This window comes from Eucalyptus grandis, chromosome 3 (genome assembly GCF_016545825.1).
Source record: "Eucalyptus grandis isolate ANBG69807.140 chromosome 3, ASM1654582v1, whole genome shotgun sequence".
NCBI classification, from domain to species: domain Eukaryota; kingdom Viridiplantae; phylum Streptophyta; class Magnoliopsida; order Myrtales; family Myrtaceae; genus Eucalyptus; species Eucalyptus grandis.
The window spans coordinates 64,765,131-64,835,776 of record NC_052614.1 but is presented as its reverse complement, the minus strand read 5'-3'; the positions used below and the strand labels follow the sequence as shown (position 1 = coordinate 64,835,776).

Sequence of the window (70,646 nt, the reverse complement as noted above, 5' to 3'; positions counted from 1 at the left end):
TAAGAGCGCATTTAGTAACCATTGTATTTCAAGGAACAATTTTTGAATAGAAATTGTTTTTTCTATTTCTATTCCCAATAACAATTTCCGAGTATAAGAACGCACTTGATAACTACAAAAAATTTCTATTCCGGGAATAAAAATACATTTGGTAAACTTGTGTAATTTTGTTGTTTATTTTAATTTTTCAATATTTTTATTATATTTTTTCTTTTTTTTTTTTTTTTTTTTTTCTTCTACCTCCTTTGTGGCTAGTGGCGGCCAACGAATCGGCTAGGCGAGGTCCAGCAAGCTCACCAAAGCCTCACTAGGCCATCGCGAGGGCTAGCGAGCTCGCTAGTGGCCTCGGTGGCCAAGTGAGCCTCACCAAGCCATCGACGAGGCTCGACTTTGCCTAGGGCGATGCGAGGTTGCCGCCCTCGTCGGCCCGTTCTTCCGACCATGGATGAGGTCGCCGACCCTCGTCGGCGGTCATTAGCCATGGCCAAGGTCAGGCAACCGACCAAAAGAAGAAGGAAAGAAAAGAGGAAGAAGAGAGAGAGAGAGAGATTGTTTCTCGAAATTGTTATCAAGAACAAGAAATTACTTTTTTTAACTTTTTGTTTTTATTATAAATCTATTTCTGGGAATACAAATTTTACCAAATGTATTTCTGTTCTTTTTTAGTTTCTGGAACAAAAGAACATAAATTTGTTCCGAGAAACAGAAACGCTTTTTAACAAATAGGTCCTAAGTTTTTATAGGCTTGGCCTTTAATTAAGTGTTTCCCATTAGATGAATTTTTTTACCTTCTTTCTCCTAAAAAAAATTGTCACGGATTTTGAGATTTTCACAATCAACTGACTTATGGACTTTATTTTTTTTTCACAAGAAATGAATAAATTGAAAATTTTATTTTTTTAAAATGATCATTTATGTCACTTAAAATAATTAGTCAATAAAAATATATTTATTATTAACATAATCTATGTCTTAACATTTCCGTAGATGAAAGAATTTTTTGTTCATTCACTTTTCAAAGTGATATAAGCAATCTTTTTTTTAATAATTTTTCAAATATATTTATTTTCCAGCAAAACAAACAGAGCCTAAATTATATAATGTCTTAATGCATCATCAGCCATTTTAATTTTCAATCGCAAGCCATGCCCGCAAAAGAATAAATTCGATAAATTTGCGTACGGACTCTCCTTTCCCCTCTAAACCATACTCGATTGATATATTTGCCTAAGCTATAGCTTGATTTGGCTAGTGAAAAATAATCGGCGTGATTGAATATTATGTCGTGCTTGAATAACCTCACCAAGCTTGTGAATCGGGCAAAAACCTCACGATATTCTTGTACCGATATTGTCATAGATAATCTAAAACAAATGAGCTAACTCCCTTGTCTCAATCTGTCCATCTCGAGACAAATAAATAAATAAATAAAATTCATTTAACTTGCTCCATCTCGACAAGCTTGATCCATTATCCAAATGGCCAAGTCCATTCCAAAACGACAGTTGGACCGTCGAACCCCACAGGTGGACATTCAAGCTGATCGAAAGCATACTTTCCAGGAATTTTTTTTTTTTTTTTTTTTTTTTTTGTGACTTAGGAACAGACGTACAACCGGCAGCTGGCAACATAAATCCGAGGCGGCGTCGCAAGGACCCACTTCCCACAACGTCGCAAGTAATGCGAGCAATGCGCACGCTAGGACTCAAACCTCCCCCCTTTCTACAATTAGAGAGAGAAAGGCCCAAGCTAGCACGCCCACAAGCGGGGTGGGAAAAGAGGAGAAGGAAAAGGAATTCCAGCCAATTTCTTGTTTCCGTTGAAAGCGAAAAGTTCAGATTTTTTCAGTAAGCGTCAAAAGCCTCTCGGTGACCATGAAAGGCTCAGCGATACCCACAAATTCAATATCATCAAAATCTCACACGACAGCCAAACATGTTCGAGGGGAGTGGGAATGTCTCGAGGGTGAGGATCGAAGACATATATTTTCCTCTAAAGTAGATAATAAGAAATTAATTACATAAATTATAAAAAAAAATGGATTAATTAATTTAATGCACACCCATTTTTTTTTCCTTTTGACACCTCTCTTATTATCTTGGATTGGCCACATTATCTTTTATGGTCGCACTCTTTATTTAAGAATATTACTAACCTTTATTTTTTCCCTTTTCTTATCAACAACCTATTATTCCATGTTTCAAGGAAAACATAATATTCTGTTCTCTTTTTTTTTTGTAATGAAAGCAAAGATAGCATTCCGCATAATAATGCCTTAGGGAGCGTTTTCTTTTGAGTTTGCATGATAATAAAGGATGTTTAGAATTTTTAATATACTTAACTTTGTCGTATTTTAAAATTTTTTGATGATATGTTTTAGAAAATCGTACACCGAATAATTGAAAGTTATGCAATTACACCATACATAGTATAATGTAGTGACAAATATGGACTTATAATTAAATCAAATGCATTCATTAAAATCTGTAGATGATTCTTTTTTCTCTTATTTGTGCTTAGATTATTTTGGAATAATGGTTTGCTAGTACAAAATAAATAAATAAAGAAATGTACAGGTCATTTGTAAAATAATCAATTGTTTATCTGCAAATAAACTATATTTTTGGGAAAGTGGTAAGCCAATTTCGTCCTAAATGGGAAAAAACAGAAAAAAATAAAGAAAAAAATAAGAAGAAGAAACTGAAAAGGAAGGAACAAAAATGTAAAAATTTATCTTAAATTAAGAGTAAACACTACATTTGACCTATTGTTTGAGAGGGGCATGCATAATTGTCTTCTAGTAAAATTAAACCCAACCAAAACGAAGGAAAAATAAGATATTATCTTAAATCAATAATGGGACCCAGAAGGAGTAATGTGGTCAATTTAAGGAGGCAGGGACGTTAGAAGTCAAAAATAGAAGGGAAAAGCACGAGCCTTAATTTAATGCATCCTTATTTGGAAAAAAAATCAAAGTAAAGGCTAAAGTGAGGTCATTTTCTCCAAAAATGGCCTAGAGTTTAACTTGTCTCAAAATAAACCTTAAAGCTGCCAATTTATTCTTCCCAAATTGATTAACTGACCAAATTTTGCTAATCAACGAGCCCATGCATCTCACATGCACATCACGTGCATCTTTTTTGCATCTATGCACCCAAGAAACACAAGCTCACTACTTGAGAAAGATTTGGCCAGCCACTGAACAAGAGGCCTTAGAGATTAAGTTGGCCACTTTAGGGTTTTATATTAGACAATATCCACTCTCAACCTTCCTTTTCTTGAGAAATTATAAAGTTAAATGTAAGCAAGCATTCTAAATAAATTATACAGAAAAAGATGTTGACCATGATTTATTATTATAAGCATATCTCTTATAGAAGTTGTCACATAGGAAAAAAAAAAGATTCAGGTGCCCTCAAGACTACCATGTTGTTATCAGGCAACCCAATCGTAACACAATATGTTTAAAAACTTTATAATTTGATGATTAATTTAGAAGCATTGCACATGGTCACCCCAAAAGAATCCATTTAATCCTTGGTGACCGGTGAAGATTTGGCCAGCCACTGGGCAAGAGGCCTTAGAGATTAAGTTGGCCACTTTAAGGTTTTATATTATATAATATCCATTACAAACCTTCTTTTGAAAAAAAAAAATTGAAATATTCCCTTCTTTTTTTCTCTCTCTTCCCTAACCCAAACTAGAAGTGAGGGTTCCAACTTCCATCTAGGTTTAACCTGAAATCTGCAACCTATCTTATGACAGGTAGGTTCTCTAATTTTTTACTAGATCCTACCCCGTCACAAGTTTTAGAGTCAATTCTAAGGTCTATCAAGTTTCACATATATTCTTAATTGAACGATTACAGTGAATTATTACTTCTAATGACTATCATTTATTATAATCTATTGATCACAACTCATATTTAAATACATAAAAAATATGAAATATTAACAAAATAAAAATTTTAATCATGGATATCGCTGGAAATGGAAAGTTGGATAAATCATTTCAAATTATGCACTCACTATTGATGCGATTGAATGCTACGGGATCCCACGAAAATATAAAACAAGAAAAATAAAAACTTGTTATAGGTGGAACCTACCCATTAGGAATAAGTCTTTTAATTTTTGGAATTTATAACCTACCTACCTTATATGTTCTAAAACATTTATCGGATTTCTGATTCTATCCTAAAATCATGCCCACCTAATGCAAACTCCCTCTCAAACTGATGGTCGATTAATAACGGTGATAATAGATTCTTTTTTCTTGCTATGTCGGAAGACTACAAAGCCCAGTGGCTTTCAGAAAACCCCTGGCGGTCCCCCCTTTTGTTTTTTCTAACCTAATAATCTAACGTTCAACGCCCATGATCGAGGTGCCGGTCAAACCACCATATGTCAGTTCAATATAAATAAACATTTTGAAGAAATTACACAGAAAACGATGTTGACAATGATTAAAAAAAAAAAAAAAGAAGAAGATGTAGATGCCATCGAGACACAACCCAATCATAACACACTATGTTTAAAAACTCCATAACTCGATGATTAATTTAGGAGCGGCGCACATAGTCGCTCCAAAGCGACTGGTGAAGTCATCTTAACATATTTCATTAAATGAAATAAACAGAAAAAAAAAAGACGATACTCATTATCAAGATTTGGATTAAATGAATTCAGACGAGCTACGCGCCTCATATGCTATTACCATTGTAATTTTGAATGCGGATTTTTATGGTCATGATTACCATCATCGCCATCATATTTTTATGTGGCCTAGATTCGAAATACCATAATCTGAGGAAGCGATAAGCTCGCAAGCTCGGGAGCAAAAAAAAATGAGATGAGATCTCCAACCCGATCCCACGTATTTCCTTCCAAGATTTGACCTGTAAGGGAATTATCTCATCGGCCATTCCCCATTCGACCGTTCTTTTCGCTTACTTTCTTACCTTAGAAAGTAAGGATAATAACAGGCTGGACTAATCGGATAAGAATAATATTTAAATAGCACAAGTTAAATGAATTGCAAATAATTTTTTTTTTCCTTTCTCAAGAGAGCAAGCGGAGAGTGATTTTATACACGTCATGGTCCATATCCGACTTTTCAAACTTGTTTATCGGCTGGACTGGCTCGCCTTGCGTACTGCTTTGGCCTTTCCTCCTCTCTCTCTCTCTTTCGATTTTTCCTCGTTATCTTGTCCAGTTCCCATTATAAATTTGGATTTCCCGGAGCGGATGTCATCACCTCGTTGACCCTGTCGAGGCTTTCGATTCCTGTGCAACTCCCATTCTGTCTTCCTGCAACTCCTCAGCGGATGTAGGGGAGACCGAGTGACCTGCCCAGATACAGAGCAGTCACGTGTGGTAATCGAGAGAGGGAACGAGGGAGAGAGACAGGGAGCTGGAATGGCGGGCGGAGGATTTGTGGAAGCCGGGCAGCTGAAAAGGGCGCATCTTTACGAGTACCGGATCACTGGGTATTTCGTATTCGCCTGCATTGTTGCGGCCCTTGGCGGATCTCTTTTTGGGTACGATCTGGGCGTTTCGGGTGAGTCTTTTTCCTCTCTGTCTCCTCTTGTTTCGGCCTTTTGCTTGGATTTTGAATACGTCTGCTGCGGCGTTTCGTGAATTGAGAAGCTTTACCTCGGGAAAGATAGCATTTTTTTGGTGTTTGTGGAGGATAAATGCGGAATCTTGATTGAAGGTTTGATGCAAAAAGGGTCGCTTTTTGTCCGGGAAGTGGGAGCGAATATGCGGGGAAGCGGAGAGATTTCTGAAAGTACTGATTTTACTGGGCGTTCATGTCAGCCAATGCTGTCCTTGGTCGTGTGTTTGGTAGTAATCTGGATTCCTTGACGTATGCATTTCATCATTCTTGATTCCTCTGGTCCGAAACAGAATAAAAATTTAGGAAGAGAATCGCCCTTTGAATTTACCCAGAAACGGACTGTCTTGAAAATTAGCAGATGCTAATGGCTGTGCTGGGAAGAAGAAAATCCCTTCTTCAACCTGAGTTGTTTAAAAAACGACGACCAATGATCTTGATACTTGCATTCGTTTCAGGCGGAGTGACCTCCATGGACGATTTCCTGAAGGAGTTCTTCCCAAAGGTGTACCGGAGGAAGCAAGCGCATCTGAACGAGACCGATTACTGCAAGTATGACAACCAGATCCTGACGCTCTTCACTTCTTCTCTCTACTTTGCGGGCCTGGTCTCGACCTTCGCCGCCTCGCACGTGACGAGAAGGAAAGGCAGAAGAGCAAGTATCATCGTGGGATCGATCAGTTTCTTCTTGGGAGCGGTCCTCAACGCGGCTGCTGTCAACATATGGATGCTGATCATCGGTCGCATATTCCTCGGCTGTGGCATTGGATTTGGAAACCAAGTAAGCAAACTGATAGACAGAGCTTAATGAGTTTGGTTTGATTGTGAAGACGTAACATTGTCTGACAGATTCGACTTGTACTATGTCCTCGAACCTATGTCCGATAAGATTGCAATGCTTCACACGTCATTTTCGATACCAATTGTTGCAGGCGGTCCCTCTATATCTCTCGGAAATGGCACCAGCAAAGATCCGAGGGGCAGTGAACCAGTTGTTCCAGCTAACGACGTGCCTGGGGATATTGATCGCGAACCTGATAAATTACGGGACCGAGAAGATTCACCCTTGGGGTTGGAGACTGTCTCTCGGCCTCGCGACGGTCCCTGCGGTGCTCATGTTTGTCGGCGGCCTGTTCCTCCCGGAGACTCCAAACAGCCTCGTCGAGCAAGGCCGGATGGACGAGGGGAGGAAGGTGTTGGAGAAAGTGCGGGGCACCAAGAATGTGGACGCGGAGTTTGAGGACCTCATTGAGGCCAGCGAGGCCGCACGGGCCATCAAGGATCCGTTCAGGAACCTCCTGCGGCGCAAGAATCGGCCCCAGTTGGTGATTGGGGCCCTGGGGATCCCGGCCTTCCAGCAGCTCACCGGCATGAACTCCATCCTCTTCTATGCTCCCGTGATCTTCCAAAGCCTGGGCTTTGGCGCGGGGGCTTCTCTGTACTCATCCGCTCTGACCAGCTCGGCATTGGTCATTGCTGCACTGATCTCGATGGCCTTCGTCGATAAGTTCGGCAGGAGGGCTTTCTTCCTAGAAGCTGGCACCGAAATGATATGTTACTTGGTGAGTGAGTATTTCGTAGCAACTGTTGAACGGCTCAAAAGAGGCGAGAGATTCTTCTGGCTCGTGCTTTGTTAATTCTGATAGATTAATCGGAGACATTTTCCCCTGTCAGGTTGCCGTGGCCATAACCTTGGCGCTGAAATTCGGGCAAGGAGTGGAGCTGCCCAAGGGGATTGGAGTATTCCTCGTGATCATCATCTGCCTTTTCGTGCTGGCCTATGGGAGGTCCTGGGGGCCGCTGGGGTGGCTCGTGCCGAGCGAGATCTTTCCCCTCGAGACCAGGTCGGCAGGCCAGAGCATGGTCGTGTGCGTTAACCTCTTCTTCACCGCGCTGATCGCCCAGTGCTTCCTCGCCTCCCTGTGCCACCTAAAGTACGGGATCTTCTTGCTGTTTGCGGGGTTGATCTTGATAATGAGCTGCTTCATCTTCTTCCTCTTGCCGGAGACGAAGCAAGTCCCAATAGAGGAGGTGTACCTGCTCTGGCAGAATCATTGGTTCTGGAAGAAATACGTCGTCGACGAGCACAGCAGCACGTAAGCAGAGTTGGAAAACAAAGCACCATGAATCTGGTGCATCCCAAAGGAAATTGTCTTGTTCTCTAGTCCATACTCTATACTGTTTCACAATAAGGTCTGACGTTTTGGTACTTGTAATTCTTCATGATTTTGTGCTCAAAGCTTTTCAAAGTCTTTCTGGATAGTGCATTGTTTTCATTCAAAAATGATAAACCGTGTACAAATGGCAAGTTCAAACCCCCGAGTTAATATCAGTCGCTGATATTCAAGAATGAATTGATGGCATATTGGCAGGACAGCGAAAGTTAAGATGCATCCGCTCATATTTGATTTATCTCAATGAAGGTTCTGATATATGAGGGGCGGGCTCCAATGGCCGGCGAATTTACTGAAATTTTCTGAAAAGAAATGATTAGTCCAATCAGTGAGATCGTTATAACGAGGACGAAAGCTGTAGGAATTCCCTACTATGGTGAGCTTCTGTAAAATAAGCCTCTACCAAAATCTTAGTCTACTGAAGTATTTTGATGATGCTTCTGCTATGCACTCTTCGAACTTGGAAAAGGCGCGGGAATTGCTCGTCCGATGGTGGGTCTTTGCCCGGTTGGAGCTGTGGACAAAATACAGTATTCCTTGAACCAGACTTTTGAAACTGATTGATAAATTGGGAAGCGGCTCAATTCATAGTACGAGAGAGTGTTCACTGCGATCACGAAGTGGAGGGCTCGACTCTTCGCATCAGCAGTTCCACGACCTCGCCCCGTTCTAGTTTTTTACCGGCCATTCCACCCGTGTGTGCTTCAGTACTCTCTTGGAGGTCAGAAAGGAAGGGAAAAAGAAAGATTTGGATCCTACAATTCAACATGATATCATGAGCTATTCAAATTTGACATCTCGAAAGTCGTGATCTGTCTCACAGAAGGCCATTTGCTCTCACTTGAGGATCGTGATTTTGTACTGAATCCTAAGCTTAACTGAGACACGGCGGAATTCGATCGCCATGAGCTGTCTGGCATCTCATGTGGGAGAGATCATGCTTGTGACACACCGACCTTGAGCCATGAATCCGATTGAATGTTCTTGTATTCATAAATCTCGACACTCAGGCTTATATCATGTGAAATTGGAACATCACGTGATATTTCACATGATATAGATATTAGAAGAGGGGCGGTTTAAACGGGGTTCAAACATGAGATGTATGGGCCTTTTCATCATAATTTGGGCCTATGATTGGGCCAATATGGATCTCGGGCTTTTTGTAATAGATATATATATTAATTTTGTCATTTTTTGAAAGGGATATTAGCAATGGAAGCTCTAAAACTTGTCACGAAATGCAAATGCAATCAAGTCCTAAAACTTGTCATATTTGTGTAATCAAATCTTTTTGTTAACACCGTTAATTTACATAACGGAAAATACCGACGTAACATTTTAAAATAAATTTATCTCTCGTACATGGCATTTTTTTTATTGTTTTCTTCTATTAATAAACTAATAAAGCTAAAATTTTATTTAAAAAACAAAAGTGAAAAAGAAAAAGAGAAAGGTGGGGTAGGAACTTGCCAATGGACACTACAACGCAGCCACCCATTGTCAAAGGAGTTGGCGACCCTCCTCAGCCTCGGGCCGGGATGCCCAAATTTGGGTGACACTAGCACTCACCTAGGCTTAGCAAGTGTCGCCAACTCGCACCTAGGGTCGGCATCTCATATTTGGGTGGGTACCTAGATTGAGGCCTTGCTAGCTATCTCCAGGGGTCGGCAAGGCCTCACTTAGGGCAAGCAATGGTTGTCGGCCTCAGGTTAGGGTTAGCGTCTTCTAGATTTGGGCGCCCTCACCTCAGCCTAGCAAAGGTCACCAGCCCTAGACTGGGGCAAGGCTGACAAGACTTCGCCCAAAGCTAGCAAGGATTGGCGACCTCCTTCAGCACCTTCGACGATGGGCAACGGTGTTGCCTTATTGGCATGGCCCTACCCTGCCCTTTCCTTTTTGTTTTTCAATTTGTTCTTTTAAATAAAATTTTAGCTTTTTTTTTTTAGTTTTTAAAATAAAATAATAAAAAAGCCAAGAAGGAGAGAGAAATTAATCTAAATATACTATTTTAGCATATTCCATTAAACATATTGACAGTGTTAGCGGAAGGATTTGACTATATCAGTTTAACAAGTTTTAGGACTTACTTATACTTTTTGAAAATTTTATGATTCAATTACATTTTGGCAACAAGTTTTAAGTTTTTTTTAGTTAATTTAACCAATTTTGAAATGTTAACACTTTTTTTGGAGTGACGATGTATCAGACTTAGTGCACTTTAGATCTCACAATTGATATTTACATCGGATCAATTACTATGTCCAAAGTCTCATGCATGTTGTGACTATAAATGTTTTGCCCTTAAAATACATTATTGTTTTATTTTTTACCTTAAAACATTACTAACTTTGGTCAACTTCCTCCAAAAGCTTGTTTAATCTTCCTTATTCATATTTCATCCTACGATATTTAAGATGATTGGTGAAGAACCTTTAGATCAATTAAAATGTCATCAATGAGACTTGATTTAAATTCTTCTCGACTTTTTCTTTTAACTTTCGCTATTATTCCATCTGTCTCAGCACCTGTTTGAAGTACGTGTTATTACAATTCAACGATAGGTATTATTACTCTAAAATTAAGAATTATCGAAAAATTAGAAAGGTACCATTTCCTAAAAAAGAAACCAAATTTCACTTTGAGTTGATCCAAACACTCTTGTAGTCTAGTTCATCTTCCTCCGTACTACATTAGTTTGATTCCATTCCATCTTAAGTCCAACATGAACCGAATTGAACTGTGCTCATCCTTACTCTAACAGGTCGAGTTGGACAAATGAGATCCACTTGATCAAACGGCATACAGCGTGCACTTGGCCCGAGAGAGCGGTGAGGAGGCCACAAAATCATGGGCATCAGACATAATCATGGCCCACCTAAGATCCAATGCCCATATGAATCATATATGATATGTGAGTCCCTAACACTCCTTTATCGAAAGGAGAGGCAAAAATCAGCATTCCAAAAATCAGACTCAATCATGCCCAATTCCCCTCACGTGGGTCACGAAGCGGGGGCAATCATCCTCCGTAATCTCATGATCTCTCGCTATCGGATTGAAATGCGACGCATTCCGGCCGTTCGATAGGTTTTAATCTGGACGGTTTTGATTTTCTTGCTTTTCAATCATATGGGGAAAAGCCTGAGAGATACTATGCCCTATAGGGACCATAGGCTCGCACCCCCATGAAGTCGGCCTAATCGTGGATTTCGAGGAAAAAAAGGTAACGCGAAAAATAATTGATTCAAAGGCTCCGTTCGTTTCGTAAAAAATAATTTTTGAAAAACGTTTTTCGAATTTTTTGTATTTATTTCACGGAAAATGAATTCCTTTGAGAAAATATTTTCCATCAAAGGAAAAAAAGCCTTTTCACTTTATCATTCTTACTTCACATCTCTACAAATCCTCACTTCCTCCTTCCCTTTTTTTCTTTTTCTTTTCTTTTTTATTTGAATTATTTTTCTTTTTTAATTTGAATTATTTTTAATTATTTTTTCTTTTCTTTGTTTTCTATCTTTTCTTTCTTGACTAGTCGTCGGACCAAGTGAACCTCAAGCTTGTCGATCTCAAACTCGCGCTTGTCGATCTGGCGAGCCTTGAGCTTGGTGCTCGCGCTCGCCAATCTGGGAAGCGAAAAATATTTTCTTTACCGAACACCGGAAAATATTTTCCGAAACATTTTCAAGTTTTAGTTGAATACCAGAAAATAATGTCATTTTTCTGAAAAATGACTTTTGAAAAAATATTTTCCGAAAATGAATAATTTTCCGCGAAACAAACGGACTCTAAGATAGATGAGATTTCCCAGTTGTAGAAGTGAATGTTGCCATTCCGGATTTCACCAATTGCATGCCAACCGTTATGATTTGAGAGGCCACTCCCATATATCAAAGGCTTGGACTTGGCCAGTTTTGTAAGGCTTGTGGAGCGCTCCATGAGGCTTCAAAGAACCAAACCCCTGCGTACGTATCCCTATGCTGAAAATTGATCGCAAGAGAATCAAATCTACACACAAGACAAAACTTGCTTATCATGCAAAACTTTGTGCATCTTTTATAAATCATAGTGCTCGAGTCCACGAGTCAGCATACCCTACTTGTCTCGATTCTCATATGATAAAGTGTACTGATATGTTGATCACAATAATTCGCCGATGTTGGAGTTTTGTGTGTATCCATATTTGGGCAAATGCTCCCTTCCATTACCAATCATTGATTCAAAAATAATGTTTAAACACTCTATGAGCATTTAGACAGAATTCACATTGTCAACAACTAAATATTACTTTTCTCTTTTAGAGGTTACTTCAACATTATCATCTTTTGATTGGCCAACCAAAAAAACACATAATCATCTCCCGAATTCAGAGTCAGATTTGCGAGAATCATGTGAACCATGTTTTGATTTTCGCGAACTTCAATGTCAAGTTTTGTTAAATCTGAATTATAATTATGGACTTCCATAAAATCACATCAAACATAATCAAGTGAGCTAATGTCATATCAAGCCTCTTTCATGCCTTTCTTGCTTTCCCATTGCCAATCTCTTTCACTTTTAGTGAGATTGAAATCAAACCAAATTCCAAGAAACTGTTTGGTTTGGTTTGCGAACTGTTCTTGAATCAGACCAAATCGCCAAAAAAATAGCTTTGGTTTGATTTGGTTTGATCGGTTGAAAAGCTTTTGTTCACTCCTAACTTCAGGATAGACCTAATAAATCATGACATGTATTCATTTTTTCAACCTAATTTGCAAAATCCGAAGATGTACCTCTAGTATGTTTGTATCTAACATGCATAAGTGTCTAAAACTAGATAGAAGCCGAAGGAATTCGCTGTTCAAATAGACAGTATGGTTCAGGCAAGAAGTACACAGATTGAACTCAATGTAGTATCTTCATGATTGAGCTCAATGGATATAAGAGTCCTGATTTCGGTAGCTAAACCCTTGTCTGCTGATGCAGCCCAAATGACTGAATACTGTCGTCTTGACATTGACCAGCGGTTTCTATCACAAGCGCTAAGAGGAGGAAGGGTCTGCCGGTATTTGCGACCGCCCTAGACATTAACACAGAAATTCCAGACCCGTGATCGGAATGCTTGATGAGACAGGACTACTACTCGTTTTGAGACCCGATGTAAGTTGGACTAAAACTGGAGTTGTCCAATACCGAAAGGGAAAAGAGTTATTCGGTATACAGAGATTAAGAAGCAGCTCTCGGTACGACTACACTTAACTGTGCTCTTTTCTAACTAAAGCCTCCACTCGATACCATCAATAAAGTGAAAATGGAGATCGATGGAAGAAGCAAAACTCAGAGCTTTCTTCCCCCACAAGGTTCCAGATCATAAAATGGTACACAAGACGTCATGAAATGAAAATAGACACCTGCTAATTGGATTAGAATCATTTAAAGAAGAAAACAACCGGGCCTTCATACAAATATTAGCTCTAACTTTCTTTGGATATTTAGTTAACTTTTATTATCATAACATTTAGGGAAAATGGCGTAAATGGTCCCTGAACATTGGCTCGATTTGCAATATTGTCCTTAAACTTTTAATTTGTTCAATATACTTATCGAACTTTAGTTCAACGTGCAATGTTGTCTTTAAACTTTTAATTTGTTTTATACAGTCCATAAACCTTTGATACATGTTTAATTTAGTCCCTGAATTATATGAAAATATTCAATTTCTTCATTCAATCAATTCGAATTAATGGAATTTTTTTATTTGACTTACACTACAATACGTTTGAATGGTGGACAAAATAATAACATTACATATGGGTTATCTACGTAAGATACTCCACTCAAATCAATATATAATAATCCACATCATCAAATAACATGGATAATCACTTTTCCAAGTAGAACAAATTAAACAAATAAAAAAAGATTATTATATCCTAATTTGAGTTGAATATCCTACATAGATAGCCCATGTGAAATACTTTTTTCTTTTTCACCATTCAAACTTATTGAATTTGAAGGCAAATCAATAAATTCCATTAACTCGAATTAATAAGATGACAATATTGAATATGTTTATTTAGTTCTGGGACTAAATTGAACATGTACAAAAAGTTTAAATATCATATCAAACAAATTAAAAGTTCACAAACCACATTGCAAATTAGGCCACAGTTCATGGACCTATCGTGTAATAATCCAAACATATATTCCCCTGGGATCCTAGCCATGCAAAACGGAAGTAGCGGTTACCCTAAATAATTCCACCTTCCCACCGATCCAAAAGATCCTCGTCACGGCTCGCCCCCACCTCCCCGGCAAGACCACATCAATTCGCCAGTCGACACCGTACGCGGATTGCTCAGAAAGGAACCAGTCGATTTCCCAATTGTTTGCAGGCCAAATTCCATAATTGGAGAGACCCCCAAAGCGTCCCTCCACGCGAGCCATTCGTATTGGCAAAGCACGAAAGCAGGATGTGGGCTCGGAACGAAGCTAAATCGTCCATGGCAAAATCATTGCTCGCGACAACTCATGCTGGACATACCGTATCGATCCCGCGTCATGCTCCGGATCCCTCACGCGGACCGAGAACAGCTCCGCGAAACCAAGCTCGCCCCGCCCGGAAAAATCGCCTCCCGGGGGCGAGTCCTCTCCCGAGATCTCCTCCTTCGCTTCGATTCTTCGGGTGCTCGGAGCATGGAAGCCGCCTTCAAATCAAAGCTATTTTCGGAGCTCCGTTTGATGGGATATCATCATTTATTCTTTATGGAGGGTTCTTTCTGTTTTTGCCTTGATTTCATCGTTTGCGCGTCGTTCTGGTGCGACAACGAAAGGAGAGGCCCCGTGAAATGGACATGGACAAACATGTCTTGTCTTGGATGCAAAAAAGAAAGTCGGAGTGTCGACGTGACAAAAGAAGAGAGACAGAAACAGTATTCATCCCCACCCTTACTCCCCTCTTGGAAATGTGAGACAACGAATGCATCATCATAAATCGAGAAGATATTATTTCGAAGCATGGCCAGCACCTGCAGTCATTCCGCCTCTGAAAATGCATAGAGAAAATGCTCATTTTCGGTACGTCATGTCATGTGGTATGTCACTTTTGGAGGCCCGATTCGATATACCCTTCAGGTTTCATGCCCTTTTATCATGACCTATTTTGATACCTACGTCTTCCCTTAGCAATAATGAAGGGGCATCCGAACTTCTGGCGACCGACAAGTCCCCTGTGGATACACCCAGGTGGCTCCGCCGAATTGCAATTGGATATGACTCCTTTCAGAGGTTGGGCGGCTTGACCATCGAAGCTACTCTTCTTGTAATTTGGGAACGCCGTAAAAAATGTGACCCTTCATTCGATAAGAGGAGGAAGGGGGGAAGGGGGTGGTTTGTTGTTTTCGCTTATAATTGAGATCTCTATCATAGTACTGACGTTTCGGTACAAAAGGATAATGTTTTATAATTGTCTGACGTCTTGCTGTGGAATCGCTTTCACGAGAGGGACTTAGGCAGATGGAAGCCGTTAATTTTGTGAGTCTCACATATGGCAAGTAAAAAAAAAAAAATCTTAAATTTATTACATTTATATTAATTTAATCACAAACCTATTCATATTAGTATAATTGAGTTTATCTGGTCAATTTATGCCAGAAATTATTAACATGGATGCCGGCTATTCTATCCGGCACGGCTAACACTAAAGTGGATGTTTTTTAAATTTTTAATTTTTTTTTTCAAAATTTGTATTAATTTAATCTTTTTTTTTCCTTCTTTTCTTTCCATTCTCTTTTTTTCTTTTTCTTTTTTTCCTTATTTCCCTTCACCAATTGCCAGCCTCTGTGAAGGTCGACTAGGGCAAGGGCGTCTAGGCCCTCGGGCGTGCTAATGGACAGTGACCTTTACCTGCCTTCACGAAGGCTAGCGACTGGCAAATGGAAATAAGGAAAAAGGAAAAAAGAGAAAAGAAAGAAAAAATAATTAAAGAATTCAAAAATATTCAAAAAAAAAAAGTCCACATTAATGCTAGCTGTGTCACGTCGGACGGTTGGCATTTGCATCAGCATCAGCAATTTCCAACCCAAATAGGCCTGACAAACTCAATTGATACCAAAATTAAAAGATTTAGGATTAAATTAGATCTGATGCGTTATGATGGGTGGAAGAACTCATACCGAAAAGTTAGTTGTCAGATGCGGATAAAGTTCCACATCGGGCAACTAAGGAGATATTCTAGGGCAGCTAGCTTTTCAAGATGAGTCCTTTCGCCCGTTATAACGCATCAATACCCATATAATAAGTTTACAACTTGCTTGGTACTTTTCCCTCATGTGGATTGCACAAGATTAACGGTTGCTATGCTCCGAATCCAGATCGGTATTTTTAGTGATTTTGGAACATGATAAGAATCTTAGGCCCCAATTGCTGCTCGTTGAGTAAAAATGTGCATGTTCTCAAGATATGGGTGGAAACAAATAGAAGGATTTGTTCAACAAGGACATGAAAACATACTTGTGAATCTGGGAGAAAAAAGATGAGATCCTTCATCTCTCTCGGCGTTTCCGTTCGATGATCCATCCATGCAAAATCGCTATTCCACGAGAATAATTAAATAAACGGTCTTGAATGAGGATTGGGGATTGTCTCTTGCCCGCTCATGGATCCAGCGGTGTTCGAAAGGTTAACTTATTGTGGAATCTCCGAATCTATATTTATCTTCGACTCTCAAAAGTAGTTTGTCGGTTAAGATTAGTAGTAAGCATGATCCGAATTGGGCCGGTTCAACAACTAGCCAACCCACATAGTGTTGGTCTCTAATATTTTAGACTGAAGATCGACCCTATTGAGCATAAGACCGAATCAGTCGTTGTGGTTTTTTGTTTTTGTTTTATTTTTGTATTCATTGAAAGAATAAATGTACTTTTTAAAATTACATATTCATCGACAATGTAGTATTAACAGTGAATGTCGATACAAATTTGACAGAAATCTAAGATAAGATAACAATAGAAATTTTCACTTGCCAAAAGCAACAAATCATAATACACGCCACGTAAAATAAAATAAATAATAAAAAGTCCAAAATACGTAACATAAAACATGAAATATAGATCTATCTATCTTGTCCTTTCATAAAGGATTACTTCAAATTTTGAATACCTAAAAAAAGCAAACAACAATCACGGTCACATATAACAATAATTTTAAAGTGAAATTACTATTAGTGCAATAGATAGAACATTTCACCACTTATGATTGATAATAATCTCCTCCGGTAAGACAATCAATATCTTTTAAAAGAAAAAGAAAACATTCGTTCATTAGATATACCAAAGGAACTAACAAGAAGAAAGAAATATGCATGACTTGGACTTACCCAATTTAGACTTTTCGGCATTCTAAATGCCCTATTCAACATAAATAGGCTTACCCAATCCAAATCACCCAGCCGTCCTCAGTCCTTCAAGAAAAACTAATGTGGTGTAACCATCACTATAACCAAATCAACAACTCATAGTTGCCTTATTGTCTGCAACCCTTAAATTTACCTAATTCAAAAGAGAAAATCACTAAAACCTTAAATCTAATTTATCCAAAATATGAAGACATATGGCACGTTTGGTAACATTTCTATTTAAAAATTGTTCCAAAGAACAAAAATAGAAAAAAAAGTGTTTCTGTTCCGGGGAACAATTTTTGAATAAAAAACGCATTTGGTAAACTTGTTATGGGAATAAAAAATGAACAGAAACACGTTTAGTAAATTTGTGTTCTTTTTTTTGTTTCTTTTAATTTTTTAATATTTTTATTTTATTTTTATTTTTTTCTTCTTTTGGCTGGTCGCCGGGCCTTGGCCATGGCCAACGATTGGCCGATGAGGGCCGGCGGCCGCCTAGCCACGGTGAGGCTCGCCGGCCCTCGGTGAGGCCGAGCCTCACCGTGGTTGGGCGAGGCTCGACCTCATCTTGGTTGGGTGAGCTCGGGCTCGCCTAGATCCGGCGAGCCCAAGCTTGCCCAACCACCGGCGAGGCTCGGCCTCGCCGGCCATCGCCCGCCGGCGAGCCTCGGCGGGGCCGGTGACGCTCCGGCGAGGTCACTAGCCCTCGACGGCCGGCGACCACCAAAGAAAAAGAAAAGAAAAGAAGAAAAAAAGAGAAGAAAAAGAGGAGAGAGAAAATTTGTTCTTAAAATTGTTCCAAAACAAGAAACACATTTTTCTTGTTTATTATTTCTGTTCTAAATGTGTTCCCGGGAACAAAAATATATTTTGAACAAAAACACAAACAAACACGTTTCTGTTCTTTTTTATTCCCGAACAAAAAAACAGAAATTTTGTTCATAAACGGAAACAATTAACATTAACAAACAGGCCCATAGTGAAAAACTCAATTCCAACAAAACTTAGCCTATCGTCCACAGTGCCTTGTGAGAGATGAATCAGCCATAAAAGAAATAGATATGAAACAATGAAAAGAATCAGGTAATAGCCTATAGCAATGGAGATACAATTGATTTAGTCACCGGAGGCAGGGACACAAAAGGGAGGGGAAGAGAATCTATTGTTGAGTTCAAATGAGTATAGAGAAAATGAAGAGACCACCCCAAAGAGATGGAAATAGAAGATTTCAATGATAATATAAGATTGAGGGAGAGAGTGAGAGTGAGACTCTGCAAGAGGGAAACAGCGGAAGAAGAGAAGGGGCAATTACAGTTATATACCTAGAGTTTGGGGAAAAAAGAGAGAGATAATTACAAGTTAGACCAAATTGCACTAATCTCAATGCCCTAGAACCAAAACTGATGCAGTTCCCTTAAGAACTAGACCATGATTGATTGGGTTGGGTCGGTCTAGGTTCAATCCTAGATCAGTGCTCACTCTAGTTATGACGCCCTTCCTTGTTCGTAGGTGCCTAGGTAGTGAGAACCAAACTCACATCGCTAGCTCGGAAGGCTAGGGGTCATAGTCATTATTGATTCATCACTTTTTGATGTCTCTAATTTAGAACCGAACATAAGACTTTGGTTTCAATGAAAGACAGATAAATGCTTGAATGTGGACATATCTAAGACAAGACATGAAGGGTTGCTATTTCCATCGGTATATATTTTCAAGACCAAAATGGATATATGATGAAATTGTTTATTTACAATGGAATGGTATACAAAGTGAATAGATATCAATGAATACAAATAGGTTTTATGGCTATGCAAACCGTTGAGAGTAGATCTAGATTTGAACTAAGACGAACTATAGTAAGGGGATTTATTGAAGCCATTGAATTTAGAATATGGTAAAGTAGCTCCCGGATGGGGAATTACTCATTTTATGGGTGTCCTAATGACTTTATTTGCAGTATTTTCATTTATTATTTTAGAAATTTATAATTCTTCCATTTTATTGGACAGAATTTTAATGAATTAGATTTACAATAGATGGGAGTTCTTAACTTTTCATGACAACCGTACAAGCTGTACGAAGTACTTGAAGTCCGACAAAGAAGTACCTTTCTTGCAATCTTTCCAGAGTTGTAAATTAATTACAAAAGAGTAACATAACTAATCGCGTAGAATCTCTCTCTCTCTCTCTCTCTCTCTCAGGTGACCGTCAGTCTGATATTTCAACTTCATAGAGATTAGCGCTCCAAGGAAGTGGCTAACGGCGAGGAGAAGCAGCGGCAGCTCGCGCGGATCGAGAAAGCAGAGGTTTTTTTGGGGATCTTACGTTGGTATCATGATCAACGTCCCGATTAACATGTGCTGCATAACAAGGACAGTGTGCCCGTCCCATGATGCGGACAAGGCGCCAAAACATGAACACGATCTGTCCGAAAATTAGGAGGTCCCCATCATCATCATCATCATCATCATCATCGGTCGGTGGCTCCCCCGTTCGCATAAGAAGCCGCACCCTCCCCCTCTACACATCTGTATATAAGCCCCCCGATTCCCTTCCCACCACGCAGATTTGAAACCCCATGGCTGGTCCTAAAAACAGCTCGCCCCCCTCGCCCTCCCAGTCGACGACCAAGCCGCGCCCCAAGAGAGCCCGGGACAGCAGCAAGCACCCGGTCTACCGGGGCGTCCGGATGCGGGCCTGGGGCAGGTGGGTGTCCGAGATCCGCGAGCCCAGGAAGAAGAACCGGATCTGGCTGGGCACCTTCGCCACCCCAGAGATGGCTGCGCGGGCCCACGACGTGGCTGCGCTGAGCATCAAGGGCCGCGCAGCTACCCTCAACTTCCCCGAGCTCGCGGAGTCTCTGCCCCGGCCGGCCTCCAACTCGGCGCGTGACATCCAGGCCGCCGCCGCCAAAGCTGCTTCCATGGCTTGTCCGCATTCAATGCAGTCGTCGTCGCTGTCCCCGTCCTCGTCCTCATCGTCCCCATCATCATCATCAATGCCTATGCCATCGTCTTCATCGTCATCAATGATCGACACGTTATGGCCACTGGCAGATGAGTCGACGACGGAGGAACTGACCGAGATAGTCGAGCTGCCGAGCCTCGGTACGAGCTTCGAGTCGCCAGAGTCGGGGAGCGAGCTTGTGTTCGCAGACTCGTTGGACTGCTGGGTGTATCCGCAACTTCAGGACGAGGATTCCGGTCTCTTCAGCGATCAATGGTTAATGGCGGAGAGCGCGATCAACGCCGGTTTTGAGGACTCTTTGTGGGATTACTAATGTCAGTAGCACGTCTCTCTCCATGCGCATCTGTTCTCTCTTTCCCTTTTTTTTCTCTTTCAAGTTGTTTCACGTTTCCCTTCACGTTTCCCTTTAGTTCTACATATTCGAATACGACCAACTGTATATTTTTTGTAGAATGTCCAAGTTTTTTCGTGCAGTGCTGAGTTCCGCACGCTGCACTTATGAAATGTACAATTTCTATCAGAGAAAGGATGCTTGTAGTCCTGCCAAACATAGGAAACGGACAAAATAGTCAACATCTTTGGCACGTGTTCTTGCTGATGAAATTTCATCGTACATTAATGATTTTTTGGAAGAAAATTATAATTTTTATTTATTTATAAAGATACACCTGGGCGTGACATAATGTAGCATAATGAAAAAGCAAAAAAAAAGACCTAAAAGAATTGGCTAGTTAGGAGGTTTGACTATTGCTAGTCGTGACTCGTCATTCACTAATCTTGCAAATTTACCGCTAAAAAGCCTCCTTCTGACTTTAGTGTAATGCCAACGGATATATTCTTAAAGTCCCTTACTTTACCATTAAAATAATCCGCATTTTATAGGATTAATCATGAATCAATTGACTTAGCATCAATCATAAGTTGAATTTCAATCAACTTACCAATCCCAAACAATATTCAAGTATTAGATCATCGTACAAACATTGGACTAGGGATGCAAACTTTTAGCTTAACAAATAAGGGACGTAATTTTAACAAGACATTGTCCAAAAAATCCTCAACAAGTTGTATGGAGGCCAATTAGGTCATAAACCTTTTAATTATGTCAATTTAATCCTAAATCTTTTGACAATTTGTCAATTTAGTCCAAAACCCTTCGATTTTGCCAATTTAGTCACAAACATTTTGATGATTTGCCAAATAGTTTTAAACATTTTGACGATTTGTCAATGTAGTCTTTTTGACCAAATATCCAAATAGTAGGTTTGTCAATTATCAAAATGTTTAGGATTAAATTTGTACAATTAAAAGGTTTATTATTAAATTGGCAAATCGTCAAAAGGTTTAGAAATAAATTGGCACAATTAAAATGTTTATAACTAAATGGATCATCATACAATAGGTTTTGAACAATTATCCCTAAGTTTAACTCTTGTCGTGATTGAGAATGAGTCGGGTCTTTTTTTACTAGGGTTTGACATGGAACGAGCCCTTGCAAGCTTGCATGGAGTTTTAATTACACGAGAAGAAAACTATGTTAAAAACTCACACGAGGGTGCGGCTACTCATGATGTACTAAAAGCAACAATTGTAACCTCAGTTACAATTAGCCATTATAAAAATTTATATGGTGGCATGGAATAAGGTAGAAGCAAGCAATGCAAGGACTTTAGTTTCAATTTAATTAGCGCCACCTCATGCAATGGAAGATATCTCAGATTCTTAGGTGACCCTTTTCCTTTGAAAAGACAAAAGGTGAAATTATTAATGATATTTCTCACTTTGTTGTTTCTTGTTAGAACTTAAAGCCAAGTGATTAGTGACGAGTTCCCTCATTGAGAAAAGGTAAGAGCATGATAATTGAGAATGTAGTACTGTTACCTTCATCATTGTGACCTAGAATCCTAGACGTCATTGCTTTCGTTCTTGATCGATTGCGATGAAAGGAGAAATTTACTTCTTTTTTTCGCTTTTCAAAGATTGAAATATTGGTGTTCTAAGACTGTTTTGTTGTGATCTCTTCCCTCTGTTGTGTTCTTGTTATCTTTTGGTTTTCCCTGGAGCCACGGCATCCTTACACTCTCTTTGACTTGACTATCTTTTTGAGTGTCTGTCCCTTGTAGGTGTTGGGCCTCCTTCCTTATATACATCTACAAAATCTATTTATTTCTTAGCTTTACCCAAAAAAAAAAAAAATATTAGTGTACTAAGACACGTTGAAAGGAAGATATTATCTCTTCGAAACAAAAGAGAACAAAACAAAAGCAAGACTAAATTCATTGGATCGATAAATATGATCTGTCAAATCTTTAAGACTTTGCATGAAATCCACATGATTTAACGAATAATACACATTGCGCCAAGTGCCTCCAATAACTTCACATCTAGAAAAAAGTGATGGTAAATGATTTTCTTTTGATGATGTATATTTATTGGGTGGTTGAAATGACTTAATTTGATTAATGTTTATATTGATAGGATCATTTTATTCTTAATATCCATTGTCATTTACCACGTTATTTGACAAGTGAATTATATAACTCTATTATTTAAAAGTGCCTTTTCCTCATGATTTTGTCTCAAGGAAAATAAAGAGAGGAAATTATCAAAAAAATCAAAAACTCGTTGTATGAATATTAATTCAGTTATAAACTTCTTAATTTGCCAATTTAATCCTACAAATTTACTTGAAAATCAAACATAATCCTTCCGACTAACTTTTTGGAAATTATTGATGTGATGATCCAATCATTACAGTGGTCTTATGCAGATTTATTGTCACATTAGTGATTTTCAGCGAAAGTTGACTAAGAACTACATTAAAATCTTAAGTAAAGATGTAGAGCTAAATTGATAAAATTAAAGATTTTAATATCGAATTAGCCTGCATAAAAAGAAGAAGAAGGGTCTCGTTTTCCACGTCGCTCAACGTGTTTCATGAAAGCACGAAAGGTGGTCTTCAACGTCAACGTCATGTCATGGATCTCGACAAGCAAACGCCATAAGTTTCACTGTACCAACGAACCACGAAAACGAAGTAAAAAGTTTGATGTGATCCCCAATGCTTTCAAAAGTTGAAGCAAAGCACCGAACCCTACTTTCCGTTCGCTTCTGCGACCACTCTCGATTGGCAACGAGTCCGCTGCTTCCGGAGCTTTGCCTTCAAACCTTTGGAATGATCACGAAAGAAGCAAAGCCGCAACAGCAGACAGTCCAAATTGCATTTGTCTTGCTGATAAACCTCTGTTTGAGCAGCATTTGTACTCTGTGCAGCACTTTGCTGTACTCTGTGCGGCACTTCTCGCACCATATTCCGAGTCAATTATGCAAGTTTCTCTTTACACAACGGTTGCCGACGAGATCTAGAGACGCGCCTTTCACGTGCTAATGAGTTACCACCGACGTGTCTAGCGCTGTGAATTTGAAACGCGGTCGCTATCGACTCGGTGAGAAATAGCAGACGCGTACTTGTAAGATCCATCCAGCGTTGGTTAGCGAAAATAAGATCTCCGTCGGGATCCCTTCTGATTTAGCACTGGGGGGGACCAGGTGATGGAAACCCCCTACGAAATACAGTACGAGGGACCATTGGATGGACATCGACATGTACATTGCGAGCGAGCAGAACATTATGGGTACTCTTGTTTATGTATCTCCATGACTTACAGGTGGGAACTGACCCGCCATAACAGGGCTTGACCAAGTGAAATCTACCATACGCCAACAAGATTAGGGTTTGCCGTATTCGCGCGTTCTTGGCACCATGCATAAATCATTTTCCGGTCTTTATCTTTCTATTCACAAACCAAATGAGTAGTTTGTCGATTTCATGTATGGCTTATGCATTTTCGGTGTGGTGATAGACTAGTCAGTGTGCAAGGAAAAATTACTAAAACGGTCCTAAATTTATTACAATTTTTCCAATTCGGTCTATTTGGCTAATTTGACTAGTCAACACTGATGTGTCAATTTTTAATAAATTTTTATTTTTTTTCCTTTTCTCTCTCTCTTTTTTGTTTTTTGTTTTTTCTTTCCTTCTTCCTTTGGCCGATCACTGAACCGACCAGAGGCTAGGGCCAACGAGGGTGAGCCTCGGCCACCCCTAGTGAGGCCTTGCTGTTGTGGCGTAGGGTGAAGCCCTCACCCTTGTCATGGCTGAGTGAGCTCAACCTCATCCAACGACAATTAGGCTAGCCCTTGCCCTCGCCATCATGGCGCTAGGTGAGGTTGAGCCTCCTTAGTGGCCAATAAGGTTGACCTAACCAACCCTTGCCTCTGATCAGTTCAGTGATGGGCCAAAGGAAGAAGGAAAGAAAAAAATAAAAACAAAAAAGGAAGAAATTATTTTAAAAATTAATATGTCAACATTAATCGGCCAAAATTGATTTGGTAGACTGAATTAACATAAATACAAAAGGTTTATGACTAAATTGATAAAAATAAGTTTATGATTGCATTGAAAAGATTACAATAAGTTAGGACTAATTTAGTAATTTTCTTGGTGCGCAAATATTTGGCATGGGACCATAGGCGACGAGCAATTTCAAAGGGCAAAATCATAAGGGTTTTGACTCGTCCTTATACTTTAATCTTTTCGAAAAGAAAAAGGAAGGGGAAGAGAGCTTTATGCATATGTTATGCTGCAAGTTGCAATCTACTGTGCATGAGGACATCCTCGGATTCTAAACAAAAGACGCCGTGCCAGCAGCAACAGGAGATGATCAGCCTTTGTATGCCCTCTAAGTGGCAGCTTGAAGTCTTTCGGTCAAACGACTTATCATGTGTGTCTCGTGTTCGAAGATTCAGTTGAGGTTCAGATAAAGCGCTCGACGGTCGCCAGTCGCAAAGCAGTCGCGAGCGAGACCGAAAAGGGCTAAAACCTAGTCCTGAATTCGGAAAATCGGTCAGCCACTGCGACATTCATGTTGATTAGACGCATGTAAGAAGCATTCACGTCATGCCATTTGAAGTGCGAACATATGACCTCATGCGTTCGGGAAATTGTTCAGAAAGTGTGAAACTAATTATAAAATATAAAATTTTCGATTTTATCTTAGTTGTAAACATTTTGCTAACTTTTCAGTATAATCATTTCGGCCAATTTTAGTTTGAACTTGTCGATATGGACGCCGATCATCCTACACAACATAAATAATATTGACGTGGACAACTTTTTTCCCTAATATTTTTTACCTTTCTCCTTCACCAACCATCACCGAGGTCTCACGTATGGTGGAGGAAGAAGGAAAAATAAAAAGCATTTTAAAAATTTCAGAAAAATTATAAGATTACAAAAATGTGTTCACGTAAGCACTGTCCATGCTACATGGGATGACCGATATCCATGTTTGCGATTGCCTGTCAAAATTAGCCCCAATGGCTATATTATCAATTTGTCAACCTGTTAAGAACTTAATTAGCCAAATTAAAATATTTATGACCGAATTAGTATTTATACAATAAATTTAAGATTTTTCTAGTAATTTTACCCGTGCGCTCTACCACCATGCATGCATGTGACACACATGTTCTTCTCCCTATGAACTTGATTTGTTGATGGGAGGTTCCTTCTACAATTCAAGTTACTCTTGTCTTGATTGAGTAATTTGTCCATATACGGTGATCACTATCTCATCTCATTACTCATCCGGTTCGGCAACCTCGGGAGTGTTTGTCCTGTATGGAAGGGTTTCTCTAGAAAACCCAATTTGACATGAAGGTGTTAGAGAAGTCAGCAGTAGCTTTCCAATTCTCCAACCGGTACTGTGATGCGATGAATGTTCCAATCAATCTTGACCGACATTATAGCCACTGATCAACATCCCCCCACGTGCTTCGCATGTCCGTTCCTTCCAACTTCACATCATGCTGTCTTCTTGCTAAAAGGAGTGGACGAGATGGAAGGAAACATAGACGATAACAGCAAAAGCATCGTTGCCACATTTTTCGCATTTGACAAGGCTCTCTTTTAACTGTTCCGACCACAAAGAGAACTTCAATTAGAATTTTCTTGTCGTCGAGGAATAGAGGGCAAATTGTCTAGGTTTTGGCTCTTTTGAAGGAAAGCTACGGATCCATGAATTTCTTAGGCTGTTCCACTTCCGAATGTTGGAATCCCGGATCGACCACTGCTTGATCTTAGGGGATTACTACGAGAAATATCGTTGAGGTTTGCACCCAATATCAAATGCCATTCCCACGTTCAAGACCTACGGCTTAGATCATGAGCACTTTTGCATCCACTTGCATCCTCGTAACCCCACCTATTCACAGAAATTGGTTATTGTCCTTTCTCAGATTGCCCTTCCCCCGGAAAAAAAGGGAACCACAAATCCCAACACACATTCTTTTCTCATCTAGCTCGGCCTCCATGGCTGCAAGCCGTGATCTCCCTAGGAGAGAGGAGTGAGAGTCGGTTGTCCGGCAGAGGGGCATCGGAAGCGGCATCACTGATATAGCGGCGGCGGCGGCGGCAGCAACGACATGGGGAGGAGAGAGAGACAGTAATGATGCATGTGTGACTGCGTTAGAGGGAAGGTGGAGGAAGAGTGATAGGGGGTAAAAAAGGATGGGTATAGGGTTTGGAAAATACCTCTTTCCAGTTTGAAAGAGATGCGAATTAATGATTTTTTAGGTTAATACTGTGAAAAATCCCAAACTAGTATACACATGATAAATTTACTCCAATCAAAAAGCCTCGAACTAATATGACTATGACAAATTTACCTTCCATTAAATGTCAAATTACTGAGTTAGACGACAAGCGACAGGTGACGAATGTACCAGCTTGGGGTTTTGTCTTTCGTTACTAATTTGTGATTTTTTGTAATAATAATCTAATTTAACAAAAACTAACAGATGGTAAATTTGTCGCAAATGTATCGATTTAAGATTTTTGTGGTGAAAAAAATTAGTATGGATAAATTTGTCATGGATATATCAGTTTGAAAATTTTGATGGTCAAAAAATTAGTTTAAGTAAATTTTTCATAGATATACAAGTTCGAGATTTTTTTGTGGTATTAGCCATTTTTTAAAAGTGATTATGGTTTTTTTATATAGATGTACAATTGAAGGACTTTTTCGCAATTATTCCTTTATTAAAGTATGCATTATGTGAAAAGGTAAACTCAAGAAAAGGTGTGAGTCTTCTTCGTAAATATCTCTTTATTTTACTATACAAGGTGCGAAAAAGTAAACTCAAGAAAAAGGTGTGGGTCATTCGTTGCACGGACATGAGGTGGTTATCCAAGCTATTAAAGTACGGAATTCGTCATTTGAGACCCATTAATTCATATGGTGAGTGGAGGGATTTTGGTTAAATAATATAAATATCCTAACTTTTGACTCGTACAATATTTCACGATTGCACGAAAGTTCGTTGTACCTGATTGGCAAACCGTTCTCATCCCAGATAAGGTGTAATTGACCACATCAATGATATTTTTACCTAAACCTTTTCCATCATATATGGTGTCCGAATCAAGTCGATGAAGTAATCATTCAAGTTGTTGAAACTTGGAACTCGTCACATGATAATTTCTCATTTCGCAAACCGTCAATTCACTTTGTATTCGAGATGGGTTTTGTGAATTGTATTTCTAGACTAAACTTATAACAATTGCTTTCAGTTCTAGATAAAAAAAATTATGAACCCTGTCTTCTTGCACAAGTGGAGATGAGGTAGATGGGACACTAGCACACCACATGCTTCCAAGGATGATCCATCAAGAAGGTGCCGACCACCTAACGTGTGTCGGACGACAAGGTTCTTTTCAATGCGACCGCGATCACACGACCCTAATGGATGCACAATTGGGCTCACATTCTTCCGTAACCTGTTCTCTTCTACAAAAAGGCGGACCACCTGGTCAGATGATAGCCCATGCTTTGACCCGAGGACGGACGGAGACCAAATTATCGATTGAGGCGGGGAGCAAAAGGTGGTGTCGGACAAGGAGACACCGCTGGACGGGCGTCGTCCGTCCTTCGATGTTTGGGGTAAAAAAAGTTCCCCATTGTACCGCGTTTTGGTAAGGAGCGCAGTGTCGACAGCGGTTGGTGGGAACAGACTTTGCATTATTTTCCTTAAAGCTGAGGGCCTTAATAAACGTGTGAATTTATGTTGCCCCACGAGCTAATATTCACTTTGGCTTTTTATGCACTGGCCGTCCTTCGTGGGGGGCAAAGCTTCGATTTTACCTTCTCAAAGACAGAGGGACCACGTGCAGATGCGAGTGAGCGATAGCCACGCATCTAGTCCGGTCAACAAAAACATACTAGGCTTGTCACGCAGTGATTATTCACATCTTTAAGTACAATCATATGTTGAAAAGACATTTTACCTCTCCTAACAAATTTTAAACTTACTCAAGCCCCACGAACGTCAACCCCAACCTGTTACATCTGTCGACACCGTCCCCACCCTTATTTCCACTCGCATCATCATCTCCCTCTTCCACCGTTCATACTAGTCTCTGGCTCATCCCACGCCCCCTGTCCAACGTCCCGTTGAATGGACCTCTGTACATGGGAATGATGGTAACTCCCAACGTTGGTCTAAGATCAGAGCCGCCACGGGTGATTTTAATTGAGATTGCCAATAGCCTTGTTACGGCAGCCACCATGAGCAGCCTCGATCGAGGTCGCCCATGGTTGCGACAAGGTTCGTGACCTTAGGTTGACCTGGATGACCTCGATCTTAAGTTGTCTACATCTTGGAAAAGGCCGGCAACCTCGGATCAAGGTCCATGCCATTGCCCTGCTACATCAGCTGAGACCACCCTTGAGAGAAAGATGGGGACAGCTAGCCAGGTAGTGGCAAAAGACGGCTGCGACCAATGGATCTTAGGTTTTTCGTTGGTTTTGGGCGAGTCTGAGAATTTAGGATTTTATTATCGGTATTTTTTAAAGTAAAATGAACACTTTTTAAATAGGGATACAAGAATGATTGATGTGAAGATGTAAAGTGGTTTTCGAACATAAAAGTCAAATATGCATTCGATTTTTTCAAAAATAGAGATGTGTAAGCGGTCATAAGTGAAATTTGGTGTATGTATTTGGTAATCTTCATTTTGGCTTTATATGGAAGGCTTTTTTTTTTGTTGTTATGAAATTTTCCTCAGCTAATCTTCATCGATGCACACCCGACTCATGTATATCGACTACGGTTTTGCCCACATGAAGGCGACCGTGATCAAATACAAAATCTGCTGCATCCGAGCTAGGTGCTTCGTGACTAAGTCGAACAAAATTAATTATCGTTCTTTCTTCAATTGGTAATATAATTATCCTACATCTGCAAGCAAGTCCCATGCGACAACCTGGCTAAACCATGGTAAGTTGTCGTTCAAAGGAAAATCAAATGGCGGGCTAGTGGGCCGGGCCGAGAGATGTTAAAAACAGCATAGGCAGGAGACCAACATCATATGATTAGCCCGACAACGATGAGCAAAACCAGGCCCAAGACAACATCATCCAACAAAATGCAACGTTGTATGGCAGCTACTTGTAAAGAGCTTTCTAGTCGAAATATTGGCCTAGGGTAAATAATTTAATAATTATAGAAAGTTTCAGTGTAAATTGCAATATTAAGGGTCCATTTATTTTTACGTAAAATGAATGATTTGAAAAATATTGTTCAAAAAATGATTACATGTATGGCTTATGAACATAAATGAACAAAAAATGTTTAGAAAACTTGTTATCAATGACAACATGATTTTTCATTGATTAATTATTTTAAGTGATATAAGTTTTAAAAAATATTTTTAAATTATTAATTTTTCGTGGAACAAGAGAGTCCAAAATTAATTATTCTTCCCTCCGTCGTCTTCACCTACCATGATGAAAGTTCGTTGGGGCTTCCTCCCTGGGCTTTTTTAGTGCTCAAAGCATCGATATGTGCGTGGGGGCTATGATTGTTTGGACCACCCGGTACTTATAATTGGATGTGTGGTATGAATTTCTAATATCGAACAAGATGAGGGGTACTTTTGTCAAGAAAATTTAAGGGCCCTAAAAGGAATCTGATTTTTTTTTTTAAGGTGAGGGATGCAGTGGACACTTGCAATGCCACTTAACACATCATTCGCATTGAGATCACGGGATTAGTTAATAATAAATTTATCAAAATGGATCATAAATCCATTTCTTAACTTATATTTAATGAGTTGAATTGTTATATGAATTAATTATATTTAATAAATGTGCCATAGACCAATTTAAAATAGTAAAGCCAAAAATAATATTGGTGTTAAATGAGTTCATAATTTGCTTAGATCCAATTCACATCTATAATTTTATCTAGCCCTCACATAATATGGCACTTGCTCGCTTGCTCTGCACTCTTGCCTTAGTTTGTGCATATTCATAATTCTAGAAAAAAAGGGCAATATTTTAATATGAATTTCCACGTTTTCTCTCAAATATACTCCACTTCTTTGTATTATTATTCTTTGGGGTTGGGCACCCCTCTCTCCCAATTCATCATAGGCCTCACAAAACGACATGAGCACGCATGTAAACACTTATTTTTTTTCCCTCTCTAATTTTAATAAATGAAGAGGGGGAGACGTGTCAACAAAAATTATTATTGAAAGAAAAACTACGAAAATTTTGAAATTTTGCCAGATTTCGAGCAATTTTATCAATTGGGGATTTCAAGGTATGAGCAAAACGCAAGTGGCCAAAGACTTTCGTCTGATGGGTCCAGGTGGTAACGCAGGATCTTGACGGCAATCTCTGGGAGCGCGTGATTGGCGCCGTGACGATCCAAGAACCTCGCTGATTTGGGGGAAATAAATAACTCATGGACATAAACGTTTTTATAAATGCAAATTAAATCCTAAATTTTCAAAACGAGTAATTAAAATCCCTTTGATTAATAGTATTAGAAAGGATGCGGCTATTTGGGAATGATATCAACATAATCTTTTTCTTTGGCGGAAGAATAATATCCACTATTTTAAAAGTTGCAATCAACTTCTCCGTATATTCTTTATTGTTTAAATATTATCACTCAAGAACCACTAGTGGGCAGCTGCACTGGTAAGGGCTTTGCTCCTCATCGCCGAGGTCGCAAGTTCAAACCTCCACGTTGCTAACGTGTTTTAAGTGGGGGGCCATGGTGGTGAGGTCCTGTGCTAGCTTCTTTCTAGGTATAGTAAGTGTTGGGCTGGCGGCTAGCTTCTCTCTAGGTATAGTAAGTGGTCTCCGTTGGGTTGGCGGCGGCCGTGAGCACCCGTAAAGTGTGCTGGTGGTGAGGTCCTGTGCTAGCTTCTTTCTAGGTATAGTAAGTGGTCTCCGTTGGGCTGGCGGCTAGCTTCTCTCTAGGTATAGTAAGTGGTCTCCATTGGGTTGGCGGCGGCCGTGAGCACCCGTAAAGTGTGCTGGGCGGAATCCTGGATATCAAAAAAATGATATAAAAAAAAATCATTCTTCTTGATGCTCTTTATATGGAAAATGTAATTTTTATGTAATAAAAATAGGAAACCTATTAAATAAGTTTCCCATATTGAAGATGGAAAACTTTTGGTTGAGGTTTGACTATCTATTTTTCAAGCTAACGACGCAAGCTAACGACGCAGTCAGCCAAACATTTTCCTATCAAAAAATTGCATGTGTGGCAGTTCTAAATTAGATTTTTTATATAGGGTCACCCTTTAATTGATGTTTATGTCTTAATTGCACAGATAGAAAGATTTAGGAAGTTCGATGAAAAGTTAGGACCCAACTACCCTAATTGAGAGGTTTGGAGCTTGATTCCATTCCATATATAAGATTTAGGATTTCTGTGAAATTTTTTCCTTTTTCAACTTCTAGGCGCTTCGAAAGGACCACTTCGTCGGCCAATCCACGGCAAAGCATCGAGATTTTCACTTAAAAAATTTAAGCAGCCCGACATTTCATGCTTCGTACCCGGTTTGGCGGCCGAATGGCAGGGGCCTAGGAACTTTTCTCAACAAGAAATCAAACGCAACCGATAAGGGAGCACTTTGGAATGAGACAGGATGCAAAGAGGAGGAGGTCGGCAAAGGCATGAAAATTGCAGGCCGACTAGTCCAACCTTTTGACGCTTGAAAAGCTGTTCGATTGCAAAGATAGGGAATAGCTTGTTCTTACCCTCTTTTAGGTCATGGTATGGCCATTGGACACCTTTTGCTTTTGTCCATTTCATAGGAATAATTCAACTTGACTCAACTTGACTGGTACGCTTTTGAGAATTGTAGGTTCATTTGTCACCTATAAACTTCACCTAAATGGGAAATCTGGATAAAGGGAACTACAAACTTGCATGGGCATGAGCTGAACACTGGCTTCCAAAACATTTCCATCGGTCAAAAGATTAGAAAAGAAAAATGGGGTTACTTTTATCATTTAACTGATAAAATCGATCAAGAGGAGGGAAGGGCGAATCCATGAATACACTTGATTTGGTCCAATCTCTTGCGTGCAAGCTGATTACCTTATTTTTGTGATTACCAAGTTTATGGAGTGAACTTACCAATAAATACAGGAAAACTGCTTTATAGCAACAAACTACGGGCAAACTGCTTTATAGCAAAGTCATCTACATTGGCAAAATATTCTAATTTTATCTGTTCATGGTCTTTCAAGTAGTCAAATCTTTATGGTATTGACACACACACACACATATATGTCCATTGTCGTGCCCTAGATCATAAAAAAAGAGGAGAAAAAAGTGCTTGAAGTTCTAGATTTTTTGCTTGGAGTACAATCAAGTTCTACACTTTTTAATTGATTCCATTGAGTCATAAACCTTTTTAGGAAAGTACTATCAAGTCCTTTTAATAAACAATACCTAAAATTGCCGACGTGCTACTTAAAATTCGCCAGGTTGACATCTTTAGATTATATATTTCAACACAATTTTAAGACTCAACTGCATTTTTAAGCGAATGTTTATGACTTAATTCAAACGATTGAAAGGTTTATGACTCGATTGTACTTTTCAGAAAGTTAGGGACTCGATTGAAACAATCGAAAAATTTATGACTCGATCACATTTCATAAATAAGATTTAGGACTTGCCATGCAATTTTTTTTTTTTTTACAGAAAAGGGATAAACCCTTTGAAGTTTGAATCAGTCACTTAAGATTATCAAATCATATACAATCGCATTTGAATGATTGATGACTGCTATAGGTGAGGTTGGCAAATGGCAGCTAAACAAGATTATAATGGAATTAGTTGACAAGCCAAAGGAGGAATTAAAATAAGGGGGTTGGTTGTACAGAGACTTCTTGAATGATATATTGAAAGAAGCTTTTGAATTTGATGATCTGGGCCTTATCATTGCCAGATTGTGCCCATATATATTAAATGTGCATTCGATTCCACACACATCTAGGCTCCAAACAAGCTTGTTCGCATGACATATGGCTCCTATGAACATAGATAAATAGATGGACAACAAAGAAATTTACCCTAATAAAGATGATTGGAAAGTAATCAATGAATCTCTTACCTTTTAAATTCGAAATGACAGTCGGACATTCCATAAATCTCTCATCTTTTATTCTATGAAAATCGAAATAATTTTTGAGACAATGGTCAAAATCTTGAATACTATTTTATTTTCCATTAATTTTATCGTTTTTACTATTTCTCTCCACACAACGAGTGTTCTATTTTTATATGTTTTACTTTTCTACCTCTACCGCAATCATATAACTTCCTTGATTTTTGGGTTTCTTGACGCACTCTAAAGTTCTATTTGTTTTATGGATAAAAAATGATTTGAAACATATTTTTCTTAAAATAATCGATTGTATCGCTCGAAATAATTATTCAATGAAAAATATTTGTATACAAGAATTTATGTCTAAATATTTTCATCTCTATGAAAATATATATTTTTTTCCGTTCATTTTTGTAAAGCGACACAAACAATGACTTTTAGGAAAATATTTTTCAAATCGTTTGTTTTTTGCAAAACAAACGCACATCAAGAGTAAAATCTCATGTACACCCATGAAATCTCATGGGAGGTAGACCATTCAAGGTGTGCAACAACTAACTCGATTACAACTTTACTACCAAGGGCATGTTTGATAACATTTCTGTTTCGAGAACAATTTTTGATGAGAAATATTTTTTTTTTTTCTGTTTCCGGGAATAATTTTTGAGTATATAAACGCGCTTGGTAACTACAAAAAAAAATTATTCCAAAAATAAAAATGCGTTTAGTAAACTTGTATAATTTTGTTATTTCTTTTAATTTTTGAATATTTTGATTATATTTTTCCTTATTTATTTTTTATTTTTTATTTTTATTTTTTATTTTTCCTCCTTTGCGGCCGGTCGCCGGCCATCGCCGTGGCTTGAATGGTGGTTAGGCGAGGTCCGGCGAGCTTGCTAGAGCCTCACTGGTGGCCTCGGTGGCTAGGTGAGCCTCATCAGGCCACCGGCGAGGCTCGACCTCGCCAAGGGCCAGCAAAGCTTCGATGAGGTCACCGACCCTTGTCGGTCGGTCGCCGACCATGGTTGAGGCCGGCGACCGTCCAAAAGGAAGAAGAAGGAGAGAAAGAAAAGAAGAAAAAGAAGAGAGAAAAATAGATTCTTGAAATTGTTCCCGAGAACAAAAAATAAATTTTTTGTTCACTTTAACAAAAGTTTACCAAATATGTTTTACATTTTTTTTTTTCTTCCCTAGAACAAAAGAACATAAATTTTTGTTTCAGGAAATAGAAACACTTTTTAACAAACAGACCCCAAACTTTAAAAAATAAAAAATAAAAAACACTCATGTAGTCAATAAGATGGAAGAGAAACTAAACTTGAGCAATTAGAGCATATAATCATTGATGTAAAAGATAAATCACTCTAGCCTAAAGTGCACCTTTCTCACCATTAAAGATCTAAAAGATAAATCATGTCGTTCCATAAATGGTGTAAGCTTTTAAGGTAATTGGTACCACTTACAACTGAAAATGATAGAATAGCCATGAGCCTAGGAAAAGAAAGAAATTGGATGCGTTACTGGCTAAACCGCCAGCTTAGGTAAACTTCAACCCTCTTTGTTTCCCAGCTAATTGGCATATTAATCAAGAAAAGTCGCTAATCATGCCAAATTAGTGAGCAAGCAAGCAGGTAAAACCAGTTGGACTTGGCTTTTCTCTGGTTTGTAATGATGGAGACCTTTTACCAAATATTCACGTTCGGGGCTGAAAATTTTCACAAACAAGGGTTTTTGCATTTCTGGAAAAGGTCTTCTTTTGTATGCCATGCTCAAATTTGGGGGTCATTATTAATTTTTTTTCCCTTTTAGAGTTTCATGAAATTGTCCACATTTTTGTAGAATTATTACCTTTACTAAAAGTTGTGCCTTCTTCCATCAATCAAACAACTTCATTTGGGACCACAAAAAAAGTATTTAAAAGGTAAAAAAATAGAAATTGCAAGAACACTTGTACCTTTTCTCTTCTCAACAAAAGCATTGCACTACATTCGCGCGCAACGGTAATTCCGCTCATACACATCGTTCTGTAGCAACTTCCACTATTAAAAAGTTTATGAATTTGGATTTAATATGAAAATTGTGATACACAAGTACATCTCTTTGTTTAAGCCTATGCTAGAGGCACTTCTTTCCAGTGAATTTCGCCTATTTAGATGGTATTTGGCATGGATTACGACATGTAGGATCTGGCATAATAAATTTTGTTGTGCCGAACAAAATTGACGACATTGACTCGGTCAAATTCGACGATGGAAGTATTCCGCCATCTTATGATCGATATATATAAACTTTTTCATTCGATAGCGGCTGAGATTTCGCAGCAAAAATTTTGCTAATTAGGAAGAAATGTAGTAGGAAGGCGTCCGTATAGAAATTGTCGGTGCGCGCACTCAATTGACAAAACGAACGACAGACCTGTGAACGCAGCTTGGCAACAATTTCCAACGCTACCAAAGTCAACAATCCCAAGTCAAGTTGACTCGGTCTCTCTCTCTCTCTCTAAGCTCCATTGGATAGGCTGCTGCTCCTTTCCCACCACCACAATGCATAATCAAAATCCCTCAGATTCCCATTATCCTAATCCACGATTAAATTAACCTTAATCCCTGTCCTAATAAAACCCCCGTCTCCACAAGATTCCTGTGCTCCCCCACATTACTCTCCCCCCACTGGTTAAAGCCTGCACCTTTTTCTTCTCCTTCTCTCTCCTCTCTCTCTGCGTGGTGCGTGTCAATGCATGATGACGACCCTGTATCTTCCTTAGAATTCAAGCAAGAGCAAAACCCACGACGCCTTTCTCTCTCCAAAAGCGACCCTCCATCGTTCCCTACCGAGTGAAGCTCCGTTCGATCGGGCACCGACTCGACGCCGCGCCGGGGTGAATTGGGTAGCCGTCGTCCGCCATGGTCGACCGCCTGCCGTCTCCGTTCGGGGATCCGGCTCCGACCCTTTCCGACGCGGAGCTCCGGGAGACCGCCTACGAGCTCCTCGTCGCCGCCTGCCGGAGCTCCGGCTCCCGGCCGCTGACCTACATCTCCCAGTCGGAGCGGTCGTCAGCCGGGGCCGGGGCCGCGGGGGCGGCTGCGGCTGCGGCGGCTGCGGCGGCGCAGGGTCCGGCGGCCGCGCCGTCGCTGCAGAGGTCGCTGACGTCGACGGCCGCGAGCAAGGTGAAGAAGGCGCTGGGGCTGAAGCGGACGGAGACGGTGAGCCAGAGGAGGGGCGGGGACGCGGCGGCGGCGGCGGCGGCGGGGAGCCAGGGCCGGGCCAAGAGGCCGGTCACGGTGGGGGAGATGGTTAGGGTTCAGATGAAGGTGTCCGAGCAGGTTGACTCGAAGGTTAGGCGTGCTTTGCTGAGGGTCGCTGCCGGACAGGTGCGAATGCTATGTTTCCCTGAAGCATGTGTTCTTCGCAGGGTTTGAATTCAAAATTTTGGTGTGTAATTGAGTTGATATTGTTGAAATGCGTGAAATTTTAGTTACTAGTGAGCCATTTTTAGGGCATGATGAGGCAAAGAGAAGTTACTTGAAAGAGTTCACTGGTTTTACATGATTTCGGCAATTAGGAATGATTGGAAAAAAAAATGTTTGGAGAATAACGGTGGTTCTCTCTCTTCAGTTATAATTTGCAATCTTAGCTCTTCTTGTTAATCTTCATTGTAAGTAATTAAGTGCCAAATGGAAGTTTAGCATAATTAGCTCTTTCCCCCTTTGCTCTATGTTTCCAGCTTAATTTTTGCACTGTTTTATTGTTAGTTTATTGATGGGATAAGGGGTAGCTGCTCCATCATTCATCACATTGAACTGAGGATTATATTCTCAATTTTGTCGAGTTTTCTTGGCCACTTCTCTATTTGGGATTAAGTATATCCTTTTAATGCTCATTAATCTGTTCATAGTCTTTCCTGATGCAACTTCAATGAGAAAACTCTGTTTATCCAATTGTTTCAGCTTGGAAGAAGGATGGAATCGGTAGTTCTTCCATTAGAGCTGTTACAGCAGTACAAGTTGTCGGATTTTCGCAACCCACAGGAATACGAAGCTTGGCAAAGGAGACATCTGAAGGTTCTCGAAGCAGGATTGCTTCTGCATCCACACCTGCCTTTAAGTAAGACCGACACTACTTCACAGCGTCTCCGGAAATTAATCCGTGCTGCCTTAGAAAATCCCAGAGAAAGCGAAAGGAATGGTGAAGCAGTGCAGCTCCTTCGGAGCAATGTGATGTCTCTTGCTTGCAGATCTTTCGATGGGAGTGCCTCAGAGACTTGTCATTGGGCTGATGGCTTCCCATTCAATCTTAGGCTGTATCAACTGCTCCTAGAAGCATGTTTTGATATTAATGATGAAACATCCATGATCGAAGAGGTTGATGAGGTTTTGGAACTCATTAAGAAAACCTGGGTAATTCTTGGGATGAACCAGGCCCTACATAATCTTTGTTTCGCATGGGTCTTGTTCCTGCGGTTTGTAGCAACTGGGCAAGCAGAAAATGACCTGCTATTTGCTGCTGGTAATTTGTTGATGGAAGTTGAAAGTGATGCAAAGCAGATGAACGATGAAAACTACTCGATGGTTTTAAGTTCTACATTGAATTCAATATTGAATTGGGCTGAGAAGAGGCTTCTTGCATACCACGATACGTTCCACAGCGGTAATATTGATGTGATGCAGAGTTTCATGTTGCTATGTGTGTCATCAGTGAGAATTTTAGCTGAAGGTACCTCTCACGAGCATCGCAGGAAAAAGAATGATACTGATGTAGCTTGCGACAGGGTTGAGGCTTACATAAGATCATCTCTTCGCATGGTCTATTCTCAGGCAAGTCTAATCTTTTCTTACCCTTCATGCATCATTAACATTATTGTGATAGAAGGACATGCCAATGGCAGCTACACAAACGAATCTATCTGCAGTTCTATTATGTTGATGCTTTTTGTTGTGAGATTTCTGCTGGAATCTAGTTCTATTCAGATGAGTGGGCAAACGACTCAACCTTTTTGATAGACAATTCCGACTATCTCTTTTATATTTAATAAAAGGACTGCTCCTTTCTACATTGTATTGTGGTCTGACGAATTAACAATTTAATTCTATATTCTGTAATATCTTAGAATGAAGTGCATGGTTAGTCCTGTAGATGTTTGTAGGAACTGTTTTTATTTGACTCAGTAATTTCTTGGGAACCCGTTACAGTCTTTCTTCCTTCATGCTACTATCTAGTAAGTCCTGTAGCTATTAGTGAGAGCTTTTCCTTTGACTCAGTTGTATTTTCTTCTAAGCTCATTACTGTCTTTGCTCTTCATGCTACGTTCATCACTGGGATGAAATTCCTTTTCTGATTCTCAAGATTGTAAATTTGTGGAGGATATGGACCCATATGCATAGCAAGACGCATAAGAACAAACAGAACAAACAGTTAATCCTATGAATATCTTGAACCTACGATGGCTGTCAGTTAATTTTCTGCAGTCTTTTCAATTTAAGAATATTTAGTGGTGAGGGACACTAATAAGGCTTTAGATAGATCTTGTGCAAGCATTTGAGGATGCAGTCTAGCTTTAATATAAGAATGCTGTTGGAAGTACAAATTGTTTCCTTTATTTGATTGAAAACTTTTTCCTTTGTACGTTTAAGACAGAAAAAGGAGAAGATAAGGAAAATATGTAAAAGCCAGCATAATGCTCTCCCTTTCCTCTCTATCCTCGCTCAAGACATTAGAGAACTTGTTGTTAATGAGAAGGAGCTGTTTAGCCCAATATTGAAGAGGTGGCATCCACTTGCAGCAGGTGTTGCGGTGGCAACCCTTCATTCTTGCTATGGGAATGACTTGAACAGGTTCATTTCGGGTATCGAGGAGTTGACACCTGAGGCTATGCAAGTTCTAATTGCAGCAGATAAACTGGAGAAAGATCTTGTCCAAGTAGCAGTTGAAGATTCGGTGGACAGTGAGGATGGTGGAAAGTCTATAATACAGGAGATGCCTCCCTTCGAGGCTGAATCTGTAATAACCAATCTGGTGATGTCGTGGATAAAAACAAGAGTTGACAGATTGGGAGAGTGGGTTGACCGGAATCTGCAACAAGAGGTACGTCACTGATGGTCTGCAGAATGCAGGGAACATAATGCACTGTTGTTATTCCTGTCAATTCTTCTTTGTTAGTTTCTAAATTTGTCTCACATGTGCCATTTACAACCGATACACGAATCGGTATATATATCATTTGATGCATGCTGGCATGAAGGACTCATCCTTCCTATTGACTCATCATTCTCGTCATTATTCTTTGTAGCAAGATGCATTTCTGAATACTTTAAATGTTCAGTTAATGTATATCTATATAGGTTCATGCCTTGCCAACTTCTTTATTTGTAGGTTTGGAGTCCAAATGCTAATAAAGAACAATTTGCTCCTTCTGCCGTGGAAGTTCTCCGGATAGTTGATGAGACTTTGGAAGCATTTTTCCTGTTGCCCATACCAATGTATCAAAGCTTGCTTCCTCAACTAATTAGTGGGCTTGATGGATGTCTTCAACAATATATGTTGAAAGTAAAAACTGGCTGTGGTAAGTACTGTGGACTGTAAAATGACTTCAAAGACTTCACATCTTTTTTACGGAGTACTAGAGAAGACCTATAGAGATGGCAGTTGGACTTTTGCAATTAACTCAAGGTTAATTTATGTTGTTATCTGCAGGAACAAAGAATAAATTCATCCCTGCAATGCCTGCTCTAACTCGATGTACCACGGGATCTAAATACAATCGTGTGTCCAAGAAGAAGGAAAAGGAAATAATTGCTCAGAGGAGGAAATCCCAGGTTGGGATTACCAATGGGGATGACTTCTTTGGAGTACCTCAGCTGTGTGTTCGCGTTAACACACTACAGCACTTCAGGACACAACTGGAGGTTTTGTCAAAGAAGACACTCATGTATCTTAAAAGTTCTGACCCCGCTCACGCAGACGCAATCGCAGATGGAAAGAGAATTAGATTTGAGCTTTCTGCTGCTGCTTGTGTGGAAGGAATCCAACAACTTTGTGAGACGATAGCTTATAAGGTGATCTTTCACAACCTAAGTCATGGGCTTTGGGACGCTTTATATGTCGGGGATGTTGCTTCTTCTAGGATTGAGCCTTTCCTTCAGGATCTTGAACAGTATTTAGAGACATTATCGTCATTGGTGCATGATCGAGTGAGGACGCGTGTTATAACAGATGTCATGAGAGCTTCCTTCGAAGGGTTTCTATTAGTTTTGCTAGCCGGAGGACCTTGCCGTGCATTCTCTCTTGAAGACTCACAGATTGTAGATGAAGATTTTAAGCTCCTTGAAGAGTTATTCTGGTCTAATGGGGATGGGCTGCCAGCTGATCTGATTGATAAATTTTCAGCCACGGTTAAAAATATTCTTCCACTCTTTCACGCCAATACTGAGAGTCTGATCATGCGGTTCAAACAGATCTCACAGGAAACTTATGGCTCCTCTGCCAAATCCAAGCCACCGCTGCCTCCGACTCCAAGTCAATGGAGTCCTAACGAACCAAACACTATTTTACGAGTTTTATGTTACAGGAATGACCAGTCGGCAACAAAGTTCCTCAAGAAAACCTACAGCTTTCCCAAGAAACTATGACCCTTCAATGTGGAGCTATCATTTTGTGTGGCATGTCTTGATGTAAGGCTTGTTGCTGGACCATTCCTATTGCTTTGTGTAATATGGACAAATTGAGTTCTTGCACTTTTGCATGAGGAGGGCTTCTTTGGTGAGGGTCTTTGGGAGACCAGATGCATCTCTTGTATAGCTGTCATTGGTTTGTTTACTCAAGGTGGCTCAACAATAACAAGATTTTGAGCGCATTGGTTGTATCATCAGGTCATCCACTCATAAGGGGGCTCTAGTGAGATTGGGAATGGGGAGCTCACAAGGGATAATGTGAGGACATGGTGTCGGCATTGGCATCAGTTGACTCTGTGTTCCCCGAAAAAATTCCTCCTGGGGAGTGCTTCAGGCAACTAAATGTTAACATTTACATGGTGTGACCGTATGGTTTCCTTCTTTACTTTCATATTTTATTAGGATACGATAGATCAGATTATACAAACGTAAAGAGTCAAAGATAGGTATTGTGTACTACGGTTTGTAACAGCGGCTGTGAGAAACTGAGTCGGTATTGGTTAGCTTCCCATTTTGTGTATGATTAGCATTCACATATACTGTTCTGTATCATACATCTCTTTCCGGAAAATTGAGTGTTGAGGTTTGGGTTTGTTTATCGTTGTGTAGCAAGATGCTACCTGATCAATCGCACTTCCAGACACTTGTCCGCCTTATTCATGTGCCCTCTCATCTCGAGCTCAACAGTTGTGGCCCTGAATGTCCGATCCCAGAGTCCACAGGTTTAACGGACTTTCTCGGAGCATGTAATAGTCTCTTTGATCCCTCAACTGAGTATATGCACGTGTGTTGTTTCTTCGAGGAGAACTGCCCGTGTTGTTTCCTTGTACTGGTGAATTGTGTGATCATGTCGATGGACATGTTGGAGACAGGAGTCATGAGTCATGACGCGATCCATCCTTGTGTATGAAGCTTGTTGCCTGATTTCCTTCATCAATCATTCTGAAACCATTCATTAGAAGTCGCTGCGCCTTAGGCGTTACACCTGCTCGTGGCTGCGAAAACGGTGGTTCGGCCGATACAAGAATCGTAAAGATCTGGTACCTATAGTTGCTTGCATTGAGCTAAACTCATATTGGATGCCTCTCTTGGTTATGGAAATCATACGAAAAAGAGATAGAAGAGAAGTCCATTGATAATTAGCTAATAAAAAGAAAGTTGTTCAAGTCCATTCCTTTAATTGTTAGAATGATTTCCCTTAACTTTTCCAGAATTGGGAAAATTGAGACTATAAAATCCGCCTAATTTTCTTCTTTTCGGACACTCTCCAAAGTGACTTAGACTGTGGATTGGATTGAACCTTGGCGTGGAAACTTATTAGATGACAACCACGTTTTGGTGCCTCGGGTAACGGCCTTAATGCAACAGCACTTCTTTGAATATGTGCATTCTCGTAGAATCAATCCTACGAGTACATGCTTGCTAGTCTTTAGTAATTATCCAGCGTGCATAAAACAAGGGATTTACCTCATCTGGCGTAAACTAATTGGGTGTTCGAAAAGTCTTTATTGTTCTGTAATATAAAAGAATAATCGTGACTTCATCTCCAACTTCACATTAGACTTGATATCCTTTTCTTTTTTTAGAAGATGAATTAACGTGATCCTGTAAACTATTCGAATTTCCCATGTATTAAGATTATGTAAAATACTTCTCCAATCCTGAATCTTAAAATCCCGATTTCTGATCTTACCATTCCCAAGCGACACAAAACTCGCCGCATAAGTGGGCCTCAAGCCCAAGATCAGCTCCCGTCCTCAGAGCCCAATGAACACTTGCAAAAGCGATCCAGCCCAATACGAAGGAGGCCCATTTTAAGGCCCATCAAACCTCCCTCTTCACCGACTCGAACCAGTAGCAGCCTCAAGTTCCTCCATTTTTCAGGTATTTCTCCGTAGTCCGTCGTCCTTCTTCTTCTTCCTTAGGCTTCTGCCCTATCCCGTCCCTTCTTCTCCATATACTCCAAGCCTCCTGCCCGATCGGCCATAGCCATAATCAATCCAACCAGCTCGTGCTCAAAGGTATCGATTCACCTTCTCTCTCTCTCTCTAGGTCTCGATCGGTCGAATTCCAGGTCGAGTTTCGCCGCGCTGTTTGGGGGACTAGGCACGGCTGGTTTTGGATTACGTTTGTGCAAAGGGGTTTTTGAGAGCCTCGCGGGCTTCGAGGCGCTGCTCGAGTTGGTTTGGTCGAACCCTAGAATCGGAATCTGGATTTGAGATCGGGGTTTTGATTGCAACCCTAGGGGAAGTTGAGCGACTTCGAGCTGCGGATTGGGCTCCGTCGCGGTGTTCCTTGGCGGTTGCGAATTTTTTGGTGTTCCGCTTTGTTTTTGACTGGATGAAAGTTACCGTTTTTCTCTGCTCTGTGTTGGGATGTTGTGTGTTTTGGGGGGTATCGTGGAGAAGTCTTGCGCTGCGCGTGATTTGGTTTCGTTTAGCTGTTTTAGCTGTTTTGCAACCTTAGTCTAAATTGGGCGATTTTGAGCTGCGGATTGGGCTCCGTCGTGGTATTCCTTGGCGGTTGCGATTTTTGCTGTTCCGCCTTTGTTATTTGCTGGATTAAAGTTACTAGCTTTCACCGCTCTATGTTGGGATGTGGGATGTTGTTTTTTTTTTTTTTTTTTTTTTTTTTTTTGGGGTTTATGCAGAGAAGTCTTGCGCCAATGAAGCATACGGCGTGATTTGGTTTGGTTTTGTTTAGCTGTTTTGCAACCCTAGTCTAAATTGGGCGATTTTGAGCTGCAGATTGGGCTCCAGTGTGTTCCTTGGCAGTTGCGATTTTTGCTGTTCCATTTTTACTTATTTTTTGGGTTAACTGGATTAAAGTTGTTTTCTCTGCTCTATGTTGGGATGTTGTGTTTTTTTGCGGGGTTATTGTGGAGAAGTCTTGTGCTGATGAAGCATACTGTGTGATTTGGTTTCATGTAGCTGTTTATTTTGCTCGTTCTATACTGTAAGGTTATGTGGAGATCGAAGAAGGGTTGAGGCTTATGTGATTCATGGCCTAGGGATTTTGGTGTTGCAGTTGTTTGACTCTGATGCTTGTACTCTACTTTTGGAGTCGGATGCTAATGGAGTTTAATTATGTGTACTCATTTTTTGGATCTTTCAAAGCGCCCGATGTGTGTGCGCCACTAGATGGTGCCCAATTGATTTTTTTCCAGGTTAATCTTCATTTGAATGGATTTCATGTTTTCTGCTAATTGCTGAGGATTTTTCTTTGTATTTGGGTGTTTCAGGTTTTGGGGACTCCTGGCTTTCCGTTGTGTGACAAGGAAGCATGGCATCTTTGAATGAGCTGTTGCCTCCAGCGAAGACAACAGCAGCCACTTTTTATGACCACTCAAATGATCCCTGGTTCAAGCAGCGTTTCAGCTCTTCTGATCCTGAACGAACCACTGTGGTCAAGCACAACCCTGTGCCGCCATACTTGAAACGCCAGGGTTTTGTGCCTCGAAAAGTTGAGGATTTTGGAGATGGAGGTGCATTTCCTGAGATTCATATTGCCCAGTACCCTCTGGATATGGGCAGGGATAAATCTGGGAAGCCTGGATCTAAAATTCTGCCAGTGACTGTTGATGCTCATGGAAATGTTGCTTACGATGCTATTGTTAAGCAGAATGAAAATGCAAGGAAGGTTGTTCACAGCCAGCATAAAGATCTCATTCCAAAGATTCTGAGAGATGAGGATGAGAAAGAAGAGGATGAAGATATGGAGAGGGAGATCGAAGAAATAACTCAGGAAACAAAGAATGCGCTAGAGAAGATTGTTAATGTGAGATTGAGTGCAGCACAGCCGAAAAATGTGCCCAAGCAATCATCAGATTCAAAGTTCATTAAGTATAAGCCATCTCAGCAGTCTGCTGCATTTAATTCTGGTGCAAAGGAGAGGATTATAAGGATGGTTGAGATGCCTGTGGACCCCCTCGAGCCACCCAAGTTTAAACATAAGAGGGTCCCAAAGGCCTCTGGATCCCCGCCTGTGCCGATTATGCATTCTCCGCCTCGCCCTGTTACCGTAAAAGATCAACAGGATTGGAAGATCCCACCTTGTATCTCAAATTGGAAAAACCCTAAGGGTTACACTATCCCACTAGACAAGCGTCTTGCTGCTGATGGACGAGGCCTCCAGGAAGTACAGATCAATGACAATTTTGCCAAGCTTTCTGAGGCTCTTTATGTTTCTGAACAGAAGGCCAGGGAGGCAGTTGCCATGAGATCTAAGGTGCAGAAAGAAATGCAGATGAAGGAAAATGAGAGGAGAGAACAGGAGCTCCGTGCTTTGGCTGAAAAGGCTCGTTCAGAGAGAACCGGTGCAGCAGCCCCAGCTGCCGTTTCTATGCCTCCCGAGAAAAATGGCATGGATGGCGTGGAAATGAGAGGGCATTATGAGCGTGAAGGAGAAAGAGATCGAGATTATCCCAAGGAAACGAGAGAAGAAAAGGAAGAAAGGCTGCAACGCGAGAAAATTCGTGAGGAGCGGCGTCGAGAGAGGGAGAGGGAGAGAAGATTGGAGGCTAAGGATGCTGCTATGGGAAAGAAAAGCAAAATCACTAGAGACAGAGATAGGGATATTAGTGAGAAGGTTGCATTGGGAATGGCTTCAGCTGGAGCAGGTAGAGGAGGAGAGATCATGTACGACCAGAGGCTCTTTAACCAAGAGAAAGGCATGGATTCTGGGTTTGCAACTGATGACCAGTACAACGTATATGATAAAGGACTGTTCACCGCTCAGCCCACACTTTCAACTCTCTATAGGCCTAAGAAGGACCTTGATTCTGAAGTGTATGGAGGTGCGGATGAGCAGCTGGATAAGATTATGAAGACGGAGCGCTTCAAGCCAGATAAGGCATTCTCCGGCACAGCTGAGAGAGGCGGTACAAGGGACAGGCCAGTTGAGTTTGAGAGGGAAGCTGCTGAAGAGGCTGATCCATTTGGTCTGGACCAGTTCTTGACAGAGGTGAAGGGGGGCAAGAAACCAACCGATAAGATCGGCTCTGGAGGGACAATGAGGGCTAGTGCAGGCTCGTCGATGCGCGATGGTTATGGGGGAGGTTCCAGCCGAACACGCATCGGCTTTGAGAAGGGACGATAAACTATGTTCTGCTAATCTTTGCTTGTGCAAGCATCAGAATTTACATCTTTGTGTTTGTATGGTAAAGTTATTTCCTTGGCGAGTGCTGTGGATTTGAATTTACTTAAATGGAGGAAGCAGGAAGAAGTATTTCAGAAACTCTGGATTTTCTTAGCCATAATTTGAGTTGCATTATGATGATCAGCACTCTCTTCTAGCTGCTGTGAATTCACCATGGTTTGATTTTGTGATCGAATTACTCAGAGCTTGTGTTTCGCTGACCGTTTTATGCTGCATGGATTATCTGTTTGAAACAGAAAGATGTAGCGAAAAGCAAGTGCCTAAAACTGTTGAACATCTGACCTGTTATTTCAGAGGCTATAAAATTTTCAATTGTATGGAGGTTTATGGCGATAATATATCAAAGCAATTAGCCTCTCCAGTAATTGTAGACCGGATTGTGAGGACAGTCCCCGTAAAGGTTGGGGCGTGCTACTAAGTTCAAGGGAAGAGCCAATTTTTCCAATGGGATGCTCATCTTTCATATATGTTGCCGCTCCTGGTCAAAACTCAAAAGCAATCTGTGGCCACCTGATAGCTCGAATTCACGGTTCTATGCTTACTGATTCATAAGAGTTAAGAGTTGAAAACATTGGTTGGAAACAGGATTTTCTTTTTCCCTGAGGGTCAGAGGTTTGGAAACAAAAATCGGGAGCCTAGAATTGTTGGTTTTGACAGTTAATTCTAAGTGCTAGGCCTTTTTGCTTGAACATCTACCCTTCGTGATCTTGACGTGAGAGCAGCTCTGCCAGGTTACTAGAGATAAAATTGTCAAAGTTACTTAAGTGATTATTATCTGATAAGGTAAATTAAGACGATCAAATCATGTGCGTGATTGTATACAGATGATTAGGGAAAACCCTGAGAAAAAATGCCCTATTAACCCTGTCATATATCATATCATTAGGAAATAAGAAAGCACAAATCCTTGGAACAAGGTGAAGATGAGTCAGCTGTCGTCCAAACTATAAAGACAAACTCATATCATCATTTGAACACTGTCCTTAAACGCAGAAGAAATCGTTTTAAATACACATCCAACCAACAAAAGCATCCCATATCCATCCTTTTGCCTTAAAATGTTGGCACATACTCAACGGCAAAGGCTTCGGCTTGGCAATAGGAAAACCCAGCAGCAAGGGACTAGGATCCAGAAAAACTTTTGGGAAAGATTAAGAAAGTTGACAAAACTGAAGCTTTCAACCTGTGAAGAAAAGCAGGAATCTCGCTGTGCTCAGGGTTTCCGGTCCAAAAAACATTCCTCAGAAGAAAACTGAATCAGTCTGCAAAAGGTTCCTGTAAAATTGCAGTAAACGGTGATGCCTATGAAAACCGAGAATACTTTCTCCAACTATGGGCCCAGGAAACATTGCTCGCACATAAGCTGCAAATCTTCTCTGGCTCTTAGCCACATCACATCTCCCTGTGTGAAGCAGCTGCATCTATGAGAAACTGAGGACCGCTAAGCAAATATTTTCGAATCAATTTGCTGAATGTTTGGGAAGATTTGCTTCAATGTGGTGAAGTAATTTGGAGATTTTGCCTGAAAAAAAGAAAGCAGGTTTAAAGATCTGGAAGCTCAGAGATTAAAATATGGTCAACTACTGTATGACCAAAACTAAAAAATTATTCAATAATCCATCTTTCTTTTGTCTCTGTCAAAAGCAACCGACTTAAAGATTTGCAGTGGTTCCAAAGAATATATGCAAATGGTAATATATTTTTAAGATATTCATATGAGATGCCTGACATTTATAAAGCCATGAAGGCGAACAGGTTTAGATCAATCATTGAACAAGAAATCAACTCATCAAGACCAGGAGTGATGGGCTATATGTCCCTATCAACAATGCTATTTTCTTAAAACAAATTCTCAACTTCCCTTTAAAATTTTCCTTGATAAGACATCTAGAGCTAAATCAAAACTGAGTCCTGTCCCATCCTATTTCATTTTTTTATGGGATCAAACCATTCCATTTAAAAAACCACAGCAAGGAAACTCATAATGACCATGGAAACTGCAGCAATACCAGTAATATAGGAAGAACGTGCCATGTAAGCATTTTTAGTGGGAAAATAACAATATTGCTTTTGCTACGCTATAATTCAGGGATAAATTCTCTAAGCAGTCTAAACGTATGGTGCTCACTATGACTGTTTCAATTGAAGTACATGACATATCATACACAAAATCAAAAGACTACATGACATATTGCGTAATCATAAAATATCAACCCAAGGGAGGATGCGACCGACATAAGAAAAATACTCTGAAATACATCCTTTTATGGAAATGATAGCACAGCAAGATAAAGACATCTTGACCAAAACAAATCAATCAGTCAAGTTGCAGATAACATACACATGGATTGTTCTCGAGGTAGAGAGTGGTGAGTTTCTCTGTTGAACCTGCCACAGCCTCAGCAATAGTTTCAAGTGATTCTATCTGATTGTCATTAAGCCATAAATCTTCTAACCTGCAAATGATATCAGAAGAAAATACAGACATGCAACCAACACACCACTCAGAAGAAAAGTCTAAGCTGCAATCAACAGTCAAATCAGGAAAAAAAAAAAAATACATCTTCCACCACGTGAAACTGTGATCATGCGGAAAATCTTAAGAAACATTGATACCTTGTTAGGTTCTGAATGTCATCAATAGACTTCAGTTTATTTGATGACAGGTCTAATACACGAAGATTGACTAAGGTTGACAAGCCTTCCATTTTTGCAATGCCGTTGTGGCTCAAGTACAATTCCTCAAGAGCAATGCATCCCTACAAATTTTGTCCTTATTGTTACTCAAATGTCATTGATAATGTAAGAATTACTGCATTATAATTGCAGAAATGCTCAGCTTGAGGACAAAACAACAGGCCACAGTGTACCTCAAATCCTGCCATAGAGGTCAAACGATTGCTTTGCAAGCTAATCTTCTCGATGCATTTCAGCCCACATAAATTGACTGTTTTGATACGATTCCTTCCCAGCCACAACTCTTGTAACTTAACTAAATTTTGCAAGTTCTCCATCACCTGAAACAGAAGGTTCACATCTCATCACCCAAAAACTACTAAAGAGAGTTCAAATAGACCATTGTGTCTTAGGTACCGATGGGTATGCCTTCTTCAGCAAATACAACCATGACTTGTATCCATGCTAGGGAAAGAAGACATTCGTTGCTAATACTAGGTACACAATTTGACGTAACAGAATTGAGGTTTGCAATTGAGATCAGTTAAATATTTATTCCCAACAATTGGTTATCTAAAGGTAAGAACAATCACCCTCAATCTGTTGGAACCAAGTTCAAGAATCTGAAGGTCAGTGAAGTGATCGATCTCCTCAATTTTCGGTACTTCATTCTTTGATACATAGAGCTCCTTGAGAGTGCTGGAGACCTTAGACAACCCACTTAATGAAGGAATCTCATTGAAAGAGACATCGAAAACCAAAAGCCTCTTGAATATATGGGCACCAGGTAGCTTTGTTAGTTTGTTATCCCTAAGCACCAGTTCCTGCAGAATCAAAACTTCCTGTTACTCCAAAGAACCAAAAAGGAGAAAAACCTACATGTAATACAAAAATTCCGGCTTTTTCCTTAATCAGTCCAAGCAAGAAAACGAATGTGGATTTTACAGCAACATAGCAAATGCCACAAACTCTGTATAATAAGAAATATACACTAGAAAAGGGATCTTTTTTTTTTTGGGTAGTGGATGAGGTTCAATCACCAGTGTTGCCCTGAAAGAAAAGGCAGCCAGCATTCTATAACAACAGCTACAACCGCATAATTGCAAACAAGATACAGACCTTGGCAAGTTTCTTTTTGAGGGTCGGCTAGAGGGACTCCCTATCCCCAACAAGAATCACTTTCCCCCTCCACTTTCTACCCTTTCCGAGCCATCCTGTCAACAGTTTTGCTATAAGTTCTTCTCCGAGTTTCGCTTCATGCACTTAGCCCCAACTTAAGCACTACAAACTCATCGCAAAATGCAGCACCATTATGGAATCAGTCGCACCAAAGCCCCAAAACGGGATCAACCTCGATGGATGCTCTACCTATTCATTTTCCTTCCAATCTTTTATCAAGGTGGTCAACCAGCGCGCCCGTTACAAAATCCTTTGCCTACCCTCCGCTAATGCTTCAACACACATTTTCTCAGTAAAGTTGCCGCCCCAAAAGCGAAACAAGCACTTCCTTCTTCGCAAAAAAAAAAAGAAAAAAGAAAAATTCCAATCCTCACCGAGCAACAACATCACATACGCAAGCAATCGATCGCATAAGAAGAGAATCGAGTACCTCGAGGCCGGACAACGCCTCCCAGCCCGAAATCGCCGCGGCGGTAGCGTCGTCGATCAGATTCTGGCGGAGCGAGAGCTTCTTCAGGTTCGAGAGCTGCCCGATTCGCGGGTCGAGGCTCGCGAGGCGGTTCGCCGTCAAGTCCAGCTCGGTCAGGGTCGGGGGGAGCTCGACGGAGGTGAGGTCGTGGAGCTGGCAGCTCGTGAGGTCGAGGACCGCCGCCGCGAGCCCCTCGTCCTCCACCGTCGCGGTCGCCGGATCGTCGCCGGCCGGCGCCGATTCGGTGCGGCTTTCCTCCATGCCTTCGCGATGATCGATCGAACGATCGAGAGAGAGAGAGAGAGAGAGAGTACGAGGAGAGGAAGAGGAATCTTCTGCAGTTCGTCTCGGTTTTCTGCTTCTGTTTGTTCGCTTAATCATTGCGTGGAAGAAGGCATTGGGCCGATGGGCCCATTTTTCTCCTTGGGCTTTCTAAAGCCCAATTGGCCCTTACCATCAAGTTCCATGTAATTGTTAATAAAAGTTAAAAAAACAAAATTTTGGGGTCCGTTTGTTTCAAGGAATATATTGATCGTGTTCCTTATAAAAAAAATTGAGTAAAAATAATTTCATCATTCGTGAAAATATTTAGATATCAAAATTTTCATTGATAATAAAATATTTTAATTGATTAATTATTTAGAAAAATTAAACGATTATTTTTAGGACAATATTTTTAAATCATTCATTTTTCAAAAAAAATAAAAATAAACACACCGTTAAGATAATGGAGCACCTATTAATAATATTCCATGATTTATGGTGTATTTTTCATAGAAAACTTAAGATTTGGAAAATAAATCTAAAAAGATATTTTTATTTATTTATTTTTATAAGCGATACGAGAGATTATTTTCTCAAAAATATTTTCTAAATTTTGATTTTTTTGTGAAATAAAGGCATCTTTAAATATTATAACCAGGGAACAAGCTACTGACTTGTCTAAGGACGGTGTAAGGGTCTATGGGGTATCTAAGCGTAATTATTGTCCTTCCAGCAAAAACTTTGAACTTTCCTCCCAAGATATTCTAGAAACATTGGATTAAATATGTCCAAACGACTTGCAAGACTAGGGAAAAGTATATGAACAAGTGAAATAAACCAAATATAAGGAGCAAGGAAAGAGAATTTGCTTGATCTATTTATAATGGTTCGGTCCAAACTCGATGCCTACATCCACTCCCCAAATCTCACCGGGAATTTAAATTCTCTATCTCAAAAATTAATTTATAATTTAGTAAATGAAAAGTTAAATACTACCACACAACTTTTATTCGTAACTCGTATAAGTGAGCATCTCTCAACAAACAATAGAAAGCCACTTCCCTCCCCCATCCCTAAGAATGTGGAAATTTAAACTATCCACCTCCTTCTCCTAATGTGGGAGGGATAATTATTAGCACAAATCCAATGATTCATAATTCTTCTTAATTAGATAGAACTTTCACCCTTGAAAATTATGCGCTCGATAGACTGAGCATGTCTTTAGAAGACTCATGGAAGAAATGGATAGGAGAATCGCCCCTGGTGAGAGACTCCATGTTATTCTCTTATTTCCTTTTTGTTGAAAAGACAAAGATAAATCGGAAATTAGGGATCGATGATAAAGGTAAATACTACGTCAGGATTTCGATTCTGATTACTACGGATAAATATGTATAATAGCTTTCCGCGCCTGAAATGAGTGTGAGTGGATTAAATATCCATAGCTAGATTGACACAACTTACGACGCTATTCTCAACACTGGTTGATCCAGATCACCCCTGAAAATTATGCGAGCGGCGCTTAGAAAGTTAACGACAACGGCGGCGGGGTTGTCGTGACTGCACTGGAAATGTTTCTAGGAGCATTGGCAAACGTTGCCGATCGTGTTTTCCTCGCGGCGATCACCCCGATCGACTCGAGCGCTGCGCGCTGAAATCGTGTAGCGCATGATCTCGTTTCGCCACCTTCAACGTGGGCTCTCCAAGTTCAGCTCAAGAAGACGGCTCTCCACCTCTTGCGCTCTCGATCACGGCGGCACCCACGAAGCCAATGCGTCTTCCGTGGCTTCCCTCCTCGCGCAATCCCGACAACAGCCCGATTCGCCGAGCTTGACCCAAGCCCACGCCAAGATGGTGGCGACCCTCTTGTCCGGATGCGATGACAGGCGAGGGTTGAGCCGGATACACGCCCACGTGATCCGCTCCCGCTTGTTGGACTCGAATCCCGTCGCGTTCCACTGGAACAACATCATAAGAGCGTACGCGAGGCTAGACGCCCCGAGAAAGGCGCTGCTCGTGTACGCGTTGATGGCGAGGGCGGGCGTTCCGCCGGATTCTTACACTCTTCCGATTGCCTTGAAGGCGGCGTGCCAATCTTTTGATTTTGAAGCCGGCAGGCAGGTCCATGGTGTCGCCGTGAAACATGGGTTGGAGTGTAATGAGTTCTGCGAGAGCGGGTTCATCAGTTTGTACGCCAAGGCGGGAGATTTCGGTGATGCGCGCAAGGCGTTTGATGAAAATGCTGACAGAAAGTTGGGTTCTTGGAATGCCATGATAGCAGGTCTTGCCCAAGGTGGGCGCTCCAGGGAGGCTATCGACCTGTTTATAGAGATGCGGAGAAGTGGCTTCGTGTTGGATGACGTGACTTTGGTCAGCGTAACATCGGCTTGTGGAAGCATTGGGGACCTAGATTTGGCACTTCAATTGCACAAATATGTTTTTCAGGCTAAAAATATTGAGAAAGCTGATATTTTGACGTTCAACTCCCTTATCGACCTGTACGGTAAATGTGGTCGGATGGACTTAGCATACAAAGTTTTCCTTGGGATGGAGGAAAGAAACGTATCATCCTGGACTTCTATGATCGTGGGTTATGCGATGCACGGGCTGGTAAGTGATGCTCTTGAATGCTTCTGTTGCATGAGAGAGGCTGGCGTGAAGCCTAATTTTGTGACCTTTGTTGGAGTACTTAGTGCTTGTGTACATGGAGGGATGGTGCAAGAGGGAAAATGTTACTTTGATATGATGCAGAAATATTATGGAATAAGACCTCGTTTACAGCATTATGGTTGCATGGTTGATCTGTTTGGTCGAGCTGGAAGGTTTGATGAGGCTAAACAAATGGTGGAAGGGATGCCGATGAAGGCAAATTCAATTATTTATGGATGTCTGTTGGGTGCTTGTGAGAAGCACGAGAACGTGGAAATTGGTGAATGGGTGGCTAAGCATTTGCAAGAGTTGGAACCGTGGAATGATGGTGTTTATGTGGTATTATCTAATATTTATGCCAGCAGAGGTATGTGGAAAGAAGTGGAGGAAATGAGAGTGGTGATGAAGCAGAGAAGACTTGCTAAGCTTCCAGGTTATAGCTTGGCAACAAATTCAGAATGATAGTCGATAGATTGAAGTTCTCAGTTTTCATAGCTATGCGAAATAGTAGTTAGTTGATGGCACCCTGGAATTATCAAAGTTCAGTTCTCACAATCTTCACAAGTATCTTTTTCTTCTTTGGAAAGCCATAGTGATGAAAGTTTTTGTGCGGTTTGGAGGAAAATCTTTTTTTGCCCTTGTATTGCAAGAGCCAGCAATGCGATAGTGGCTAGCTGATTTTATTCAAACTTAATAAGAAGGAAACGAATTCATGAGCACATCTTGGTGAGGTACCGTATCAAGGATAGGTTCTTTTGGGTTTTCTATTACTGGGAAAAGCATTAAATGAGTCGATCACGTCAGATAAGAAGCTATGAAGGGACCATGCATGATGCATTAATGAATTGATGTTCACAGTGCTAATAGTATGTGAGCTGCTTCAGACAAGGCAGAGACTGGAAATCTGATGAATTTAGTGGAGAAAAGCGGCAAGGTTTCTTATGGCAGGTTGCTCATAGTCTCAGTCTGCTCTATAGGACATTCTTTTTGTCTCTTCCATATTAACTGCTTCAATTATTTTATTTGCAGCTCTTTCAGATTAATTAATAGCATCTGTTCTTATTTATTTTGAGAATCAATTGATGTATTAGCTCACTATTTTGGCTTTCAAGCTGCAATTAATTCCAATATTGCCTCTTTCTTGCAATGAAAAGAGAAAAGGAGAATTGGGGGACATTATAACTTCACTGACTTGCCGACTACCCGAGAATGCTTGAATGAAGCACTTTTTCCAGATTCTTGCTTTATAAGATCTGGACACAATGCCTATTTTCTAGAGCCCATTCTGTCAGATGAGTCATATTCCTCCTGGCAGATCTGTTGGTCCTGGTTTACAGTCAATTCATACCGGATGGTATCAGAAGAGGAATTTACAGCTCTCAGTTAGTTATCTTCCCTTGCAGACCATTAATTAATATAATTGAAGAGATGACTGTTACAAACAATGTTCCTCCGATCATTTGGTTGACAGGCAGGTGCCACATCTCCAATCATGCTATTACACATGTATATAAGTTGGAAAACACAATTTTTGTATCAGAACTGGCTTCTAGGCTCACACGTTACTAGAAAAAGTTCTTCCCTCTCTGCAGAAGGACTAAAGTGTGTCGAATTGCAAAATAACATTGAAGGTTGACAAATGGAGCCATTCAATTTCAGATTTGAATTCTTGTAAGTAGGGACGAAGTTACTGTTTTTCAAGTCAAGTTTCTTCCGTGTGGTATTTTGTGGTAATGGAATATAACAGGAACACTTTGGAAGGGACTCTAATTTAATTGCATTGCATAGGTGACTTTCCGCCGTTGGATACAAGAAGGTGTGCAACTTGTTGAGCTGCGCTCTTTCACAGTTGCCCAATATATTGGAAATATCCTATCAATGCATTTGAAGCGAGAAAGACAAACATGACAAGTGGGATTTATGCCCCTTGTGTGGATAGAGCAGCCTCCATCTTTCTGCCATGCGTTGGAGAGCAGAGCCATAGAACTCTGTCAGACCTATCTCAGTCCCTCCAATTGGATTTGCAACAAAGGACCAAGTTATAGCGGTTGCTTCTTTTTCAGCATCTTTCACATGTGTGAGTTCAGTTGTTGCCACTAAAGATTTGAACCCCATCATATTACTATCCATGATCTCATAGCTGAAGCTTTTGTTGACAGGATTGATAACGAGCAGCTTCTCCAGTGCCCAGTTGGTGACCGCCTCCTCCAAACCGTCCTTGGAGATTTTCGTGACAGCAGAATATAGGACGCAGCCAGGCTGATCCAATACGCCTTCAACTCCGTAGCACACATCTAACATGGGGAGCCACTCGTGGAGGTTGAAAAAATCCTGCAGAAGTGGCCATATCTGGTCCGGACTGGAGCCTCTCACTCGGGCACTAACCTTTATTTCCCACTTCTCTGCTTCACAGGCCATAGCAATGCAGGCTTCAGGCTTCAGCAGTTAGCATTTAGCATTTGGTTGAACAATACTGAAATAGTGAAAGCATTAGTTGTCAGGGTACGAGAAAATATAAGTGTTGGACAAGTGCTCATAGGTTGGCTTCAGTTGGCCAGTGGATGTTCGTGGGCGGGTGCTATGGGGTCCCATGAACATGTGAGATATACTCAGAGCACTTCTCGTCAGTTTGTGAAGAGACAATCCGGAAGTGGCACGGGAATCATGCAGGCCCAAAAGAAAAATAATTGTTTAAAAATGACGAGCCTCGACGATCAAACAATATAAATGTGATTAAATGAAAACTAATAAACTTAGGACACATTTGCTAACGATTTTGTTCCCGGAAACAGATTCTTATTAGAAATGATTTTTTTATTCCGTTCTTTAATAATTTCTGAAGCAAAAGAACGCATTTTGTAACTACATATAATTTCTATTCCAATTCTAAAATTTTATCAAATTATAGAAATTCTATTGATTAATTATATTTATACTAAGTAATAAACATATTAACTAATCAAATTTTTATCAAATAGTAAATAATAAACTATAGTATAAACTATAAATATAAATACAAAATAATAAATGAAAATACAAAATTAGATATCTATTCTATAAATAGCAAAATTTCAATTCATACTTCAAATCTTTTTTTTTAAAAATAATTTTATTAATTTTATTAATTTTTTTTTTTTCCTTTCTTCCTCCCATTCTTCTTCTTCTTCAAGGTGGCCGGCCACCCGCCTTTGGAATGACCGGCGATCGGCCGGACGAGAGCGGCGACCACCGGAGCATTGCCGACCCTTAGTGAGGTTGGCCCTCGTCGGTCAAGCCTTGCCGGCAGGCTGGACGAGGCTCGCCTAACCCCACCGAGGCTCGGCCTCGTCGGTGGTTGGGCGAGCTTCTTTAGGGCTAAGCGAGACCCACCTGGCCACTGGCAAGGCTCGGCCTCACTAGATCGCGAGGCGCACCTAGCCCTGCCAAGGCTCGGCCTTGCTGGTGGCTGGGCTTGCATTCGGCGAGCTCACTAGACCGGCGCCGGCGACCGGCGGTGGGCGAGGAACGGTAACCACGGCAGCGGCGGCAGATGAAGAAGAAGAAAAGGGAAGAAGAAGAAGAACTTGATTCTTAGATTTGTTCCCCGGAAAAAAAAAGCAACTTTTTTTTTTTAATTCTTGATTTTGTTCTAAATCTACTTCCGAGAACAAAAAAATAGAAATTTATCCATGGAAACAAAAATTTTACCAAATACGACTATGTTCCAAAACTACTCCCAAAAACAAAAAAATTAGAATCATGGCCTATTTGGATGGTTACCAAACATGCCCTTAGATATGAGAAAATAATTGATTTTGGTTGATTGTAATTAATTTAGGGGATTTTTTTTATTTATAATTTTCTTAATTGATTCTAATTGATTGTGATTGATATTTTTTCTACTTTAGATAGTCATTCTATAAATGTATTCTTCATTTGGTAGGAACTGAATTTTTTCTACTTTATATTTGCCTGTCATCACAATTCTCAACTGCTAGCAAGGGAAACAATCATCCCGCCGAGTAGTATTTTTAAATCTTTAGTGGTCGTTGCCTCTCTTTCACTATGCAGCTTTAGACTTTAGCAACCAGATAATGAAGTAGCTGACTTAACGGAGTTGTTAATAGGCACTTCTCAACATGTTCAAATACTGAAAGCACATATACGGTGCGTTGGCAGTGCACCGAAACAGATGTTGACATGAGCCGTAATTAATGTTAAACCGATTTGTTGATCCCTTGCATGCTCATGTTCCTATGGGATGCTGATTCGTTGAAAGCACGCCGGTTGCTTCCGATTCTATCGTTTTGAGGAAAGCATGAGATAGCCTAGCCATGATGGACTGATTCTGCAAAAGGACGGTGTCCTGATGCTTCAGCAAAGTAGTTTTCATCAGATGAAGATCAGCATATCAACTATTTCCTAGGTTGACAACCAGAGACAATGTGGTGGATCTTGTTTAGAGGACATTGGTTGCAAGATCCCATGCTAAGTTGTGTGCACGTTGGTTGTTTGTTTGTAAAAAAATAAAAATAAAAATAAAAGGTGCTTTTTCCAGGTCTCACTTAGGAAAGTTGGGAGGAGATTCGCAACTTTTCTTCTAGTTTGTTTAAAGAAAAAGAATGGATTGTGGGCTAAACCCACAATAACTGCGTCGGGTGCACAAGTTTGGTGCAATTTAATTAGCACTAACCTCTTTATTTTATTTATTAATTTTATTTCAAACAGTTATCTTATTAACCTTTATTACTTGAAATGTTATATTTTTCATTCAGTATTTTTGGAAATTATAAAATTTAGAATTTTATTTTAGAAAAATAGTTGTTTTTTTTATTTTCTTTTATTCCGAATTTTATATATCTTTTGAAGATAACCTTTGAAAATTACCTTGTTCTGTTTGCAACTTTTCTCGAAGGGATATCTTTGTTCACTTTGCAAATTTTCGTAAAGTGATGCATTTGTTTACTTTGCAACCTTTTCTAAAGGGTGCCTCTATTCATTAAAACCGAGATAAATATGTTAGTTTCGGTATGGATGTGTATTAAGTTTTTTCGAGTTTTCTTTTCAAAATTACAATCATCATTTCAATTGTTCTTTTTTAGAGACCTTGGAGCAATATTAGAATTGCTATATAATATTCTTAATTGAGACTTTATAATATCTTAGATGATAATTGCTAATTATCATTAGCAACATTGTGAGGCAAATAAATTCTTAAAGAAAGTGATATCATGTCTTAAAGCCTAATTTCATTTTTCTATCTAATTCGAAGTCATATTTTTCCAAAAATTTTAAGGATTTTTTCATTCAATAATGGAGTCAAAGACAATGAAAGTCTATGGTCAAACTAAACTAGTTTGACAAGAATAACTTTGCTCTCTGAGGGACAAGATGATGTTCCTACTCACAACTCTTAAAATATCCTACATACTAGGTCCTAAGTTTGTGCCTATAGAGGATCTGTAGCTTACTACTGAAGGATGATGAATTGCTATGTTGTGGACACATTATGAATATACTATCCGATTAATTGCATGACTTATTCATTGAGATGAAGTCAGCTAGAGAAATCTGGAATATACTGTAATTCAAGTACAAAGAAGAGGAGCAAGGTACCAATAAATATTTAATCGCGAAATATTTTTATTTCAAGTTTAGTGATACCAAACCCCTTGTTAGAATAAGTCCATGAATTACGGGTCTTTGTCAACAAAATTTGTACTCTCAAAATTGATATTTCGGAAGCTTTTCAAGTTGGAGCAATTATTGCAAAATTGCCTCTAAGTTGGAAAGATTATGGAAAAACCGATGCACAAGTCAGAGGACATCACCTTGAAGCAAATAAAAAAAACATCTTTGTATTGAGGAAGAGTCACATTTACATGATACTACCATTATGTATGATTCCAAGGTGAATGCTGTGGAAAGAAAACGTAAAATCAATCAAAACTTCAAAGTAAGAAACGGGCATAAATTTAAGAGAACACAAAAGATTAAAAGGGTTGTTGTTTTGTTTGTAGCAAACAAAGACACAATGCTAAGGATTACATTCACCACAAGAGCATATCAAATGACAAGAACATTTCAACCATGAAGGCAAATGCAAATTTGATTGAAGAAAACCATGTGGCCAAAATTTCAATCATGTTGTCAAACATGAAAATTTGTTAAAGTAATGATCTAATGGCTATGGTTTCTGAAATAAACTCTACTGCAGTCCAATCCAATTAGTGGTTAAATTCTGGAGCAACATTTCATGTTTGTAACGATAAGTACATGTTCATGTAATTTGAAGAGATTATCGATTCAAATGTTCAAGAGGTCCTGATGGCGAATAATGCTCTTGCAAAGGTTACTAGCAAGGGCATGGTGGAGATAGACTTTACTTTTAGAAAGAAGATTACTCTTCTTAATATGTAATTTATACATGAAATTAGAAAGAACATAGTTTCTATTGTTTACTTTGTAAAAGGGGGTTTCGGGTTCTGTTTTAATACCAACAAGGTTATCTTATCAAAGAATGAGATGTTTGTTGGCAATAGGTTATGCAAATGACAACATGTACCAACTAAGTATCAATAACAATATTGCTATTTCTGTTTATATTGTTGAGTCTCCACATCTATGGCATAGTAGGTTGGTACATGTAGATATTCATTATTTAAAGAATATGAAACATTTAGATTTGATAAATTTTAATGGCGAATTTGATAAATGTGAAATTTGCGTGTAGTCCAAATTAACTAAGAAACCATTTCCTAGTGTTAAAAGAAATTCAAATTTATTGGATTTGACTCATAGTGATATATGTGAATTCAATGGAATGCTAAATCGTGGTGGTAAAGTTACTCTATTGACTTTGTGGACGATTGTAGTAGATATTTATATGTTTATCTCATGATCTTAAAGGATGAAGGAATTTACCATGTTTAAGAAATATAAGATTGAAGGAGAGAATCGATTAAAAAAATAAATCAAAGTTCTATATTTAGATAGAGGTGGAGAATATTTTTTAAATAAATTTTCTTCATTTTGTGAAAAATATGGTATTATTCATCAAGTTTATACACCACATACTCCACAACAAAATGATTTGGTTGAAAGAAAAAATTGATATCTTGAAGAAATGATTAATTATATGCTTTCAAATTCAAAGCCACCAATTACTCTTTGGGGATAAGCATTGCTTACTACATGTTATATTTATAATAGAATATCATCCAAGAGAAATAGCATAACCCCTTATGAATTATGGAAATGTAGAAAACCAAATATGTCATACATTGAAGTATGGGGGAATTTGGCATGCTATTGAGTACTAGACCCCAAGAGAACAAAACATGGACCTAAAGCTATCAAAAGTGTTTTCATTGGATATGCCAAAAACTATAAAGCTTATATAGGCTTCTTGACTTGGAGTCCATTGTCATTGGAGAATCAAGAAATGTTGAATTCTTTGAGAATAAATGTTCCAAGGGTTCTGAAATTATTGAAAATAATTCAAAACATGTAAAAACTCAATTAGATTCTCACAAGAAAAAAAAAGTGATCCTAAAGACATAGCTGAATCAGGAAGAAGCACTAAAGCTAGAAAATTAAAAGACTCAGGCCCGGGTTTTATTACTCATGTTTTTTCTTATTGAATGAGACAAAGATAATAATGTAATAAGTACATATCATTTAGTATTAAATTTAGAAGATGATCCTAAATGTTTTAATCATGTTACGTCTTATAGAGATGCTTCTTTTGGAAAGAAGTTGTAAATGATGAAGTAGACTCAATTATGTCCAATAATATTTGAGTATTAGTAGATTTACCAAAATAATCCAAGATTATAAATGGGTTTTTTTGGAAGAAAATATCATTCCGATATTTTATCCAAGCTTTTAAGGCTATACTAGTGGCCAATGGATATAGACAAAAGGAAGGAATAGATCCTTTTGATATGTTCACTCTTGTACCACGTATAATTTCTATTTGAATTCTTTTCTCTTTAGCTTCCATTTATGATTTTTGTGTTCATCAAATGAATGTTAAGATTGCTTTCTTGAATGGAGACTTAAACGAGAAAATTCACATGGAATAACCAAAGGGTTTGGTTCTTCCTGAAAATGAAAGGAAGGTATGTAAATTGATTACATCTCTTTAAGGGCTTAAGCAAGCTCCTAAATAGTGGCATGAAAAATTTAATTTAGTCATATTGTCTAATGGTTTCATATACAATACTGATAAGCGTATATACTCTAAATTCACTAAAGAAGTCTTAGTGTGTTTGCATATTAATGATACGTTCATCTTTGGAACGAACATGACTAGATTTGTTGAGATTAAAAAGTATCTAACTTCCATGTTTAAAATGAAATATTTGAGTATTAGTAGATTTACCAAAATAATCCAAGATTATAAATGGGTTTTTTGGAAGAAAATATCATTCCGATATTTTATCCAAGCTTTTAAGGCTATACTAGTGGCCAATGGATATAGACAAAAGGAAGGAATAGATCCTTTTGATATGTTCACTCTTGTACCACGTATAATTTCTATTTGAATTCTTTTCTCTTTAGCTTCCATTTATGATTTTTGTGTTCATCAAATGAATGTTAAGATTGCTTTCTTGAATGGAGACTTAAACGAAAAATTCACATGGAATAACCAAAGGGTTTGGTTCTTCCTGAAAATGAAAGGAAGGTATGTAAATTGATTACATCTCTTTAAGGGCTTAAGCAAGCTCCTAAATAGTGGCATGAAAAATTTAATTTAGTCATATTGTCTAATGGTTTCATATACAATGCGATAAGCGTATATACTCTAAATTCACTAAAGAAGTCTTAGTGTGTTTGCATATTAATGATACGTTCATCTTTGGAACGAACATGACTAGATTTGTTGAGATTAAAAAGTATCTAACTTCCATGTTTAAAATGAAATATTTGAGTGAAGTAGTTACTATCTTAGGGTATTAAGGTTAAAAAACATAGTAGAGTTTATTGTTTGAGCCAATGTGATTACATTGAAAGATATTCAATCTCAACATCTTTGTTTCAAGGAAATTAGTACTCCATTTGATTCCGGTACTAAATTAAATTACAATACCAGTAGAGCCTTAACACAACTTGAATATGCAAGTGTTATAGGGTCTTTAACATATGCAATGCGTTATATGAGCTTATTCTGTATGCAAATTGAGTAGGTATACTAGTAATTTAAGTATAGAACATTGGAAAGCAATTACCAAAACTTTTGATTATCTTAAGAGAAATAAAAATTTAGGATTATTCGATAATAATTATCCAGCCGTATTAAAATAATACATCGACGCTAGTTGGATTACAAGTACGGGTGATAAACATTCTACTTCTTGATAGATATTCACAAAGCAAAAAAAAAGAAAAAAAAGAGAGAGAGCTAGCAAAGTGAACAAAGATAACATTTCGAAAAAAGTTGCAAAGTGAATAAAGGTATTCTTTCGGAAAAAGTTGTAAACTGAATAAGTATATTTTTAAAAGTTATCATGAAAAGACATATAAAATTTGAAATAAAAAATAATTATAATTAATTTTTTAGGAATAAAATTTTGAATTTCATAATTTCCAAAAATACTAAATGAACAAATATAACATTTTGACTAATAAAGGTTAATAAGAAAAAGGTATAAAATAAAATTAAAAAAATAAAATAAAGGGGTTAGTACTAATTAGACCACGCCAAAATCGCGCACCCTCATGTGAATATTGTGGGTTTGGCCCACAACCCATTCTTTTCCTTTGAACAAATTAGAAGAAGCTTATACAAATGATTTGGAAATTATTTTTTTAAGTTAAAGATAAGAAAACTTTTTTCTTTTGACTAAAAGGAAAAATTTTGTTAATTCATTTTTCTAAACGATCCAAACGCGAAAAATGAAACCACAATCCAAAAACCATAGAACCCATCGGAAATTCACGCACGGCAATCCGGCGCATTGGCAAGGACAAGACAAAAGTGCGAGGAAACCTCCGGACGACGAACTCGTACTGCAGAACCGGCCAACAACAACAACAAGGCGAAAAAAATGCATCTTAACCCGCCAAGTCTAAAAGCTACTCACTACGCACGTCCAAAGTTGAAAGGCATCATCCACAGCGATCCCGGATCGAAACTATTGCTTTCGCCCCCACGCGATCGCTCGACGGGGTAGGACGCGGGGGGCCCCGATCCCAGCCTCGGACAGCATTTCGTGGGCATTAATTGGCAACGCCGGTGCGGCAATAATGGCGAAAGATCTTCAAAATAAACAAAAGACCGTGATGATGATGATGGTGATGGTGGGAATGATGATTTCCCCACTTATCTTCCTCCTCGCACGGTGGGACGACTTTTGCCCCCTCCCCGCTCGCTCCTTAAACCGTTCCAAACCCAGACCCCTGCCACCCCCCATTTTTCAGAGAATGTCAACGCCCGGGTTTTCAGGATCGAAAGCCGTGGCCGAGGGTCGGACGAGGAGGAGGATGCCGCGCTGCGAATTTCGCTCCGTGCGGAATTGGGCCCCCTTCTCTCGGGCCTCCGCCTCCTCCTCCAAACCCAGACCCCTACTACCACCCCCAATAATGGCGAAAGATCTTCAAAATTTTCCCCTTCTGTGCCCGAGTCCACAAAGGCTGTGCACGGGTCTATCAAGGTTGAGCCTGGGAACCTCGGTTCCCATGCTTGGGTCCACTGAGGCTAGACCCGGGACCCTAGTGCCTGTGTTTAGTTCCGTGATTGCCCATGTAAACTACTAAAGCTCGAATAGTGTGTGTCTATTTAAGAAAATCAAATTATGTTTGCACTCAAAACAACATAAAATACTTTTAAGTTCATTTTTAAGTTTTAACCAAATACCAGAAAATATTGTCATCTTATTAAAAAATGACTTCCCTTGAAATATTTTCTAGAAATATTATATATTCTGTGAAATAATCATAGCCTCAAGATTATGTCGGTCATGTATGATCACATCTTCAGTTTGAGCAAATATAACTCTCGCTCATTTTTCTGGCAAAAAGGAAAAATTCCTTCAAAAGTGTACATATATATAAGTGCAATTGGGACGTACAAGATGGTGCTCTAAATCCAATGCAAATGGGGAATAGTGACCAATCTTATGAAACCGAATCTGACGAATAAAAATTATCAACTTTTATAAATTATATCAAATGTCTCCCATACGAATTATTGCGAAAATATTAGAGAGCTACTACGTACTATTGCACACCGCATCACTCAGCTCCAAGACTACCATACGAGCACAGAAGCAAATCATCAGATTCAGACGAGATCAGTGTGCTTGACCGAGAAGAGCCTTCTCCATGCTCCTGGCCATGACCTGCAAGGCCGACTCGAACCACTGGTCCAAGTCCTCGTGTTTCCAGCCGTTCACGGGCTCGACCTCATACCGCCACATGATGCAACACCCCTCTTCCTTAGGCACGACTCGGCCTGTGGCTACGTAGGAGTTGAACCTGATATTGCTGTCTATGATGGTATAGCTTAATGTCTTGGCGACTGGGTCGATCGACAACAGCTTCTCCTTCGCCCAATACAGGGTGCTTGTCTTGGCCTGACCGATGGCCCGGTCGAACGGGGCATTATTGAACCCAGCACAGTAACGGATGCACCCGGGCTGGCCAAGGACGCCCTCGACCCCGGTGCAAGCAGTGAGGGTCGGGAACCACCTTTTGAGGCCAAAGAAGTCCTCCACGAAGGGCCATATTTGGTCTGCCTTTGGACCTGCCAAGTCTGCACAAGCTTGGCCTTGCCATTTTGGTTGGGTTTGGTTCATCTCAGAAGTCACATGATCAATGTTTGCAGACTCCATTTTGGCTTTGTTAGTTCTTCAAACAAAGTGGAGAGAGAGAGAGAGAGAGAGAGAGAGAGAGAGAGAGAGAGAGAGAGAGAGAGAGAGAGAGAGAGAGAGAGAGATGAAGGCAAATTAGGCTTGTGTTTTTGAGCTGCGGACATCAAGGTTTATATAGAGAGTGAGAGAGGATGTTGAAGAATTGAAGTTTTGTAATCCGAAAATGAAAATGCCTTCCTACAAGTAGCACATATTGCTTGTTATCAAGAAAATCAAATATTTGATTAAAAGTATCAAGATTCGCAATCTTGACCCACTTGCCTAGGTACCTTCTTTCAAGAAGATCACCACAAGTCTGAATCAATCAATATATTCAGTTGAGTCTACCTCTACTTAAAAGTTTAAGTCAATGAATTATGGTACAACTATGATATATTAACTGTTGTACATCATATCAATTCTTCCATGAGAAACTTCTTTAACACAACTCACATATGTATCCTAACACAAATATTGAAAGCATGGTTGTCAGGATGTGGATGGAAATATTGGTGTTAGATATATAGATATATTTAGGAGATTTTGTGTATTTCTCTCTTACTTGATTTTGGTTTATTGTAATCAATGTTTTACAATATGACTAGATAGATCTAGTCATCTTGTAAAGCCCATGTACTATTCATTTGGTTATAAAAACAATATTACATTTTTAAGTTATCATAATTTAGTTTCAGAGCCATCATTGAACGCAATATCAAGTTTGTTTCTAATAATGTGCATTGGTTGCTTTTCTCTATTGAGTGTGTTTCTAACAATGCGCATAGGCTTCGTTTCTTCACCCTGTCGTCATGATGCCAACTGTATAAGCCGCATCACTCCACGTAGTCATCACGAAGCCAGTCGTATAGGCCATGTTGCTTCCGTTCCTCTACCAAGCCTGTATCTTTTGCTATTTGCTTTGGAGAATAGACAACACTACTAGATTCTCCGACAAAAAAAATCCTAAAATTTCACGGCAAAAGGATGTCGGACGCCCCCACAAATGCTGCCACGTCTCGAAGACACTGAAGCCCGTCGCCTTGTTAGGTGCTTTTCCAACGCTTTTAGCTGGCTCTTTTGACAATACATTCCATGTTTTCCATGAATAAAACCATGCACATTGAAATAAATTACATTTCGTTAAATATTATATTCTTTGTGGCACCATTAGACGTATTTCTATTTCATATGTTGAATCTTTTCTCCAAACTCAAGTTGACCTATGCGTTAGAAATATAGATATATTTATGGGATTTTATATTTCTCTTAATTGATTTTGATTGATTCTAATAGATATTTTGCTACTATAGAAAGCCATCTCATAAATGTATTCTTTATTTAGTATGGATTGAATGATATTTTTCTATCGTCACAATTCTACTCATGGCTCCTCAACAAACCTAAGATTGTCCTAAGAGATCCGCCCACATGAGGTCAGTGCAACAAAACAGATGTTGACATGAGTCTGCTAAACCCATTCGATGATCCCTTGCACGCTTGTGTCACGATGAGGTGCTAATTCTTGAAAGCACGACTGTTTGCTTCTGATTCTATCATTATTAGAAAAGCAAGAAACGGCCTAGCCATGATGCATTGATTCTGCAAAGAAATGGTATCATGATTATTGCGGCAGAAGTACAGCACAAATGCCATAACTTGGCACGGAGGGACATTTAAGTGCCATAACTTTAAAATGGTACACTTGAGTGCCAGTTTTAAAGTTAAATGGGACACTTAAGTGCCACTTCGGCGAAAATCCGGCCAAACGGCTGACGTGGTGACTTTCCGGCGAGTTTGGTCTAAAACGGCATCGTTTTGCAAGCTGACGTGGCGGAGAAAATGCAAAAACGACGCCGTTTCGTGTCTACGTGTAAATAATAATATAAAAATTAATTAAATTAGATTTAAAATTAATTTTATTTAAAATATTCAAAAAAATTAAATTTTAAAAATTTTAAAAAATTAAGAAAAATTAAATAATAATAATAATAATAATAATAATAATAATAATAATAATAATAATAATAATAATAATAATAATAATAATAATAATAATAATAAAGGGGGAGGTCGAAGGGGCGGCCGAGGGCGAGCCCTCGCCGCCGCCGCCTCCCCCGTCGTCGCCGGGAAGGGCCGGCGACGGAGGGGGGAGGGTCGGCTGGGGTCGCCGGCCCCCGATCGACCGACGGTGAGGGCTGCGAGCTTGTCTTCCGCATTCGTTTTAGGGGTTTGATTTAGTGTCGAATCCGGTTTTTGGGGATCCGTTAATCCCAACATTGGTATCAGAGCCCTAGTTCATGTTTTCCCGACCCTTTTCATGTTTTTTGATTGGTTTTTCGCAAAGAAATACGGCCGACACGGATCGGGGCAAGAAATCCTGACACCTGAGCACTGTTTGTCCGTTTTTTCGAGTTTCTGTAAGTCGAAATTGATTTCTGAAGACATAGGGTGAAAGGGCTGGTCAAGACAAGTCCGGCGACATGTCGTGCGCCGCCGGGCGATGCCACATGTGCCCACACGCGCGGCCAGAAGCCACTGCGTGTGGGCACCACGCGCCGGTCGGCGAACCGGCCCGTGCGCGACGCCGGCGGCGAACCGGCATGCGCCGGTCGACGAACCGACGCATGCTGACGTCAGCATGACGTCACCCGACGGTCGGTAACCGCTGGGGATGACGTCATCGATGACGCGCGCGACGACGATAGTTGGCCGGGCGGTCACCGGCCGGCGACCCGACCCGACCCAACCCGCGGATGCCTGGCACGCGCATGGCACATGCCAGATGACGTCTGCATGACTTCAGCCCGTGCACGCGCGCGGCACGTGCGGTCGGTTCGTTCGACCCGGCCCAACCGGTCCGTCTGGTCTGACGACCGACGACCTGACCGTTGACCGTTGACCGTTGACCGAAAAAAAGAACAAATGAAAAGAATGTGTTTCTTTTTCAATTAAGTCTATGTGGATTATTTGTGATCCCTTATTTGTTTTGCATTTGTTGCAGGAACAATTCTGCATTTGTTGCAGGAACAGTTCTGTATTTGTTGCAGGAATAGTTCTGCATTTGTTGCAAGAACTATGCCTCCCCTCAAGTTGCGCACACCTATTCGCGCAATTACCGATGAACAAAAGGAAAGGCTTTCTAAGCTAATAGCTTAGCTTACTGATCATTGATGGGAGAGTGGTGACTTAATTGATCACGTCCTTGAAGTCAACGGGAAAATTCAAAAGGTCATATGGAATGGTCGTCCTATGCCACAGTCAGAGATGGTGCGATTTTTCATGAACACCCTTCCACCTGAATGGCAAGGAGTGTTGAATCGCATATGGGATGTCAATAGAGCTGCTTCATATAAGAAAATTGTGATGGATTTTGTAAATGAATATTACTGGATTATTACAAGGGAAAAGATCAATAAATTGAACAAAAGAGGATCTTTCCCAGTTCGTGTGCTGACTTGGTGTTAGTTGTATTGGCTGATCTTTGTTAAGTGTGCTTTGTGGACATATTATGTAATGTTTACTACTTGATTGTTGTTAATGTAGCAACCGATATCTTGGTTGTATTAGTTGAAAGCATTATTATTTTATTGGATGTCAATTATCTGTTGATTTCTATTATTGCTGGTTACTGTGGGTAGTTAGCTGTGGGTAGTTATAGAAGTTTTTGTAACTTCATAGAATTTATTTTGCATAAGACAATTATATTAATGATAGTTTTAAGTTAGGATTTTTGGAGGATGATTGGAAACTTAGTGACCTTTTGATTCTGAAACCTTACTTGAAATTGTTCATTAATATGATGGGTCTTTGCAAAAGTGATGCATAAATGATAGGCATTAATAATTCGTGCATATATGTCTGATGTGTTCAGATCAATGGCTTCAGCCACAAAGAGCATAGTTGCTGAGCTGAACAAAGGTGAAGCTCTTAACCTGACCATGGTAGAACCTGAAGAAGGAAACACTGCACTGCACAAGAGAGATAAAGAAGCTTTTGCTGCATGGAAAAGAAAGAACTCTTGCTCGCATCACGTTGCTGAGCAGTATGAAAAATGACGTCATGCGAGAGTTTAGGCGTTTTGACAATGCCAAGGAAATGTGGGAGGCATTGGCAGCTAGATTTGGTCATACTTCGGTGACCAGACTGAGACAACTCACTATTAGGTTTGACTCTTACAAGAAGTCTCATGGTCAGACCATGAAGCAACATCTTAGAAAGATGTCAAACATGATAAATGAGCTGAAAGATACTGGCTATGTCCTCACAGATGAGCAGCAAGTGCAAGCAGTGATTCGTTCTTTACCTCAGTTGGGAGCATATGAAGGTGCACCTGACCCATAATGAAAATATCAAAACTTTTGAGGATGCAGTGCGCCATCTTGAGCTGGAAGAGGACCGCCTTTTGGCGGCTAAGCCGGATGCTGAACTCTATCATGCTAGTTCTAGCTCACATGGAGCTTCGAGCTCCAAGCACAAACGTCCTAACTGGCTTGATAAAGGGAAATGCAAGGAAGCATGTCATTCAGGGAAGAAACCCAAGTTTAACCAACATGAAAGAGGAAAGCGTCCTCGCATGAAAAAGCTTGCAAGGGTGAAATGCTACAACTATGACAAGAAGGGTCACTATGCTCGCGACTGTCGTGAGCCAAAGAAGGTATACACCCCTTATACTTTTCAGAACTTTGTTTTTGTGTCGAGTTCTGTATTCTTGACTGAGTCTAATCCTTTGTGGACTGTAGATTCAGGAGCGACAGACCATGTAGCGAAGGATAGAGGATCCTTCGTGAAATTCCGACGAGTACCAACTGGAACTAAGTGGATCTATGTGGAAAACAACTTCAGAGCTGAAGTGAAAGGAATTGGCACCTGCCAACTGAACATGCGTGGTGGACGCACTCTGTTCCTACATGATGTATTGTATGCTCCGGAGATTCGTCGAAATTTGGTGTCTGTTTTAGTGTTGGTTAAACTAGGTTTTAATATGAACTTCTATAATAGATGTGTGGATTTGTTTTTGGATACAAATTATTATGGTTGTGGTTATTTTCTGGATGGTTTCATTGTATTAGATATTGACTATGTTAATGCAAATGTTTGTTATTCCTTTCTCACGTCTCCTAATACATATGATAATG

At 39.8% G+C, this 70,646-nt stretch overlaps 8 protein-coding genes across 8 annotated transcripts; 5 read left to right on the top strand and 3 right to left on the bottom strand.

Annotated features, from left to right (window-relative positions):
* The first annotated feature begins 5,164 nt into the window (after positions 1–5,164).
* LOC104438242 (sugar transport protein 14) lies at positions 5,165–7,970 on the top strand. Its single transcript, XM_010051337.3, has 4 exons — positions 5,165–5,559; positions 6,075–6,397; positions 6,549–7,178; positions 7,291–7,970. Exons 1-4 carry the CDS (start codon positions 5,418–5,420, stop codon positions 7,714–7,716), a joined length of 1,521 nt encoding a protein of 506 aa, XP_010049639.2. The 5' UTR covers positions 5,165–5,417; the 3' UTR covers positions 7,717–7,970.
* An 11,774-nt stretch (positions 7,971–19,744) lies between these two features.
* Positions 19,745–20,687, top strand: LOC104440331 (ethylene-responsive transcription factor TINY). The gene has a single exon (XM_010053277.3). The coding sequence runs from the start codon at positions 19,745–19,747 to the stop codon at positions 20,444–20,446; it is 702 nt and encodes a 233-aa protein (XP_010051579.2). The 3' UTR covers positions 20,447–20,687.
* A 15,591-nt stretch (positions 20,688–36,278) lies between these two features.
* On the top strand, positions 36,279–41,939 carry LOC104438240 (protein unc-13 homolog). The gene is made up of 5 exons (XM_010051336.3): positions 36,279–36,987; positions 37,564–38,430; positions 39,251–39,697; positions 39,986–40,175; positions 40,307–41,939. The coding sequence occupies exons 1-5, from the start codon at positions 36,520–36,522 to the stop codon at positions 41,239–41,241; spliced, it is 2,907 nt and encodes a 968-aa protein (XP_010049638.2). The 5' UTR covers positions 36,279–36,519; the 3' UTR covers positions 41,242–41,939.
* Positions 41,940–43,145: 1,206 nt separating this feature from the next.
* On the top strand, positions 43,146–46,634 carry LOC104438239 (SNW/SKI-interacting protein). The gene is made up of 2 exons (XM_010051335.3): positions 43,146–43,304; positions 44,525–46,634. Exon 2 carries the CDS (start codon positions 44,566–44,568, stop codon positions 46,378–46,380), a length of 1,815 nt encoding a protein of 604 aa, XP_010049637.2. The 5' UTR covers positions 43,146–43,304; positions 44,525–44,565; the 3' UTR covers positions 46,381–46,634.
* Positions 46,635–47,291: 657 nt separating this feature from the next.
* LOC104438238 (protein phosphatase 1 regulatory inhibitor subunit PPP1R7 homolog) lies at positions 47,292–51,107 on the bottom strand. The gene is made up of 6 exons (XM_010051334.3): positions 50,726–51,107; positions 49,710–49,940; positions 49,311–49,457; positions 49,057–49,199; positions 48,782–48,896; positions 47,292–47,962 (listed from the first exon to the last, which is right to left on the bottom strand). Exons 1-6 carry the CDS (start codon positions 51,023–51,025, stop codon positions 47,882–47,884), a joined length of 1,017 nt encoding a protein of 338 aa, XP_010049636.1. The 5' UTR covers positions 51,026–51,107; the 3' UTR covers positions 47,292–47,881.
* Positions 51,108–52,530: 1,423 nt separating this feature from the next.
* Positions 52,531–54,935, top strand: LOC104438236 (pentatricopeptide repeat-containing protein At1g77170, mitochondrial). Its single transcript, XM_010051333.3, has one exon. The coding sequence runs from the start codon at positions 52,697–52,699 to the stop codon at positions 54,137–54,139; it is 1,443 nt and encodes a 480-aa protein (XP_010049635.2). The 5' UTR covers positions 52,531–52,696; the 3' UTR covers positions 54,140–54,935.
* Positions 54,936–55,552: 617 nt separating this feature from the next.
* On the bottom strand, positions 55,553–56,095 carry LOC120292062 (lachrymatory-factor synthase-like). Its single transcript, XM_039309926.1, has one exon. The coding sequence runs from the start codon at positions 56,093–56,095 to the stop codon at positions 55,553–55,555; it is 543 nt and encodes a 180-aa protein (XP_039165860.1).
* Positions 56,096–64,797: 8,702 nt separating this feature from the next.
* On the bottom strand, positions 64,798–65,541 carry LOC104440329 (lachrymatory-factor synthase). Its single transcript, XM_039308118.1, has one exon. The coding sequence runs from the start codon at positions 65,491–65,493 to the stop codon at positions 64,954–64,956; it is 540 nt and encodes a 179-aa protein (XP_039164052.1). The 5' UTR covers positions 65,494–65,541; the 3' UTR covers positions 64,798–64,953.
* Positions 65,542–70,646: the final 5,105 nt, after the last annotated feature.

Excerpts from the sequence above, each read along its gene's own strand:
- LOC104438242 (XM_010051337.3), top strand. The coding sequence starts at position 5,418 with ATGGCGGGCGGAGGATTTGTGGAAGCCGGGCAGCTGAAAAGGGCGCAT. Across the intron at positions 5,560-6,074 it reads GTACGATCTGGGCGTTTCGG|GCGGAGTGACCTCCATGGAC; the intron begins GTGAGTCTTTTT and ends CATTCGTTTCAG. Across the intron at positions 6,398-6,548 it reads GCATTGGATTTGGAAACCAA|GCGGTCCCTCTATATCTCTC; the intron begins GTAAGCAAACTG and ends CAATTGTTGCAG.
- LOC104440331 (XM_010053277.3), top strand. The coding sequence starts at position 19,745 with ATGGCTGGTCCTAAAAACAGCTCGCCCCCCTCGCCCTCCCAGTCGACG.
- LOC104438240 (XM_010051336.3), top strand. The coding sequence starts at position 36,520 with ATGGTCGACCGCCTGCCGTCTCCGTTCGGGGATCCGGCTCCGACCCTT. Across the intron at positions 36,988-37,563 it reads TGAGGGTCGCTGCCGGACAG|CTTGGAAGAAGGATGGAATC; the intron begins GTGCGAATGCTA and ends CAATTGTTTCAG. Across the intron at positions 39,698-39,985 it reads ACCGGAATCTGCAACAAGAG|GTTTGGAGTCCAAATGCTAA; the intron begins GTACGTCACTGA and ends CTTTATTTGTAG.
- LOC104438239 (XM_010051335.3), top strand. The coding sequence starts at position 44,566 with ATGGCATCTTTGAATGAGCTGTTGCCTCCAGCGAAGACAACAGCAGCC.
- LOC104438238 (XM_010051334.3), bottom strand. The coding sequence starts at position 51,025 with ATGGAGGAAAGCCGCACCGAATCGGCGCCGGCCGGCGACGATCCGGCG. Across the intron at positions 49,458-49,709 it reads TTGGTTCCAACAGATTGAGG|GTGATGGAGAACTTGCAAAA; the intron begins GTGATTGTTCTT and ends CTTCTGTTTCAG. Across the intron at positions 48,897-49,056 it reads GACATTCAGAACCTAACAAG|GTTAGAAGATTTATGGCTTA; the intron begins GTATCAATGTTT and ends TATCATTTGCAG.
- LOC104438236 (XM_010051333.3), top strand. The coding sequence starts at position 52,697 with ATGATCTCGTTTCGCCACCTTCAACGTGGGCTCTCCAAGTTCAGCTCA.
- LOC120292062 (XM_039309926.1), bottom strand. The coding sequence starts at position 56,095 with ATGGCCTGTGAAGCAGAGAAGTGGGAAATAAAGGTTAGTGCCCGAGTG.
- LOC104440329 (XM_039308118.1), bottom strand. The coding sequence starts at position 65,493 with ATGGAGTCTGCAAACATTGATCATGTGACTTCTGAGATGAACCAAACC.